Source organism: Hyla sarda, chromosome 5 (genome assembly GCF_029499605.1).
Source record: "Hyla sarda isolate aHylSar1 chromosome 5, aHylSar1.hap1, whole genome shotgun sequence".
NCBI lineage: Eukaryota > Metazoa > Chordata > Amphibia > Anura > Hylidae > Hyla > Hyla sarda.
Window position 1 is genome coordinate 82,230,151 of NC_079193.1, and position 72,089 is coordinate 82,302,239.

Genomic DNA, 72,089 nt, shown 5'->3' on the forward strand with positions numbered 1-72,089 from the left:
CTGGTCCAAACCCCTCACAATCTACAAGAAAGAAATGTTTTCCTCTGATGAGTTTGGAGACCAGAATTTCTTTGACCGAATATACATCCGAGGTACCCGAGATGGGAGTAGGAGAAACGTCCTTTTTGGAGAAGCGGTTAAAGATGAAGGGTTTCAAGAGGGAGACATGGAAAGAATTTGGAATCCGAAGGGAGGAAGGGAGATGAAGAGAATAAGCAACTGGATTTAGGCATTTCTTGACTTTGTAAGGACCCAAATAGCGTGGCCCCAGTTTGTAACAAGATACTTTGAAGCGGATGTATTTAGATGATAACCACACTTTGTCCCTGGGTGAGTATTCGGGAGGAGGATGCCTTTTCTTGTCTGCTTTATATTTCATACGGGTCATGGCACGAAGAAGGGAGAGACGAGTCTTCTTCCAGATGGAGGAGAAGTTCCGTACAAGTTCATCAGCCATAGGGACACCGGAGGGAGAAGGCCCAGTCATCTTGGCGGGCAGAAACAAAGTGGCGAAGGTAATCTCCCAAGACCTGATTCACCCTCTCAACTTGACCATTAGTGATAGGCAGAGGAGAAATCCAGTTTAACTGGACTCCTCGGTCAGAAACAATATGTGTCGTAATCCATGGAGACGGAAGATATGGAAAAGTAACTGTTTAGCGAGTTGAGGTGCAGACGGTTAACCAGGCAAGGGCACAAAGTGAGCCATCTTTGGAAATCGGTCCACAACTACCCAAATGACTGTATTGCAGCTAGAAGTAGGAAGGTCTGTAAAAAAGTCCATTGCAATGTTGCAATGTAGTCCAGGGCAGGTCAGGAACAGGTAAAGGATGTAGAAGACCGGCTGGCTTGGCACGTGGTGTTTTGTCCCTGGCACAGACTGGGCAGGGACGTAAAAAGTTTGTGACATCAGAGTGGGCCACCAATATTGTTGGGATATTGTTACGCCGAGCGCTCCGGGTCCCTGCTCCTCCCCGGAGCGCTTGCGGCGTCCCTCTCTCTGCAGCGCCCCGGTCAGACCCGCTGACCGGGAGCGCTGCACTGACATTGCCGGCAGGGATGCGATTCGCATAGCGGGACGCGCCCGCTCGCGAATCGCATCCCAAGTCACTCACCTGTCCCGGTCCCCGGTTGTCATGCTCTGGCGCGCGCGGCTCCGCTCTCTAGGGCGCGCGCGCGCCAGCTCTCTGAGATTTAAAGGGCCAGTGCACCAATGATTGGTGCCTGGTCCAATCACCCTAATTAGTTTCCACCTGCTCCCTGGCTATATTACCTCACTTCCCCTGCACTTCCTGGCCGGATCATGTTGCCCTTGTGCCAGTAAAAGCCTTTCCTTCAGTGTTCCTAGCCTGTGTTCCAGACCTCCTGCCGTTGCCCCTGACTACGATCCTTGCTGCCTGCCCTGACCTTCTGCTACGTCCGACCTTGCTCTTGCCTTATCCCTTGTACTATGCCTATCTCAGCAGTCAGAGAGGTTGAGCCGTTGCCGGTGGATATGACCTGGTTGCTACCGCCGCTGCAAGACCATCCCGCTTTGCGGCGGGCTCTGGTGAAAACCAGTAGCAACTTAGAACCGGTCCACCGACACGGTCCACGCCAATCCCTCTCTGGCACAGAGGATCCACCTCCAGCCAGCCGAATCATGACAGTATCCTTTGCAAAATACCCCTGTGCCTCCCGCCGAGGAGGCTATGCAAGTGGATCGGTCTCGCCTGACCCCTGAAGAGAGGACTCGCCGCAGAAATAAAGATTTACGTCTATACTGCACTGTGCGTTACCGCACAGAACCCCTGCTCATGAGCATGGAACTGCATCTCGAAAAAATTGAACTTTTTGTTTTGCCCAAATGCTCCTCTGAAGTCCTCCTCGGTCTGCCATGGCTCCAACGCCACTCTTCTACCCTTGTCTGGATCACCGGGGATATCAAGAGCTGGGGTGCTTCTTGCCACAGAAAATGCCTCACGTCTGCTCCCAGTCCCGTCAGTCAAACCTCAGTGTCTCCTCCTTTACCTGGTCTCCCCAAGGCCTATCTGGACTATGCTGTGTCTCCTCCTCATAGCCCCCGTCCTGTTAACACTCTGCCCCATGCCAAGCTTCACCCTTTTCCCTCCCTCCCCACTCCCATGCCTTCTTGTTTGCCCGCTGTTGATGAGGTTTCCCGGGGTTTCGCCACCGTCTGGAAAAAGACTCAAAAATCCCTCATACTAGCCTCATCCCGGGTGAAGAAGCATGCCGACAAAAAAAGAAGAACTCCTCCTGTTTTTGTGTGGCTCTCCGCCAAGTATATCCGCTTCCGTGTCCCCAGTTTTAATCTGGGACCACGTTATCTTGGACCCTTTGAAGTTAAGTGCCTAGAGGAAGTTATTCCTGTCTCCGGGTCCTCAGATGTCTTCCTGATTAAATAATTTTCAGGTCCAAAAAAGAGGGGGAGACCCAAGGGGGGGGGGGGTACTGTTACGCCGAGCGCTCCGGGTCCCTGCTCCTCCCCGGAGCGCTCGCGGCGTCCCTCTCTCTGCAGCGCCCCGGTCAGTTCCGCTGACCGGGAGCGCTGCACTGACATTGCCGGCGGGGATGCGATTCGCATAGCGGGACGCGCCCGCTCGCGAATCGCATCCCAAGTCACTCACCTGTCCCGGTCCCCGGCTGTCATGCTCTGGCGCGCGCGGCTCCGCTCTCTAGGGCGCTCGCGCGCCAGCTCTCTGAGATTTAAAGGGCCAGTGCACCAATGATTGGTGCCTGGTCCAATCACCCTAATTAGTTTCCACCTGCTCCCTGGCTATATTACCTCACTTCCCCTGCACTTCCTGGCCGGATCTTGTTGCCCTTGTGCCACTGAAAGCCTTTCCTTGAGTGTTCCTAGCCTGTGTTCCAGACCTCCTGCCGTTGCCCCTGACTACGATCCTTGCTGCCTGCCCTGACCTTCTGCTACGTCCGACCTTGCTCTTGCCTTATCCCTTGTACCATGCCTATCTCAGCAGTCAGAGAGGTTGAGCCGTTGCCGGTGGATACGACCTGGTTGCTACCGCCGCTGCAAGACCATCCCGCTTTGCGGCGGGCTCTGGGGAAAACCAGTAGCAACTTAGAACCGGTCCACCGACACGGTCCACGCCAATCCCTCTCTGGCACAGAGGATCCACCTCCAGCCAGCCGAATCGTGACAGATATTAGTTGTAAGGATTTACGGATACCGGCATGACCAGCCAAAAGAGAGGAATGACCCCATTTCAAGATTCGGAGTCTCAGACGAGGAGATACATAAGTCTTCCCAGGGGGCAGATGCTGAATACTTGCTGGTGCTGCGGATATAAGACGATCAGGAGGAACAATATGTTGAAGGTGTGATTCCAGGTTTTGTACTTCAGAAGATCTTGATAGAGCATCAGCCCGATGATTCTTCTCTGCTGGATGGAAATGAATAAAAAGTTAAACCTGGAAAAGAAAAGGGACCAGCGAGCCTGTCGAGGGTTGAGACGATGAGCAGACTGAAGATAGAGTAAATTCATGTGATCCGTGTAGATGGTTATTGGATGTACTGAGCCCTCTAAGATATGTTGCCATTCTTCCAAGGCCAACTTAATAGCCAGAAGCTTGCGATCTCCTATAGTATAATTTCTCTCCGCTGGAGAGAAAGTCTTAGAGAAAAATCTGCAAGTCACAGTCCTGCCCTTGGAAGAGCTTTGTGTCAAGACTGCTCCTGCACCAACTAAAGATGCATCCACCTCCAAAGTAAACGGCTTGTCCGGATCCGGTCTTGACAACACTGGAGCAGAAGCAAAAGCAGACTTTAAGTGCTTGAAGGCTTCCTTGGCCTCTGGAGTCCAGAACTTCGGATTGGCAATTTTCTTAGTAAGAGACACGATGGGGGCAACCAAAGTGGAATAGTGGGGAATAAACTGTCGGTAATAATTGGCAAAGCCAAGAAAGCGCTAAATCGCTTTCAGTCTAGAAGGTTGCGGCCACTCCAGTACAGTGGATAATTTGTTAGGATCCATTTGAAGTCCTTGACTGGTAACAATATACCCCAGAAACGGTAGACTGGTCTTTTCAAAAGTACACTTTTCAAGTTTTGCATAGAGTTGGTTGTCTTGGAGATGCGGTAAAACTTGACGGAGATGGAGACAATGAGTGTGTAGGTTGGGCGAATAGATGACAATGTCATCCAAATAAACAATGACACAGGAGTAGAGAAGGTCTCAAAAAATGTAATTGACAAACTCCTGGAAGACTGCTGGAGCATTACATAGTCCAAATGGTATTAGAAGGTTTTCAAAATGTCCGTCTCGAGTATTAAACGCAGTCTTCCACTCGTCCCCTTCTCTTATACGAATCAAATTATAGACACCACGAAGATCCAGTTTGGAGAAAATCCTGGCACCTCGCAGCCGATCAAACAACTCTGAAATTAAAGGAAGGGGATAATTATTTTTTACCATAATTTTATTCAGTCCTCAAAGAAGAACCTGGTTTCCACAAAGAAGAACCCGGTTCCAGCAGGAGGAGAGGATTTCGTGATGAATCCCTTCTGAAGATTCTCCTGGATGTAAGTTGACATGGCATGTGTTTTAGAAACTGACAAGGGATAGATTCGGCCCATGAGAGGTGTGGTTCCAGGCAGTAAATCAATGGGACAATCCTAAGGACGTTGTTGAGGCAAGACTTCAGCTTGCTTTTCACTGAAGACATCAGCAAAGTCCTGGAGGAACGAAGGTAAACCTGGCAGAGGACTAGACGAAGATTTCAACTTGGTCACACGTATATGTGTACAGTGGTGGTTGCAGTACGGGCCCCAGACTCCGACTTGCATAGATAATAGTTCTGTGCGATATAGTACGGTACAGTCTTGTCTTTCTCCATTGACCATAGAGATATACATTGGTTTTTAAGAGGAGGGACACTGGCAGATGATACCTATGGACTAGGGAGGCATCAATAAAGTTTCCTGCTGAGCCAGAGTCAAGGAAAGCCAGAACGGAGATGATCTCTTTAGAAGGCAGAAGAAGCTGGACCATCATATTTAAGCGGGGAGAGGTGGAATTCACACCTAGGGAGGCCTCTCCCACGAACCATAGGTGCAAGTGTTTCCCTGTGGCCGTGGATACAGAGGACAATCCTTAACAAAGTGGTCTGCACTGGCGCAGTATAGGCATAGATTTTTGGTTCGTCGGTGAGTTCTTTCCTGCTGGCTCAGGGTAGACCGCTCCACTTGCATAGCCGATCCACTGTGGGAGGCAACATAGAAGGTCGCGGTGGTTGCTGGAAAACTGGTGCCAGACGAGGAAAGTGCCGAGGTTGTGCAGATTCCCTTTCTTGTCTTAGTTCCTCTCGTAGCTCAGAGAAACAGATATCAATCCGGGATGCCAATTGTATAAGTTCATTAAGGTTAGATGGCAATTCCCAGGCAGCGATGACATCCTTAATTTGACTTGATAATCCTCTCTTGAAAGTAGCGCAGAGAGCTTCATTATTCCAAAACAACTTCGATGCTAGGGTCCGGAACCGGATGGCATAATCGCCCACAGTGGAGTTGCCTTGGGAAAGACTCAGCAAAGCCGTCTCAGCTGAGAAAGCTCGGGCAGCTTCTTCAAAGACAGTGCGAAATTCTGTCAGGAATGCCTGGAGATTGGTAGTGATCGCATCACTGCAATCCCACAGCGGAATTTCCCAGGCCAAGGCCCTACCAGAAAGGAGACTGATGACGAAGGCTACCTTTGCTCGTTCCGTGGAGAACTGGTCCGCCATGAGTTCAATGTGCATGGAGCACGGTGTCACGAAACCATCAAACTTCTCTGGGAGCGACAGAGTTTGACAATGGAAGAACGAAGCACTCACCCAGACTTGCTTATGGTAGCTTCTTTAATATTCATTTGAACATGCGGGATACAGCGTGCAGGGAGGCAGGTGGTGGAGACACGGGGGTATCAAATACCCCCATACCCCCGCGTCTCCACCACCTGCCTCCCTGCACGCTGTGTCCTGCATGTTCTAACAAACATTAAAGAAGCTACCACAGGTAAGTTTTGGTTGGTTCTCCGTTCTTCCATTGTCAGATGTACAGCCTTTCAGTTTTTCACGTGTTAGCACCTGTACAGACCCACCTAGCTTCCAGGGAGCCATTTACTGCACACCAAGAATCACCCTGTCCAGTCCTTTTGCATAGTAACAGGTAGTGTCGAGTATATCTTCTCTGGACATTTTGACAAACGGAGTTTAGTTCCGGAGGAGACTGCAGCAGCGGCATGCTGTACTGGAGCTGGAGGAGGCTGTGGCGGGTACTGCTGGGCAGATAGCAACTGCTGCATCATGGCGGATAGCTGGTTAAGCTGCTATGCTTGCTGGGCCAACTTTTGTGACTAAATCGCCATGATAGAAGCAAGATCCGTGTTGTCAGGCAGAGGAACCCCATTGGGATCCATGGTTGGATCTTACTGTAACGGAGCTGGATGTAGATCCTCTACCTGTGTGGCGATGACTCGGACTGTATCGAGGAGCGGAGTCTAAGGTGCCGCTGGTCTTCACAAGAGCCCGCCGCAAGGCAGGATGGGCTTGCTGCGGCAGGCGACACTCAGGTTGCTACCCCCGACACAGCTCGACCACACAGGTAACCGGGACGTGCGCACCGGAGCTGAGAGAGTGAGAGTGCTGCAGGAGCGGGACAAGGTGAGTGACGGGCCGGGACTCGCGGCCGGGCGCATCCTGCGATGCAAATCCCGGCCCCACCAGTGGTCGGGGACACTGCACTCACGTCCCGTGCTTGCGGCCGGAGCGCAGTGTGTAACACAGGTCATCTTCCCAGGGCACGTTTGGCTCCAGAATTTAGACTTCTGACACCATGCTGACTGCCAACCATGCTGCCACTTTGCTGGCTCAGCTGCTGCCTCACGGGTAACCTGCAACCCTCTTCTCCTGATGATGATGAAGCCCCTTCTGCACCCAGCTCCCAATTGCGGTCGGCTTCATCATCATCAACAAGTGTCTGCATGTCACTGATGTCCTCCTCAGGTTCCTCAACAGTGTCTGCTTCAGGACCCTGAATGCTGGCAACACTGCCTTCCACATCACTCTCTCCTCATCACTACTTGCCCGCCTAGCGGAGGAAGCAGCGGCGGTCTCCTCCACTTCTTGGCTGGGCAGTAACTGCTGACTGACTATTAGATTGTCCTCACTGAATAGTGGAGCTGAACCCACAGCATAATATACTTCTTTAGAGGGGGAAACAGCATAGGACAGAGGAAATGTGAGGACATGGACTGCTCCCGGGCCATGCCAACTGAGGCTTGTGTCTGATTTACCCACCAACTGTTGACTGGGGGTATCAGATGTCACTTGTGATGAAGTGGATGACCGTGTTAACCAATCGAGGACGACAGATGGGTTGTTGGTCGAGAAACGACCGTTAGCTGATACCGGGAAGTCAGGTCTCTCACTGCGACTCCTGCTGCCCCTCGCCCTTAGTGTGCTGCAACCTCTCCCTGCGCCTGATGAATTTAGGCCTCTGCCACTCGTCTGTACACGTCCTGGCACTTCTCTGCCTGACATACTTAGTGCGTATATGACGGGAGTACAATACACTTCACTATGCTTAAAACAGTATGTGTCTAGAACAGCAGCAGGTGTTTACTTTTGGTTGTCCTTTCACGGTATCTAGGCCCTTGAGAGTTTAACAATTACAAATAGTACACTACTTAGATGTAGCTATGTGGTATGCACTCATGAGGGCAGAAAAATATGCTACAGTATTATGCCTAAAAAGAATTAGATTAAAACACTAGCCGGTATATATATAGCCTATAGCAACCAATCAGATTGCTTCTTTCATTTTTAACAAGGCCTCTACAAAATGAAAGAAGCAATCTGATTGGTTGCTATGGGCAACTGGGCAACTTTTCCTTTGCACAGGTTTTGATAGCGATATTCGCATTCGTTGCGAGTCAAATTTTTCATGAAATTCGTAGCGAATTCAGATTCGTCATATTTGGTTCACTCATCTTTAATTGTTTTTATACAAGCAATTGTTAAAAAGCTGAATTTGTCATTTATCATTTGATTGCAATTAGCTTGTAATTTGGTACTAAACACCATAAATACTATATGATAAATCCAAAGGATAGGGGATAAGATGTCTGATCACAGCAGTCCCACTGCTGAGGACCCCCACGATCTCTGCTGTGGCAACCAGACATCTGTGGCACCGGATGACTGATGATGCGAGGCGGAGGCTTGTGACGTCAAGGTCACGCTCGGTTTGTGACATCACTCCCCCTCCCATAGTCTTGCATTGAGGGGGCATGGACGTGACATCACAAGCGGGGCATGGACGTAACGTCACGAGCCTCTGCTGCTCTAAGCGCAGCAGGAAGAACGCTGGGGTCCCCAGCGGCTGGAGCCCCACGATCAGACATCTTATCCCCTATCCTTTGGATAGGGGATAAGATGTCTAGGGGCAGAGTATCCCTTTAAGGGAGAACCTAAGATGGATGTGGTATAGGTCCATATAAATCCTTTTTTAACTTCATACCCTCACACCATCTTTTACTTTAATGTGCTTTATAGGTCTAAAAGTTGATTATGCTTTTTACGTCTGTATAGCTTTTAAAATCCTATTCTTTAATTCAAATCTACAAACCTGCTACATAGAAGCAAACATAAATGACAAGATACTGGCTCTCTGTAGCTCCTAAGCTTCCTCTAGTGGCAGCTGCAAGTAGCCAGCATGTTATCTTATAAATCTCCAGTCTATGCATGGAGTTTGAAGCTCTGTATCAGAAAAGATTTTGATCCTATTTAGACAAAAATCAAACAATATGATATTCGACGCTGAATCTTTGCTTTAAAACACCTCCAGAATAGAGAAGAGCTTTAATATAGACAAGAATGAATAATCTAGTTAAATGCCTGCATCAGCTTTTGCGGAGCAAATTTTAATACATATAGTTATTGAGTTCATTTCTGTTATTATAATTATTATAAAAGCTTTTCAGCGATTACTTGTACTTTGCAATGCTCTTACCTTATGTTCTTTGATATAACATTACATTTTTGCCGGGTATTTGTTTTTCTCCGGAATGTTCTAGTTACATGGTGTACTGGGCCATAATATTTTATAAAGTCAAAGTAAAACTTATTGAATTAAGAGATTTAAGTATCGTGTTATCTTTAGCGTTAAAACTTAATCTGATTTCTCTATGTTCCGGACTGCAATATTTCTCTGTTTCTGCTTTTTAACAATTAGACAACTTACTGATGGTAATGGAAAGTGAGATGTGGCATTCTCAAGATTTGTCTATTTTCTATGCAGATTTAAGGCACTAAGGGAGATATTTCTTTCATTCTCTTACATAACGTGATATCCTCTTCAGAACACATTTTAATCACTTTGTCTCCAGAAACAGAAATGTATAAATACACATGTGATCAAAGGCGAATTAATCTCTTACTAAAGAGATGCTTTCTTCCATTAAACATTATCATTGCTTGATACAAAAAAGCAAAGAAAACTTCATGGCTCCAGCTGCTTCATAGAAGAAATATGTTTCTTCTCAGTAGACATTCAGCTGCCTTTGGTAAAAACACTGATGTTGTATAATTTGTTTCTTTGTCTGTAAGTAGTCTGTTTGCTAATGCTAGGCAAACGAACAGCACAGTTTTATGGGGGTGAAATATAGAGGAACAAAATATAATATATGGGCTCTAACCCTTAGATGATACCAAGCATACCTGTACACCCTTGCCGTCTGGTCCTAAAAGCACCAGGGCATACATGTATGCCCTGGAGCGTTTAGTGTCTATGAAATGAATGTAAGAGCCGTGCTCGCTGCATTGATGGTGAGTGACAGCTGCTATCAGCAGCCAGGCACTCACTGTTAACAGCGGGCATCAGCAATCCCACTGATGCTGTCAATAACGCTTTAGACTTTGTGATCAATGCAGATTGTGTTGTCTAAAGGACAGAAATACAGTCGCTGGTGGAACCAGCATAGTAAAGATATGAAAAAGGTTGCAAGAAAGTCAGAAGATATGCTTGAAAAAAACTTTAATTAATAAAGGCAGGTACGTTTGCAGCAGGTTAAGATCAGCGGAGCGTACCTCGTGGCTACAAATTGTTTCCTGCACTCAAGCATACTTCCTTGGACCACTGGTTTATGTCACTGCACTCAGGTCAGTATTAAATAGACATTAGTAAGTTACTATAGCAACTACATAAACAATTAAAGGGGTACTCTGGTGGAAAGCTATTTTTTTTATTATTATTAAATAGTACCACAAAGTTAAACAGATTTGTAAATTACTTCTGTTAAAAAATCTTAATCCTTCCAGTACTTATCAGCTGCTGTATGCTCCACAAGAAGTTGTATTTCTTTCTGAATTTCTTTTAAGTCTGACCACAGTCCTCTCTGCTGATACCTCTGTCCATATAAGGAACTGTCCAGAGCAGGAAAGGTTTGCTATGGGTATTTGCTTGTACTCTGGACAGTTCCTGACATGGACAGAAGTGTCAACAGAGAGCACTGTGATCAGACAAAAAATAAATTCAAAAATAAAAGAACTTCCTCTGTAGCATACAGCAGCTGATACGTTCTGGAAGGATTAAGATTTTTAAATAGAAGAAATTTACAAATCTGTTTAACTTTCTGGCACCAGTTGATAAAAAAAAAATGCTTTCCACCGGAGTACCCCTTTAATTGTTCATGTAGTTGCTAGTAATTTACTAATGTTTAATACTGACCTGAGTGCAGTGACCTAGACCAGCGGCCCGAGGAAGTGCGCTTGAGCGCAGGAAACAGTCTGTAGCCACGAAGTACATTCTGCTTACCCTAACTCGCTGCACATGTATCTGCTTTTATGAAACAAAGTCGCTTAACATCCTATTTCCGCCAGATCACCGCTCCTTTGAGGCAGCATGGCTGCATCATTAGAGAACCAATCTCCCTGTACAATGCTATACAATAGAATAGCTTTGTACAATGAATGCAATCAAATATGCAATTTAATGTTCCCCTATGGGATAACATGAAACATTTTCAAAATTATATAAAAGACCCTCCCCAATTTAAAATAAAAATTCCCCTGCTTTTCCGATTTTAGAATTTAAAAAATAAAATAAAAAATAAGACATACTTGGAATTGCAGTGTAAGGAATTGTTTTTAAAAACAATGGGGGATATTTATCAAAGTTGTCTATGTCCCGCATCAATATAGACCAAACTACAGAGGGTTAGGCTAGTCTATTGTGCGCCTAATTTATCAAATGGCGCACGGCTCTTGATAAATTCTGTGCACAGACTGCATGATCTATGCTTTAGTCTATATTTAAACCTGCTCCAACATGGTCTGACATTTCGGCGTACTTTCAGCCGATGCGACTTGTCGCTGAAAAGTTGCTTTTGATAAATTCAGCACCAATTCATTTTTTAATGCATTTCAGTCTAAAATAGACTTGCATGCATCATGTACTAAAAATCCTCTAGAGCAAAAGTCGCAGAAAAGTCGCACATATTTAGTCGCACTGCGACTTTCTGTGCGACAAATTTAGACAGGAAAAACCAGTCTAAATCCTATGATAAATCTCCCACAATGTTTATGATCCTACACGATGAATGATGTAAAAGTAAAAAAAAAAAACATATGCCAGAATTGCTGATTTTTGGTCACATAATATGTCATAAAAATTCATAAAAATCTATAAAAATGTACCATCTAAACAAAAAATGGTACTGATAACAAAAAAACTACAGGTCTTGATGCATAAAATGATCCTTTATAAAGAAGTTATAGGGGTCGGAAAAGGGAGATTATAATCATACTTATTTTATTTAAAAAGTTATAACATAAAGTGCATTGTGTGACACACCCTCCCCCCTCCCCCCCCAGAAATCCTAAAATACATTTTTCAATTAGCCTTCACTTACAAGGATTTCTAAAGATTTTATAACGATCAAATAGAAACAGAAATGTTTGAATACATTGCTACTCTATAGCACCTGTGTCATACTAGTAACACTAGATTTTTAGAAGGCAACACTTTCACCTGTCTTCTCTATGGTATCTCTTGGTATTTGACATTGTCAATAAAATTTAACTATTTAGGAGGATGGAAATCGATTTGGGATCCTGTGGGGGTATTCAAGGACATAACTACCATTTTACCAGGCATTCAATGGGACAACAAAGTATGTAGTCAGCTACAAATTGTGCAAGTTCTCCCACTTAAAAAGAGGAGAGAGGCCTGTAATTTTCATCATAGATATACCTCAACTATGATAGACATAATGAGAAAAAAAATTCAGATTTTTAAAGAATTTTTTGGCAAATTATGGTGGAAAATAAGTATTTGGTCACCTACAAACAAGCAAGATTTCAAGCTCTCACAGACGTGTAACTTCATCTTTAAGAGTCTCCTCTGTCCTCCTCTCGTTACCTGTATTAATGGCACCTGCTTGAACTTGTTATCAGTATAAAAGACACCTGTCCACAACCTCAAACTGTCTCATTCTGAAGTTTGCTAGAGAGCATTTGGATGATCCAGAAGAAGATTGGGAGAATGTCAAATGGTCAGATGAAACCAAAGTAGAACTTTTTGGTAAAACCTCAACTCGTCGTGTTTGGAGGAGAAAGAATGATGAGTTGCAACCAAAGAACGCCATACCTACTGTGAAGCATGGGGGTGGAAAGAATGAATGAGGCCATGTATCGTGAGATTTTGAGTGAAAACCTCCTTCCATCAGCAAAGGCATTGAAGATGAAACGTGGCTTGGTCTTTCAACATGACAATGATCCCAAACACACCGCCCGGGCAACGAAGGAGTGGCTTTGTAAGAAGAATTTCAAGGTCCTGGAGTGGCCTAGCAAGTCTCCAGATCTCAACCCCATAGAAAACCTTTAGAGAAAGTTGAAAGTCTGTGTTGCCCAGTGACAGCCCCAAAACATCACTGCTCTAGAGGAGATCTGCATGGATACAAGCAACAGTGTGTGAAAACCTTGTGAAAACTTACAGAAAACACTTGACCACTGTCATTGCCAACAAAGGGTATATAACAAAGTATTGAGATGAACTTTTGTTATTGACCAAATAATTATTTTCCACCATAATTTGCAAATAAATTCTTTAAAAATCAGACAATGTGATTTTATGGATTTTTTTTTCTCATTATGTCTCTCATAGTTGAGGTATACCTATGATGAAAATTACAGGCCTCTCTCATCTTTTTAGGTGGGAGAACCTGTCCAATTGGTGGCTGACTAAATACTTTTTTGTCCCACTGTATCATCTTTTGTAGGACCCCAATTAAGGGGGGCCACTTCCACTTGAGTTGAGCTGCAGTTATTTATAACTATGAATGATATGAATGATAAAAGGGGGCATTTTAACATTGATTTCAGACCACAGAGAGGCGAAGGGAAATACATTGTAACATTTCACATATGTATTTTATCCCTTTACTGTACTATGACTTCATCATATGCATTATCCTTGTTCTTTGACACAATAGCCATAACAGCATTGTGTACATTATCTTCAGTATGACATCACTATGAGCATAATCACACTCCTGTAATGGTTGCATAGTCCCTAGGTTGAAACTTGCTAAGTGTACTGTGAAATGACTAGGTGCATTATTTCTAAACTGTGACATTATTGTGTCCATTATCACAGGGTAAAAATTACTTATTTGGCCTGCCCCAAATACACCCCGCAGATTATAATGTGGGCAGTTTAGGGAGCTGTCTAAACTGCCCACTTTATTAATCTGCTTGCTAGTCAAGGAATCCAGGACATGTCCCCAGGCCAGTGATCACCACCAAGCTATTCCACTACACCAGGAGTGGAGTCTGAACACTGCCCTGGAGCAAACAGTGATGTCATTCATTATCTCTGCCTGCACCAAAGTGGAGGAGGAAGACTGACTGCTGTTCTGTGCAGGGGAGGAGGTAAGTATGATTTTTTTACCTCCCTACTGGGGGGGGGGGGTCATTGGCTATCTTGTTAATATGGGACTACCTGGCATTTGGAAGGTACCTAGCTAATCTAAGGAAAGTAGAGAAAGCTTCAGAACAGGAAGGATGTACTGTACACAGTACAGTGAGTAGGGGAATAAAGACAACACGGCACATAGTTTTAATCAGAAGCAAAAAGTTAAAATGAAAGACTGTGGAAAGGTAGCAAACTAACCATTTACCAATATATGTCCATTTATGAGATAGGTGAAATAAGGTTTCATCATCAGAAAACCTCTTTAAGAAGACAAACTTAAGTAATGAAATGTGTTTATAATGGAGTTTCATATAAACATTTGCATATCACATGCTACATAGATATATAATAATATACAAAGCAAATTTCGACAACTTTAACATACAACCCTGCAAGACTAACCGCTTCTGCTCACATCAGCAAATGGAACTTTTCTGCATCCACTCTCTCAGGACATTATAACAATTACAAGCCATCCACTTTTCAGCATTTCACAGATCACTCTGGTACTTTTCCTGTCATAATTGTATCTATACTTATCATGCATTTTAGTTTTAAATTGACACTACATTCCGCTGATATAAAATCCGTTGCAAGGACATAGCATAACTAAGATATTGCATTTTACAAGAAATTAAATCAGTTAGATAAGACAACATGCAATGCATACTAATGGTATGCTGAGAATGTGTGTGCTGGTACAAATATGGCTTTTTAGTTTTTTTAATTTAATTATTAAAACCCCCTTTGTGATAAAATAACATCAGCTTTCACATCTGATGAAACTTATTTAGGCCTATTCACAATGTGTTCGGCCTTCAATTGGAGATATGTGTGGTAACCTATTGCAGGGTATACAAGCAGCTGCACTGAGGTAGACTTGTGTGGGTGCGGTCATGTAAAGTCTGTTGAAGTGCTAAGAATTTATACTTTTATGTTTCTATACTATTTATATTTCCCTGTGTTCCTCTATGTGTACACTGAAGTTGTGGATTTTGAATCTGCACCACTTAGAGCCCATGCACACTATAGAAATTCTGCTTGCAGCAACCTCCAGTGGAACTGGCACTTAATGTTCATAAATAGTGCAATAAAGGAGAACTGTACTGAAAATGTTTCCATTACCTCTGTGCCTTGGCTACAAAAACAAAAAATAAATACTGTAACTCACCTTCCGACGTTCCCCCGTTGCGCCATTATCAGTGTCCCGATCCTCCGGTGCTGCTCTTCCTCCTGCTTCCTGGGGACGGTGAGTCATACAGTGCTCAGCATATTGCCAGCTGCTAAGATGTCCCACCTCGGCCAGTGATAGGGTGAGTGCACTGTCATGTAATGATCCCAGGCAGCAGGGAGAAGGCGGGGCCAAGGCTCCTTACATGACAGTGTGCTCAGCTTATCACTGACCGAGGCAGGACATCGCTGCGGCCGGAGATATGCTGAGCGCAGTATGACTCACCGTCCCCAGGAAGCAGGAAGAAGACCAGCACCAGCGGACGGGAACATCAATATCAACGCAATAGGGAACATCAGAAGGTGAGTTAAAGTTTGTTTTTTCAAATTTTGCAGCCCGGGCTCAGATGTAATGGAAACATTTTCAGTACATTTCTCCTTTAAGCACCATCTTATTGAAGATTCTAGCAAAAGAATTAACATATCCTTTCAGTGGAATTCAGATCTGCCCCAGACTTTCCACCATGAAAATTCCATCCAATAATGGTGGTGCAAAAAACCCTTGTACCTGGCACTGCTACTTCTGGTCAAGGAAGGAAGAGAAAAAACTCCAGAAATACTTCCAAGCAGTTTATTTAAAAATAATAATAATAATAATACGGCATAATGCAGCATTTTGGGGGGTCACGTATCACTTTGCCTGTATTTTATTTTATATTTTTATATAAACCCCTTGGAAGCATTTTTTGGAGTTTCTTCTCCTCCTTCCTTGACCCGTAGCAGATCCATGTAAAAGGGTTTTTTGCACCACCATTATTGGATATTCTACAGGACAGGCTGCCCCTGTCATCCGGTTACCCTCCAGACTCAGCAGCTACTCCAATCTCTCAGTACCCCAATATGGACCTGGGGTGATAAGTGCTCTTATCACTCACTTGAGATGAGACGCCATCTAACAGAGACATCTGTCCCTGTGGCTTTTCTCCTTTTGTGCTTGGGTAATACACGAGGTGCCGGTGTGTGGTCTCTTTTTGTTTCATTCACATGTATTGAGATCAATGGGTTTCTGCTGCAAGTGGAATTCCACTTGGAATAAAAGTGAGTGGAATTTCTGTAGTGTACATGGGTCCTTAGGATGGTTTCACATACACATTTGGGGGAAATGCCACAGCAGCTTTTGATAAAATTTTTTTATTTGAGTCAAAGTCAGAATTGGATATAAAAAAAAGGAGTAATAGTCCTTCCTTTACTCTCAGCGACATTTTATGCCAAGGAATACTGCAGCCAGGTGTCACATGGACATCTATAGTGTAATGTTAACCTCCAACCTTGAATATGACTGTAGCTTCTGCTTCACAAGAGCAGGATCAGAGTATCCTCTGCCACCCTAGCTGTGGGCTGGCTGCTTGTTGCTCGTGAACCTGATACACAGGTACAGGCTTTACCGGCTGGTGAAGACCCCCCAGTTGTCAATTAACTTGTTATATTATATTACCATAAAATCTCAGGCACAGCAACATACTTGGCACTCCCATAGATAATGGATGGGGCAGCAGTGCACATAATTTTGACATCTTCACTTTTCAGACAGAAGCGTAGGGAGTCTCATTCTCGAGGTCACCAGGGGTCCCAGCTGTTAGGCCACAAGATCATACATTTATCCATTATCATGTGGATGGTGGATAAACGTTCACTGTGGCAAATAATCCCTTTAAGTCATTTAATTTAGTTATCTGCTTTCATATTTATACTTGTCAAAATTCTACTTGAAACAAACATGTGACAAACAGTTGAGCTCCCACAATGCACTGCTCTCTAATAAAAGGAAGCCAACAGAATTATTATTTCACTGTTTGAATGTTAAACAAAAAATTTAGAAACCCATTCAATAGTTTCCATGTTTTGCACTTTAAAAACATAAACAAAATCCAATTCTGACATCCTGATATTTATTCATCATTACATTGCATTACACCATTAATATACATGTTTTGTTATTTTTCTTCCACCTGGAAGAAGTAGGAGCTTTAATGGGTTATCCAGGATTACAAAAGCATGGCTGCTTTGTTCAAAAATAGCCCCACACCTGACTTCAGGTTGTGTGTGTTAGTATAAGTTGGTTCCATTTACTGAGCTGCAATACCACATGCAACCTGAGGATAATAGTGGTTATCTTTATGGAAGATAGAGGCTATGTTTATCAATCCCTTAATAACCCATTTAAACAGCTTTCTGTCACATACCTAGTTGCGACTTAACTGTTTCTCATTTATGTGGGGTTGCCTTCCCTCTGTATAGTAAGAAACTGCTGTGCCCCAGGCCCCAACTGTGATATGCCACATTCTCTCTCTCTCTCTATTGTCATGTCACCAGCTACCACTTTTTTCCCTCAGCATTTGTCCATGACAGGCCATTCACAAGTGAGCAGCTGGCATCTTGCCTCACTCACTCAAGGGATTTGATTTCATGAGAGCGCCCCCTGTCACATGCCACCAGTTACCTTTTTTTTAAATGACCAGACACCACCCAAGAAAAGTGGTGTAACACAACTTCCAAATCATGGGATCTCCTACCAAAGAGACAGGTTTCCAACTCTTCTTGAACGAAACTATCTGGGTGGCCTGGCAACCAGTCTGACCTGAGTGTCCATTACAAAAATACAACAAAGAACAACAAATGCGTTAAGCGTCAAGTTACCTCAGACACAATGTACATATTTACCAATATTGACCAAAGTTGATGCAATATTCTACAGAAACCGAGGGGTCCTTCACATGTTACAGACCTAAATTCATCAATGATAGTGATGAAAATAATAACGTCTCCAGGTTTTACTTTCCATTTGATGTGAAACAGGATGCATCCAGTATACTTGAAGGACCAGGGTCCCTAGTAAAGATAATAATCGGGCTTTTCCAGGTTCTGTTTGGTACAACCAAATTCCTAACTGCCTATAACAGGTCAATTATGATTCCTTCATCCTATTTTCTATGACCTAAGTAATCATTCCACTTTTTTGTCTGTTAAAAGGGCAACAACTGTGAACACCATATTCCCCTGCAGATCTTCGCTACCAATAAGTTTATGGACATTACAAACTTGGAAGGGAAACTGTCTGTCTAGTGGTCCCATAGAATCTATATGAACTGCCTATATGGTTATGCACACCCTTTGTACATAAACTATAGCAGACACTTTTGCAACTATTAGGCAGGGAGAATTGAAAGACAGCACTCACCGGTAAACTGCAGGATGCTATATCTTTATTGTTCCGTGTACATGAAGACAGGTGGCGAGGAGCATGGGTGAGGATGTTGAGGCATTCTCAGGACAGGCTGTTTCATGCTGACCATGAAACAGCCTGTCCTGAGAACACCCCAACATCATCACCTGTGCTTCCTGCCACCTGTCTTCATATACACGGAACAATAATGTATTTGTCACTTGCTGACTGTGTACTGAGCACCACTGCATGCAGCGATCTGTGTGAGGCTCAAGTGTTACGGCTTGTACCTCTGGGATGCCGAGTGGGTAGTTGCATACTTACATAAAGTGCCCGACTATACCTACTTGTTGTTACTTTTGCAACTATGGACTTATCTTTCTTATCCATTGGGCATAGGTTCAGCCTAGAAATGCACTGTCAATACACACACACACACATATACACACATACAAACACACACATACACACACCCCCACCCACATGAAACAAGGTAGCGAAAACCACAATGGTTCAATAGTACAGCTTTCCTGCACCTGAAATTGTATGGCAGTGATGGTTTCACTAGGATAGAAAATACTAATAACTGTTTGTCACCTACATCATTTACATTTAGACGTATACTATGCATCTGCTCTTTGTAGAATACATGCTATATTTCCTCCTCCAGTTTAGCTCCCCTGACGCTTCCCTATAAGTCAAAGCTTTGTAGTCCCAAATCTATAATCGGTTCAGACATTCCTTCCCCTATTCCACGACAAAGTTCAAAATTAATCATTTTCCAAGTCCAAATCTTCCAGCGTGATGAGTCACAGCCGCGTCATAGTCTATATGTGTACGTTTGGGTGAGATTTGCAATAGTAATAGGTTTTCAACTTCTGCAGCTGCATGATATGCTAATGAGAATTAACAGGAGGGGTGAACGCCTAGAACATCTTTCCACTGCACAGAACTGTAGATTTAAAAATAAAATTAAAATAATCATGGTGGGGGATGCTCAGAGGTACGTGAGGGGACGTCACCGGGGAGCTGGATCGTGGATTTTGTATTAAATACCTCCAATGTTCAGTCATAACTCATTTTGACAAGTCAAACAATAAAAGGGATAATTTTCCTCCCTTTTTACATGACCCATGTCTGCAAGGTCTCACCTATTAGTGACGTTCTTGCTGCTCAGAGGTGGGAGGAGATAGATTTTTTTTTTAGTCATCCACTTTTGCCCCCAAGCCCCTCCTGTAGAAAAAAAAAAGACTATAAAAGCCACAGTATGGCAGGAAGCCGACTCAAGCAGGGGATCAGGGAGAACAAAGTCTAATTACAGAGAAGAGATACATAAGAAGACTGTAAGGCAGATCTGAGAGAAGACACAGTCCAGTCAATGTAAGTACTCAGCTGAGCTGTCCTTGGTGCTGAACCTGCTCCAAACCTTTACTCTCCTTTTACTTTACTCTTAGTTATTGTAACGCTTAATTCATTTTACATAAAGCCTTTTACATCTAGACAATGTTTTTCTTATAGGTAAAAATGACTAAAATATGATGGAATATAAAGACTAAAATATATTGAAACATGTAAACTAATACAGTTTGTTTTACTGTAATCTGTTCGAATGACACCCTTCGTTCACTGCGTTACGTACAATATTAGACTTATTTTACTTCATTGAGAGATGATTTATTTTACATAGAGCAGAACTGAGTTTGTCAGATGACAACCTGATGTGTTTTCCATAGGAATCCAGATAAACATCACTGTCTTAACTCATTGATAGGGTCACAAAGTGTTAAACTGACAACTTAGCGCTGCTACATCAGCGCACATGATACCAGTTGATGAGAATGTGCATTCTGTTTATCACTGCACTTGTTGAACTTCAGTTCTCTGTTATTTTGTTCAGATGCAGGGAAGCATGAGGTTGTGGATGTCAGTGCTGACTATAGGTCTATCCTTGCTGATCTGCCTGGAAACGTTTGCAGAGGCTTACCCTTCAAAACCAGACAACCCTGGAGAGGATGCACCAGCAGAGGACATGGCCAAATACTACTCAGCACTGAGGCATTATATCAACCTTATAACAAGGCAAAGGTAAGGTCTTCATTTTCTTTATTATAAATCCTAGAGCAGTGGTCTTCAACCTGCGGACCTCCAGATGTTGCAAAACTACAACGCCCAGCATGCCCGGACAGCCAACGGCTGTCCGGGCATGCTGGGCGTTGTAGTTTTGCAACATCTGGAGGTCCGCAGGTTGAAGACCACTGTCCTAGAGAATAGCATGCACTGTATTATTTAAGAACATAAGGTATATCATGTTTCTGTATAGTGCCAATAACAGCTGTAGCAGAGCAAAATTTTCTGTTGAGCACTTTAAAGCTACAGCACATCATTTGTGCCCTTTTTTTTTATTTATTTTTTTAAATTTTTTATTTCGATTTTGAAATATAAGATACACGTTACAGAAATGCAGATTCCACGCAGGGAAGCCAAGTGTTGTGAACATTTGTGCACTTTGATTGCCAGCATTATTTTTTTGTCATTATTTTTTTTGCTTCGTGACATTCTCAGCTCTGCTACATCTATGTTATATTTAACAGATTATTATTAATACTCATAGTAATGTTGATCTTTAAAAGATTTTTAAGTTCATTGACTTGTTAGTTAATTATGTTAAACATTTAATAAGGCAAAACAAAAAACGTAAAAAAAAAAAAAAAAAAAAACCTGCTTCATTTCAGTCACACTGTATTTGTCATTTAACACTTGGAAGCAATGCGTTGAAATGATCACTGGTTTAGGTGTTTCTAGAATGCTATGTACATATAAGGAAAAACTCAGTACATAGTAACATAGTAACATAGTTCATAAGGATGAAAAAAGACCAGAGTCCATCAAGTTCAACCTATAACCCTAATGAGTCCCTATTGAGTTGAGTTGAGGAAGGCAAAAACCCTCATACTAGAGGTAAAAATTCCTTCCCGACTCCAAATATGACAGTCAGAGGGTACCTCAGAGGGTTCAGAAGTAAAATGTTTATGTGAAATACACAATGTGTACTCGGAGAGTTATCATGAAGCGCGAACAGCTCAGTTCGGAGTTTCACATCTTCACCTTTCCTTTAGGGAAGGGGCGCTGTTCATAGTAATAAATATGTGAAATAAACAGCAATAACAGAAGTAGCACAGAAATACTATATTAATAAAGATGATGACTTTTTATTTGTTCATAAAAAATTTAGACTGTAAGAGGATAAATATACTTTACATGCTAGAACAGACATTAGAACATATGGTAAATATAAGATAATAGGTGGGTGACTATACAGTGTTAATTATGAGAGGTAGATAGATGCGTGGTAGAAAGAATAAAAAGTTGTATGAGCTGTAAAAAGAGGGAACTATATAGCAGGTTAATGAAAATACATTAGGACCAATAAGAGGTTGGTGTATATATGGTATGTGCTATTAGACTTGGGTCTTGGCATAGTATAAATTGGGAGACTATAAAATATAGGTGGATAATATACAGTATGTAATAATTGTACTTCTATCTATTATATCTTATAAGAGCTGGGTGGATATACAGTGTGTATTTAGGTCTTTCCAGAACACTATGTACATATAAATCAGAACTTGGTATGATAAATAATATAGAGTATATATGGTATATATTATCAGAGCTGGGTGGATCAACAAAAATAAAGTGTATACTATACAAGTTGAGTGGCTATTTATTGCACATGAGGTATATCATAAGGAATGGGTAAATATACAGTATATACAAGTTGGGTGTGTATATGACATAGATTATGAGAGGTTGGTGGATATACAGTATGGTATACACTATAAGAGTTACGTGGAGGTCCTGTAGGTGGGGGATATATTCATTTCTCATCTGCCAGCTTGCGCTTATATAATTGTTCTGAGTTGGTGACTGGGTGTGCAATACACTTCATCTAAGATAACTTGATTTTTCGGAGGTTTCTGAAATGATTAGTGTAAAGTGATGAAGCAAAGTCATGGAGATTTATGCATTGTGACACTCCGCTAGCAAAACACTGTGATGAGTTGATTAAAAAATACAGAGGGAAATGGCACATTCTGGAAAGTCAGAAGTGCCTGAGAGCACTGAAACATGCTAAGAAATCGTCCCCAATTTTAAACTAAGCTTTCTTCACATTTACAAGTGACCCATTATAAAGAGGAGGGGGTGGCAGAGCATCCAATAGATCATGAAAGCTCTCAAGGGCATTCAACACCAAAATGATTATGCAAAAGCAAATTCAAAAGACATAGCAAGGGAGTAAAGTTATAAAGCTCCTTACTGAAGAAAGCCAAGTCAGCTCTCAAAGCTTCAAAGCAGGTGGAACTCTATGCAAATAAAATGCTTAAAAGTCATGCATTTAGTAAAGATCTCTATATAGTCATCTAGATATATATATATATATATATATATATATATATAATATATATATATATATATATATATATATATATATATATATTTATATATACACACAATTGTGCTAATACATTCAAAGTCTTATTGGGTCTATAAGACAATTTGACTATTTAGATTTAAGCGTATGTGTTTTCTTGCCTGTCAATAAGTGAAATATACTAATAGACATGTCGGGTCCTTTACGCAGTACATTCAATTTCCAGCCTTCAAAAGTATTCATTTACATGTATAGCTGACATACTAGCATTTTAGGTACCACTTTTAGGTAACTACTTTGGATAACAAGCATTTTATGGGTACAACTATTTGTGTCCATTTTTTCCCATTTTTCTTATTCTTTGGTAATTAAATTATTGTATAAATATGCGAAAATACACTTGAATGAAGAAAGCAGGGAACAAATGGTTAATACAATGTCATGATTCCTTTCACCATTGCAGTGTATGATAATAAATGTCATATGTAATATAGGCACAATGCAGAAACAAAGAATATGAGGATGGGGCTCAGTGATACAAATGTGTATACGCTTTGGATATTTAGACTTAGTTTTTTACCTTTTCTACATGATAGCTGTTCATGTAAGTTACAGGATACCAGATATAATTTCACATACAAAGACCCCAATATTTCACAACTTTGGAGTAGCTGTCACCACTACTCCATATATCAGCACCATTATATGTTTTACTGTATGTAGAAAGAGTATGTACATTATACTGTAAATATATGTAATGTTTGAAAACTAACTTATAACTCATTTTAATAAGTGACATTTTTTATATACCTCCATGTTTAAATTACTGTAGATAGCATTTCTTTATCAGAGCCGTAACCAGAATGTTTTTCATTGAGGTGTAAGTTCAGTAAGCAAAAAATCTCTATTAATCGCCCTTATAGTTATGTAATACTTTTTTATATGACTTCATTGAGTTATATTCAAATAATGGGGTGGAACAGTAGATTAACAAGATCACCTTCCTAGCCAAGTATTTAAATACCTGGCCTAAGTAGGGGCTTTGCCCAACATCCGACTGACACCAAACTGTTCATGACACCCTACCTATCCTCTACCACAGCAACATCCTTCCCTTCATAATAAGGAATTGAGGAGCATTCTGTAACATGTATAGTAAAACACTTCATGTTAGTGTAACAGTTTGTTCTAAAAACTATTTAGTTAAAGTCTATGGATTTCTTTACTTTTTTATTTCCTTGTTTTACTAAAAGAGATAATGATTGAAGATGGGATTTTCTAGGGTCAAAGTGCCCTTCTGATCCTGATTGCCTTAGCTACCTGTTAATCCATGGTGCTATAACTCTACTTTCTGTTTATCAGATACGGGAAGAGATCAAATCCTGAAGCAATGCTGTCAGATGTTTGGTGGAGAGAAAGCACAGAAAACATTCCACGATCTCGGTAAGAAGATTCAGTGTTTGAACATGTTAAATTAGTTGTACTGAAACATGGGAAGCAAATATTGTTATCACTATCCACTTGTTGCTACTAGCTATAACTACAATTGCTTCAATACAGCAAAGAGAAAGAACACTAGTTCTAATACAACATCAGATTGAAGACAAGCAGTCACTCAGATATATGTACCGTAAAACATAACTTTGAATATATATATATATATATATATATATATAGCAAAGCAAAACAGCAGCACTCCGACTTAGATGAAAGCGTGTCAGGCTTTATTCATCAGATGCCACGACGTTTCAACCGTCTCTCACGGTGAGAGACGGTTGAAACGTCGTGGCATCTGATGAATAAAGCCTGACACGCTTTCATCTAAGTCGGAGTGCTGCTGTTTTGCTTTGCTACCTGCTTGTGGGGGCTCTTGACCTGGGCCCGACCAGCTTGCACCCGCGGACACCCCGGGAGTGCGGTCCTTTTTGTTGAACTTATATATATATATATATATATATATAATGAAATTCAGTCAAACACAAGTACTGTGGATATATAGATGGCAGAAATCAAGAAAGAGCACCGCCAATATGCGAGTCAACAATGCAAATCATTGAGTCTTATCAAATTAATCTTTTACTAAACCCCAAGTAGAACAAGAAAATGACTTGCAAAGACTATGTTCACTAGGATTCTTGCTATTCTTTTTTAGATCTGCTCTGTAACTGATCTAAAGTGATTGGAGAAATAATGACAAACTGACATTAGTTTTTCATATCAGTGGCCAATGACCATTATATTAAAACAAAAAATATGGATGAGGCCCTGGTTGATTCATTCACATTATCATCATGACATACTGTATTTTTCTCACAAATATAACTACAAACAATTGGATTGAGAACTTGACCATATAGAGGAGCATCTCACACATTTGCTTCAGTCCGGTGATATGATTAGAACCATTGACTCCTTATTTTTGAGGCGAGTAAAATAGATTATGTTTGCAGTATTTTTCAGTTGAACTGTGTAAAATCTTGCTTGGTCTCGAGAGTAACATATTTCCCAGCTTGTAAGCCATCTTTTGTATATCCTCTCTGCTATATAAGACAACTTAGCTTTGGTCAGCACATGCCATTGAGTCAGAAAGCAAGCGTATCTAAGGTGATAGCAGTTATTACCATAATGACAGAGAGTGCTGAAGGTTAGAGACATCCAGGAATATTAATGGAATGTGCGAGCGCTCCATTTACTTCTGTTTATATCAGTTCAGTTTTATGAAGCTGCAAACAAGAGATAACCAATATAAAACCCAATGTATCCTCATAGTCAACTTTCCTGATGCATTTCATTCGGTTTACAAGAAGCAAGTTCTTCAAGCTGAAAATAAACTGGAACATTCCAGTCTAAATAAACATCCAAAATTGGAAGAAAATATGGAATACATAACAAATGTATTTTTCTATAATATGGAACAATAGTATACAGTGGTTTGTGAAGTCACAATGTTAATTTGTTCCAGGTAAATTGTTGAAAGTTGAAAGCATTGTAACATCCTACCATCCATCTATGTAAAATTAGTAATTGGTTCCAAAGCTCCAAAAGGTCAACTGAGATTGATAAAAATGGAAATTAAAGACAAATGAGCAAATACATAATACTAGTTAAAGCAAATGCTCCCGTATCAAAATCAGGAAAAGCTTGTGGAATATATTTTTGTTGAGAACAGGAGCTTTTTTAGATACTCCTATTACTCCTAATACTCCTATTACACCAGAAAAAAATGAAACACAGTATTGTAAATGTAGTACTGTTCTGTTGAGAAGCGCTACTCAGTAACCAATCAGTACATACACTTTGGTAACGTTGGTGTTTACTGATGAAATTCTCAAGCTGATTGGCTGGATTTTCCACAGTGGTAAATGTATGGTAAATTTGGTTTTAAGTTAAAGTGACCCAAGAAAGACCATTATATGAGAAATACCATTATTTATGTAATCTAAGACCATTGTAACTTCAGAAATCACAGAATAGCTATTTTTTTTTTTTTTTAGAAAATATTGTATTATCAGCTGAGACCATTAAGATGACAAAGATCTCTTTGATTTAGCCCTTCTTAAGGATAGCTTACCATCAAATATGCTTAAAGACATAATTGCTTGGAGAAAAAATAATCTTATTTTTTCCTCCAAAAACAATACGTGTTTATTTATTTTTAATTCATTCTAGCTTTTATTTTACATAATGTAACATATGTCAGGTTCCTATCTTTCAGCATATCTCCAAGCTATCATCCTTCTGTGAACTTATCATTTTATACTTCACTCTTAATATATTTTAAGGGCTTTCATAGAAAATGTAATATATCATAAGCAGAAGCATTATTTACCTACCCCTGCTACATCATTGTTGAATACCCTGAGCCTATGAAATTTCTTACCGCAATACTGCAATCTATAAGCCTATTGTATTGTAACTTTTTTCTTTCTTGTACACTGTCACATGTGGCCCATATACAATGTGGAATCATCAAGTGTTTACACAGGTTCTATTAATGCTATCTTCTATTATTCATTCCAGCTATGTGTAAATGCTACAGCAGACTTATTATTGTACATTATGTAACAATCTGGCAAGTTGTGATAAATCTCTAGTACAAAGTTCTGCACAAGGCCAGCAAAGTATTTTCTTTTGTTTAAATATTTTTTTTAAAGGTTTAAAGAAAAACTAAATGTAGAAATGCAAAAAATACTCCAGCACTTCTTCATTGAATCCTCTATTTTATTAAAGGATTCTCCTTCCCTGCTTTCTGGAGCTCCGCTCGCAGAGTCCGGAAGTTTATTACTCCAAACGCTGTGTGCGGGCTTCCATGTTCGAGGCCGCCGCCTCGTGACGTCACGCCCGCCCCCTCCACGAAAGTCCTTGGGAAGGGTGTGGGCGTGACCTCACGAGGGGGCGGGCGTGACCTCACGAGGGGGCGGCCTCGAACACGGAAACCCGCACACAGCATTCGGAGTAATAAACTTCCGGACACTGAGAGCGGAGCTCCGGAAGGCAGGGCAGTGGAGAACCCCTTTAAGTCTCATATTACAATTGAAACAGAAATAATTAATATAGATTAATATTTTCTACATTTTTCAGGTGATCAGCTGAAGGCACACAGCTCTATACATTGTGTAGTGGCTATGCTGGGTTTCTGCACTCAGCCCTTGTTCACTTCAATTGTAGCTGAGCTGCAGTAACCCAGTATGGCCACTACACAATTTACGGAGCTGTCTGCTTCCAGCTCTGTTTTCTGTGTATGTGCCATGGCCCTGGCAAACACCTGGTCAGAGGGAGTAGCAGGTGTTCGAGCCCCTCCAATCAGATAGTAATGGCCATCAAGTAAAAAAGGTCCCGAAAGCCCCTTTAAGTACTTGTAGGATCAACATGATATCACTTGTATAACCTTTCAAAAATGCATATCAGTCTTTACCAGTGTGCATGACATTTTGGATTGCATATATTAAAGAAAATGTATTTTAAAAAAAATGGTAAAAGATGAATGGGGACAGAGATTTATGTAGTATGACACACCAATGACTTAAGCATAAGAAAATATTCAAGTAAAAAAAGCAAGTGAAAAGCTTAGAATTTAAAATGTCTCTTTCAGGGTAGATGTTGAGCTTAAGAATATTTGTTTTTTTATGATTTAATATGTTATTATCTTGTAAAGAGCTGTTTAAATGCTGACAGGTCTACATAATCTTTAATGTGACTGACTTGACTCTCTACTCAATTAAATAACCAACATTTTTTTTTTCAAAGGCTCAACGCCAACATATCATTCCAATATGCAAAAATAAACACATCCTGAGCAGTTAATCTTTTTACAGATTGCATTTCATTATGAAAAAAAATATTACCATGGTTGTGAAATATTTAAAAGTTATCTACTTGTGGACCTCAGAATGACAAAAAATGACATTTTAACTCTCCAGAGAGAAGGCAGAGACAATTTATTACAATACCTGCTTTCATGATTGTTATATACTGAGCATTTAATGAGCACTCTATACACAGCTCAGCAAGCAGCCATGAAGCTTATGGCTTCTGTCTAGTCGATCACATGATCTCAGCTGATCTTTTTTTTTTTTTTTTTTTTTCTTGTAAGTGGGGCTAATATTGGAAATCAGCAATAAAAAATACTGCATTGCTGCTAACCTTCGAGGCCCTCTAACATTTAAAAAAAATGGACATTTAACAAATAATGTCAACGTAAAGGAAACATATTGTAAATAAGAGCACATAAATAGTTTATGTGGCATGTGTTACAAAGTACATATGTTACAAAAAAATCTCAGATTGAGGGTGCGTTCACACAGAGTAATTCAAGAGGAATTTACTTGAGTAATTCCTTTTGAATGCTCGGCTACAAATTAATGCACATCTCCTCTCTACATTGACTTTAATGTTATTTCTGCTGGCCTGCTCAAACTGCAGAAATTCTGCTAGCAGAATTCCGACGCTGAATTCCGTTCCGCTTGAAGAAAGAACATGTTCATTCTTCAAGCGGAATCCGACAGCAGAAATCAATTGAAGTCAATGGTAAAAAAAAAAAATTCCGCCAGATGTCCGGTTCCCATTGTTTTGCAGGAAATAAGCAGAGAAAAAATTGGACATACGGCATTTTATTTTTCTGCTAAACTCACAGAATTTGAATGGGTTATGTGAACAAATCTCTTGAACTGAGCTCCATAATCCCTTACTTGGATAAGTCAGAGCATCCCAAAGCTTTTACCACATAAAATGAGACAGATCAGGTTTGAAAAGTTGGCCTTTATCTTTAAGGGGTTATTATTACCTGAGCCAATAAATAACATTTTGCATGTTATGCTTCTTATGGCACATTAATAAGTTAAGCTATAAAACTTACTAAAATACTTCTTTTACCCCCCCCCCCTCCAAAGGGGTATAATAATATTTTCCTATCCACAGGATAGGAAATAAATGCCTAATTATGGGTGATCTGCACGCTAAAATCCCTGTGATCTCCAATACGACACCTAACTGTCCCTGTGCATAGAGCAAGGGTCGACAAAACTCCAGGGGTCTCAGAGGTCGAACCCCTGCAATCAGATACTTATCCCCTATTCTGTAGATAGGACATAAGTTGTCAAACATCGTAGTACCCATTTAAAGGAGTACCTAGCAAATTTTATTTGTTCATTGTATATTCCTGGTGTTACAATTGGGCAGGGAAGGAGTGCACACTATTCTTGCCCACTCCCCTATCCCTGCCTACTTACGTACCCACCCTAGGCAATGGGTCCGTAACCACTGTGACAGTCCCTCCCTAGACAAGTGAGGGGAATCAACTGTCAAAATAATTGTCAAAATAATAAAAGGCAATACTACAGACACAGGTTAAGGTAAAGTAGACAACAGACAGACTAACAGAAGAAAAACTAACAAACACTCACACAAAGTCCACTATCTGCGTCTAAAACTAGGAGTTGTCAAACTACAAAACCGCTAATACCAGAGAAGAGTCAGAGTGGAGCCAAAAGGTCAAAATGCCAGATATTACAGATACAGTAGAAAGCTAGCTAGGAGTAAAAAACTGAGCTCTTTAGCAGGCAAAGACTGGGAGTAGACTGCCAGTTTATAGGGAGTCAGAACAGGTGCTCCAATCAAGGTCAGCTGACCAGTCCAGACAGCCGGGCATAACCCGGCAACAAAAAACAACAAAGAACCAGTCAGAACCTTTTAACCCTATAGGTTCTGATAGTACCCCCCCCCCCCCTTTTTAGGAGGGGCCACTGGACCCTTCACAACCGGAGATCTTGACTTGGATACAGATGGACCATCAATGTCCTCATCTGTATCCTCAATCTCCAAATAACACCACTCATTGGTGTCTTCACAGTCATCCTCCAGAATCTCACTACTTCCCTCTGACTGCAAGTCAACTGGAGTGCTCTCCACACTCTTATTGCCCATGGAGTCACAAGACGCCGATTTAACCAGAGTTTGATAAAAATAAGGCTTCATAATACTCTTTGATGTAAAATCAGATTGTCGGAATGTTAGAATGTTAGATTTTAAAATGTGAGTGTCTTAGAATGTTAGAAGGTGTGTGTGGTAGAAGGGGACTATAGAAGGTCCTTGTTGGCACGGAAGAAGTGAGATGGATTAAGGTATGTGAGTAGGTGGTAGAGTGAGATTATGTTGACGTATGTGAGATTGAATGTTATGACTGGTTGTTGGAATATTATTTTGTATCATTTATTTGCGTATATTATGTATCACCGAAAATGTATAATAATATGTATAAACATAAAATCAGATTGTACACTAGTAGGAACAATGCCCCCCAGAAGAACTCTGCCAGACTTAGCTCTCTGAGAGGCATGACATACCTATGCGCCCAAGTGGCCTCCCCGATTGCCACTTGGACACGGATGCTTAACACAGAAGGCTATGAGTGTCCTCTACACAGTAAAAACACAGGCCATAGAGTTGATGAAACTTCCTGCATTTTTCCGGGGTACGAATGTTACAGATACCGTAGAAAGCTATATAGTACAAACTGAGCTCTTTAGCAGCCAAAGACTGTGAGTAGACTGCCAGCTTATATGGAGTCAGAACAGGTGCTCCAATCAAGGTCAGCTGACCAGTCCAGACAGCCGGGCATAACTCAGGAACAAAAATCAACAAAGAACCTGTCCGGATCTTTTAACCCTATAGGTTCTGACACCTGGGCAGGCAAAATTTAAAAAATAAACTTCAACTTTCCTTCTGTAGCTCCCACTGTGCTCTAGGTATCGCTTTCCCATCCATCGGTGGGCTCTTCTTCCTGCTTCTCGGGCCCTACAATTCGGGCCCTGCTTCTTGGCCAGTGATAGGCTGAGAGGCAGTGGGATGTATTTTGCTTTGGCTCCAGGAAGAAGGCTGGGCCTGGGACCAATACATCACATGGCTGCTCAGCCTATCACTGGCCAAGGCAGGGCATTGGTGAGGCCAGCAATTCGCTGAGTGGCAGTATTACAATTCTTGAGCCTCAATAACAAATTACACCAGCTGACCCAACCATTGTTAAGAAGGTTCCTAAAATACAACTTTTAATTGTTCCTCTAAAAGTCAATAAAAAAGGAAAGTTGATATGTGTATATCAAGTACTGAAGTAATTATATATATAAAGTAAACTTCATTAAGCTGCTAAAATGCAGTACATTAAACCATCTGGAATGCACTATGGATTGTATGCACATCACAGATCCCCAAATTGTGGATATTCCGCATGCGTAAGGAATATTCAAAATTTGGGGATCTGTGATGTGCATACAATCCATAGTGCACTCCAGATGGTTTAATGTACTGCATTTTAGCTTAATGAAGTTTACTTTATATATATAATTACTTCAGCACTTGATATACACATATAAACTTCCCTTTTTTATTGACTTTTAGAGGAACAATTAAAAGTTCTATTTTAGGCTCCTTCTTTACACTTATTGGGTCTGCTGGTGTAATTTGTCATTGTATATTGCAAGAAGGGTGATGATTACGGTCATATGCAGGACCAAATTTATGTGCATATTCTAATGTTTGAGCTTCATAAGCAGGAAGCAGACTGCATCGAAGGTTGGAACACATGTTTTGCATGGTCTGCACAATTACCTATGATAAGTGCTCAATCTCATTAAGTGTTTACCTAAATTTATGTTATCACACCATGGAGTGCTCTTTACTGCCTTTGTAGCTCTATGGTACACAGTATAGTAGAAACATAAATGGATATGCCCTCACCCAGTGTCCAAAAGAGCAGCTCTTCCCGGTACAGGAAAAGATCAGTCCTGTACATGTAGTACTATATTGTATTGCATATTGCATTACAGATGATACGTGCATGCAGTGCAGTAATACAGGTGTATACCAGTGAAATACCCATGATAATGATTAAATTGATCTTCCAGTCAATTACACATGTTTCCGAATATAGTTTCAAGTAACAATGTCCTCAGAAAGACTTTCCTCTGGACTTAGGCTCAGCTTGATGGATTTTTTTTGACCTTGTCATGTATTTCTTTAAGTGTACTGTATATAGTGAAAGTTCTACTTTAAATGGTAACTCTCATTAAAAAATGTTTTGCTATTGCACTCCTTATGGTAAATAAAAAATATTTCTAATGTACTTTGTTTAAAAAAATGAAGTTTTCTATGTTTTATTTGTGCTAACAAAAAGCTCAAGAGCACATTTTCTCCCATCTCATACACAGACTTTGGACCAAAGCCCAAACACAGGAAGTGCAGTCTGGAGTGCTGAGGGGTGTGTGTCCAGCCTCATCCAATCATCGCTCCTCTCACACTTAATTGCCATATGCTGTTAGTTGGACACACCCCCCTCAGCATTCCAGGCTGCACTTCCTGTGTTTGGGCTTCGGTCCAAAGTCTGTGTATAAGATGGGGGAAAATGTGCTCTTGAGCTTTTTTAAACACAAATAAAACATAAGAAAACCTAATTTTTTTTACACAAAGTATATTAGAAATATTTTTTATTTACCATAAGGAGTGCAATAGCAAAATTTTGTTTTAATGAGAGTTACTGTTTAAAGTAGAACTTTCACTATATACAGTACACTTAAAGAAATACATGATAAGGTCGAAAAAATCCATCAAGCTAAGCCTGAGTGACCATGTGACCAGTTTTTCTCCTTTTGTCCACTTTAAAAGCAGACCACTGCCATATTCAACCAAAAGCTATTTTCTCAAGCAAACTTTTCACTTGTACCCCTTTAAAAAGACCACACACTGGACATTGGATGTACTCTGGAAGCAGATTCACCCTACACTGCTAAAGAAGGAAACCTAAAAGAGAAATCAAGCATTTGATACTGCCAGCATTGTGCACCATCATTGATGCTGGTGAAGCAGGAGAAGAAGAATTTCCAGCACAAGCAAGTGTCCTTGAATAGGAGGCAGAAAAAGAGCGTTATGCAAGTGATCTTGAATAAGAGCGAGAGCCATGCTAGAGTCAGGAATGAGAAAAAGGGCCACCCTGGGGACCAGGAATGAGATTTGTAGCCATGCTGGGACTGTGAATAAGAGGACATCTATCCTGGGATTAGGATTGGTATGGGAACCATACATGGGGCCAGACATGGGAACCATGTTGTGGACTAGGAAATAGAGGGAAGCCATGCTGTGGGCTAGAAGTTAGAGGCCAGCCATGCTGGGGATTTTTTAGTGATTTCTAAATCCATAAAAATATTTTACTGGGCAGCTGGAGACGATCCTACAAACAGTATTGTAGAAATCTTCCATATATTACAGGCGTTCATTTCTTTCTAGTCCCTTTTTTATACATTTGGAAATATATTGATTGGATTGGGGGCTGGACATAGTGTTTCTGATCTCTTATTGCACACAGAATGGTGGGGGGAAGGCGGGTTCGGATGCCATGCGAATTACTACCTTTACAACCAGATAAAAGATGAAATCTTGCAAAAACAATTTATTATGCATTTCTAACCTTATATATGAGTATTTTCATGCTGTACTTTTTTCCCCATTCTAGGGAATTCTGCATACACATTTTAAATCATTGCTATGCAAATATTATGAAGCATGCAATTCATGGCAAGTATTTACTGTATAAAGATGCATTAGGCAAAATAACACCCCTTATAATCCATAAATAATACTTCCATACAGTGTCTGCAATCATCAAACTGTCTTCTTATGCCTAAATATTACCATCTATAATGCATCCTAATACTGCAATATTACTGCCATATACAGCTCACATAACACCACCAAACGACGTCTAAGTAATGCAGCACAGATTGCAGTGACTATTCCTCTAAATAATAGAATGTTATAGGGTTTGGAATTATGATAATTATTATCAATTAGAAATAGTTACAATCCATATGGTCCAAAGGATCCTGAAAAAATCTAAACTAATATCATATTAGAAAATAATATATTCGTCTAAAGCATCATTTAGAACTTCCACAGAAAAAAGATCTCTTAAATATAGATTGTAAGAAGGAGATTTTTTTTTCTCAATGTGAAGAAGTAATTTACTGTAGTTACAGCTTAAAGACTAAAAGAACATCATTACTATTCACAGCAGACTATAATCTTTTCCCAGAACTTAACGTATCAATACTTTTCATCATGAGTGCTTGGGACCATAATTATAAAACTTACAGAGAGAATTTTTTTTTTAACATGTAATGGAAACAAAGTATAAAATGTTGCAGCTTTTAATCTATTTTTCCAATATTACAGCCTGACATTTTAGTTCTTGTGTTATCTTTTGTAGGTTATTATAACCATCAGCAAGGTTTAGACAGCTTAATGGACTCTTTTTAACTAGTTTGTGCATTCAAAGGTCAGGTTGTATGTCAATAAAGCCTAAGGTGTATTATTATATGCTGTGAAAATTCCTAGGTAGAAAGATCTGCAAACACACAGACAGATTACAGAATATGGGATTTGTTCACCTGTTTTAGACGGAGATGCACTATGGAATTGAGTGAACTGTGTGACCGGCTATTTGATGTGATGACAATGTTGAATGATGATGTTGATGGACATTTTGGCAACCTAAAATAATCAATAAGGCTTCATTCACACTACAGAATCTCTATATGAATTATCTCAGGGTGGAGATTCCATAGTGTGAATGTAGCCTTATTAGATCATCTTTCAACACTGTCATCAAAATCAGAAATCCTTTGGTTCTGGGACCAGGTGGACTTGCATCGTGACCATTCATGTCAATGCAGTCCATGCAGAATTCCGCCAAAAGAATGAACATGGTTATTCTTTCAGTGGAATCCAGAATTTGAAATTCTGCAGTGTGGATAATGCAGCTAAATTCCATTAAAGACAATAGGAGGCTGATGCACCGGAAGATCTCAGTAGTGTGAATGTAGCCTAAAGGATTTCTAGTCAAACCTTACTGATGGCCTATCCTATGGATAGGTCATCAATATCGGAAAGGTGGTGTTTCAACACCTGTCACCTCTTCTGATCAGCTGTTTGTCAGAGCTCCTGAGAATAGATGCCTCCATTATTTGGGTAGTGGACATAATGGGTTACTGCAGCTCAGCTGTCATTTATTTCTTTTGCAACAGCACTATTCCCATATTAATACATACTGACAACATATTGTCTTAAAATGTAATAGTCCTACTATGCTCCTCTGTACCTAACAGCTAAAAATCTGCTAAAAGTTTTTTCTTATTTTGTATTAAACATGAGGGTGATGGAAAACAGACACGGCTTACTGTATATTATTGCAATTTGGTGATGCAGTATACAGCACTCACATATGTACAACATTTACAGGCAGTGTACATGTGAAGCACTTGGTCTTTATGTGCATTACCTGTACCTGTTGCACAATCAAAATCACCATTGCAAATCTGAATAAATGCTAAATTGCTTGTGGTCATATTTGCCATGTGATAATTATTGACTATGCAGCACATAATCTCAATAACTACAGGCCCCCTTAGAGTGTGGAAATGGTGTTCTAGGATAATAAAACATCCAGACATAAGACTAATTGATTATGCAAATTAGACTAATTGATTAAACAAATGTTTGTGTACTGCCCCTTTATGGATGGATTCCGAAATTAACGTATTTTTCGCCGTATAAGACGCACTTTTTCTTCCCCAAAACTGGTCGGAGTTGGTGCGTCTTATACGGCAAATACACATTAAAACCCTGTCCTATCGCGGCGGTCCCTGCGGCCATCACCGGCCGTGACCCGCGGCTAATACACGACATCACCGATCGTGGTGATGCCGTGTATTAACCCTTCAGACGTGGCGAATAAAGCTGATCGCCGCGTATGAAGCAAAAGTGACACTAACCCGGCTGCTCAGTTGGGCTGTTCGGGACCGCCACGGTGAAATCGCGCCGTCCCGAACAGCTTACAGGACACCGGGAGGGACCCTACCTGCCTCCTCGGTGTCTGCTCCATTCCGGGATCCCCTGCATGGCTGGCACTTTCCTTCGTTGTCATCACGTCGTCGCGCACGCTGTCCCATCATCCAATAGGAGCGGAGTGCATAGCGGCGTGATGGTGGCGACGGAGAGCGAGGATACCGGGCAGCAGAGACGTTCCGGAGTGACGGTGACACCACGGGGACACGGCGACAGCGATGGAGGGCGACATCCAGGGCAGCGGTGACGAGCGGTGACGGGTCCAGAGCAGCGGGGACATGTATAACCTCCTATACCAGTGGTCTTCAACCTGAGGACCTCCAGATGTTGCAAAACTTCAACTCCCAGCATGCCCGGACAGCCAACGGCTGGGAGTTGTAGTTTTGCAACATCTGGAGGTCCGCAGGTTGAAGATCACTGTCCTATACTTTACATTGTATAGATTTTTTTTCTAGATTTTCATCCTTTAATATTGGGTGCGTCTTATATGATGAAAAATACGGTAATTTCTTAATACATTTTTGGTGATTTTATAAAGAAATACTTTTTTCCCCTTCTGTGCTTGGTTAAAAAAAAAAAAAACTGCATGTGGGAATTAAGTTTACAACTAGTTTTATACAGTACAAGTGTATGTGTAAACATGATTGATAATAATCCTCAATATGGATGTATTATAGATCATTATGCCTCATGGCCACGTAACCAGTGGCACAGATGAATACTATTTGTGTCATTTTTATCTGAAAAATGGTACCCAATTTGGGAAACTTTCATTTAATAATTAAGAATAAAGTTAGTGGGCCTATTTCCATTGCCTACTCTTAAAAGGGTTATCCAGGTGTTAAAAACTGATAGCCTACCAGCACTTATCCTTCCATAGCTGTATAAAGTTACATAGTTCATAAGTTTGAAAAAAGACCAGAAACATTTTCAACTTATATTTCTATTATGTCTCTACTGGGTTGATGCAAAAGAAGGCAAAAAAAAAAAAACCCTTATGAGGCTGATGCCAAATGCCCCATGACAGAGAAAAAATTCCTTCCTGATTCCAAATATAGCCATCAGAATAAATCCCTGGATCAACGTTCTGTTCCTATAGATCTAGTATCCATAACCTACAATATTACTCCCCAGAAATGCATCCAGGCCCTTACTGAACTATTGTATTGAGTTCGCTATGACCACTTCCTTTGGCAGAAAGTTCTTTAGTTTCACTGCTCTTACAGTAAAAATCCCTGTCTGTGCTGTTATAAAAACCTTCTTTTCTTTAGATGTAGAGGATACCATCTTGGTATAGATACAGTCCTGGGTATAAATAGATCATGGGAGAGATCTCTGTACTGTCCCCTGATATATTTATACATAGTTATTAGGTCGTCCCTAAGACTTATTTTTTCTAAACTAAATAACCCTAATTCTGATAATACCAAACAAAGGAGAAACGACAGCTAGCCTGGCACTGCTGCTTCACACACCTGTGGATTTCCACTCAACTTGACACTGTGCAGCTATAGGTGTACATCAGCAATGGCGGTGCAAATCTTGGCAAAAGAGCTTCACAAGCATGCAAATATTCAATAAAGAAGGAATCCAAGTGCACTCACCACGTAGATGCTTCTTATGTATTTCTTTTATTTCATACTGAATAGAGCCAAAGTGCAGGGAGACAACGTGCAGGGGGTGTCAGCGTGCGCTACGGACCCGTCTCGTGCTACAAGCGCTTCATAAGGCCACTTGAAGCGGCCTTATTAAGCGCTTGTAGCGCGAGAAGGGTCCGCAGCCCACACTGACACCCCCTGTGCGTCGTCTCCCTGCACTTTGCCTGTATTCGGTATGAAATAAAAGAAATACTTAAGAAGGAATCCAAGTGCACTCACCACCTACTTGCTTCTTAAGTAATTCTGATAATCTTTCTAGGTACTGTAGTCCTCCCATTCACCTTATTACTCTGGTTTCCCCGTCTTTGAACCCTCCCCAGATCCACTTTATCTTTCTTGTACACGGGGGGCCCAGTATTTTACACAGTGTTCCATGTTTGGTCTGACTAGGGATTTGTACACTAGTTGCTACAGTTGAAGACAGTCCAAAAATTAGGTATGTTACTGAGTTACTAGTCAATCACGTAAGAGGTTCACTCACAGCTGTGTAATACCATTCCCTTCATCCCTGGGCTGCAAAGTGTCTCTTGCCACCTCTCCTGGGTTGCATTATATTACCATGGGGATCTGAGATGCACATTTCCCAATAGATATTCAAGACGTTGATAACACATGATTTTATTGCCCCAATGTCATAAGTAGGGCAGTTAGGTAGGCGATTACTGCCACAGCTTAAAGGGGTACTCCACTCCGAGACATTTTATTCCCTATCTAAAGGATAGGGGATAAGATGTCTGATCGCGGGGGTCCTGCCGTTGGGAACCCCCGCAATCTCTCCTGCATCCACCCAAGTCATCTGTTGCATGGATCAAAGTTTGCACTGTGCCTGATGACTCACGATACAGGGGTCGGAGCATCGTGATGTCATGCCCCACCCCTTAATGCAAGTCTATGGGAGTGGCATGGTGGCCCCAACGCCCCTCCCATAGACTTACATTGAGAGGGCGGGGTGTGACGTTGTGATCCTCCTTTAGATAGGGGATAAGATGTCAATGGGTGGAGTACCCCTTTAAAGATCTGATGTAAGTGAGTGTTAGCCAATGGTGAATAGTAACCTAGAGCATTATGATAAAGTAAAAAGCCACATCTTGAGTTGGTGCAGTATGCAAAATGCTGCTATCTCCACTGTAATGAATTTCTGGGCTGGCTGGGTAATGACGTCAGTGGGTTGTATACACCATGTACAGAAGAAAAGCACCCTGTTATGCTGAGCTGTAATGTTAGTCAAGAGCATTGGTACAGGTTAGCCTCCCCACTATCTCAAATAAATATATACGATATCCAAATGGCTTGTCACATTACGGGTTAGATTTACGACATTAACATACAATATCCTTTTTCCTTAAGCACCTTATGCCAAAAGACATCTCTTACTGTGGGTGTGCTATATACTCATGGTCGCCATCAGGGAGTACAGCCAATACCCCAGTAAGGGGCTTTGGCCCCCGCTGCACCTTCTTGTAGCACCCCGAGCACAGAAGCAGAAGACCACTGTTTAAAACAGCGGTCTCCTGCTTCTGCACACATACAGTCAGGGCCGTTTCTACGCTAATTATTTTTTTCTAAACCAAACATTGTTGTGTAGAGGAGCAGGAGGGAGGTCATTCCTCCGCGCAGCCACTGTGGCCCTTTAAGAGTAACGCAGTGGCTGTCTGGGAGAACAGCGGGGATACATTAGGGCGGCACAACAGAAAGGAAGAGAAGGGAACAAGTCCTGCACCTCCCCCTCCTCTGCTGTGTGGTGGGACAGTCTGCAGGCTTCTCCCCCTAATGACGGCCTGAACACTGACAGGGAGCTCCTCTGAGGAAGTACTGCTCACCTCCCTGTCAGACTGCTCACCGACTGAAATGTCAATAGAAACTCCTCAGTGATGGTCTTGGAGTCGGACAGAAGTGTGGGCAGGAAGTTTTCTGTTCATCCTCTTCCAGTTATCACAGGCAAAGTAACACTGTGCAGAAGATCCTGGGGGCTTCAGTGCAGGTCAGTAAAGTGTAATAACAGTGACATCCCCCCTTATACTATCTGATTAATTACTGAAGGGGATTACCTGACTGACCAACAGACAATGCTGTAGGGGGTGGGCCCTCCATGTGCTCAGGCCTCTTGTCACTTCATTAACCCATTCCACTCATTTTATTTTTTCTATAAATCTTTGTCACAAGTATCTGTCAGCAACCAGCCAAGAACTGGATACTGACATATAGTACGGAAAGCATTGGGTGCCATTTAATTCAATTGCCTGAACAGAGTCACTTAAGGACTCCATTCTGGCTCTATAAGTAATTTTACCAGACCTAAATGTGCAGTCTGCTGCGCTGTCCAGTTGAAAAGGTGTATATGGCCCCAACTGAGTCACTATGGAACGTTGTTTGGGCAATTGAATGAAATTGCACCCACTGCTCTTCACCACAGTATATATTGGCATCCTATTCTTACATGTGATGGAGAATCAAAATGAAATATGCCCCTAGCCTTATGCACCTTTATCATTCTTTTATTTCTTGCTCCTCATTCTTGTGTAATACTCTTCTCCCTTCCTTTATCTTCTATATATCTGTATATATATTGTACTTTGTGATGACCCCTTTCATTTAACCATGAAATGTACAGCACACCAAGAACAATCTGATTAAACTGATACCCATGTTTGGATAGCTGTTGGGGGGGGGGGGGTGGAACTTCATTAAAATTCCTAATGGCTGCCCTGTATAAACTGCTCTATTTCATTTTGTCTAGTATTGATTAGTTTGTCCCATGAATCCAAGTGTGCATAAGAAAACCAATATTCTAGGTCTGATATACCACATTCACACTTGATATGTACTGCTATAATAGTTATTTGCTATAGTTTTTGTCATAAAAAAGCACTCCAAACATTTTTAGTTTTTCACCTATGATGCACACTTACTTCCACTACGTCCACTTAACATACAATTCTTATATACTTGTACTATCACACCAAATGTAAGTATTTTGTGTATCCTATTGCTTCATACATTGTTCCATTCCCCCTAGACGAAGTAATAGTGAAACATGTGTTGGGATAAAGTGCTGTGTGGTCTGCTATTTGCAATATTTACTAGTCTTTTATGCACTTTTCCTATTTAGGCTTACATCTCTGTGTGTTACTGCAGGTCTTGAACCCCTGAAGGATGCAGCCCATTTTGACCTTAAGGACGCAGCTGTTATTTGCAAATCTGACCTCTGTCACTTTAAGCATTAATAACTCTGGGATGCTTTAACATATTAATTTGATTCCGAGATATTTTTTTCATGACATATTCTACTTTATGTTAGTGATAACTTTTCGTTGATACTTGCATCATTTCTTGGTGAAAAATTCCAAAATGTTATGAAAAATTATAAAATATAGCAGTTTTCCAACTTTGAAGCTCTCTGCTTTTAAGGAAATAAGGAATTCCAAATACATTATATGTTGATTCACATATACAATATGTTTAGTTTGTTTTTTGCATCATAAAGTTGACATGTTTTAACTTTTTGAAGACATTAGAGGGCTTCAAAGTTTAGCAGCAATATTATAATTTTTCACGAAAATGTCAAAATCTGAATTTTTCAGGGACAAGTTCAGTTTCAAAGTGAATTTGATGGTCTTTATGTTAGAAATACCCTATGATGGACCCCATTATGAGAACTGCACTCCTTAAAGTATTTAAAATGACATTCAGAAAGTTTGTTAACCCTTTAGGTGTTTCACAGGAATAGCAGCAAAGTGGAGGAGAAGATTCAAAAGATAGATTTTTTACACTAACATGTTTTTGTAGACCCATTTTTTTTATTTTTACTAGGGGTAATAGGTAAAAATGTCCCCCAGAATTTGTAACCCTATTTCTCTCGAGTAAGTAAATACCTCATATGTGGATTTAAAGTGCTCTGCGGGTGCACTAGAGGGCTCAGAAGGGAAGGAGCAACAATGGGATTTTGGAGAGCAAATTTTGCTGAAATGGTTTTTGGGGGGCATGTCTCATTTAGGAAGCCCCCATGGTGCCAGAACAGCAAAAAAAAAAAAAAAAAAAAAAAAAAAACACATGGCACACTATTTGGGAAACTACACCCCTCAAAGAACGTAAAAAGGGGTACAGTGAGCCTTAACACCTCACAGGTGTTTGACGAATTTTAGCTAAAGTTGGAGGTGAAAATCAAAAATGTCATTTTTTTCACTAAAATGCTGGTGCTACCCCAAATTTTTCATTTTTACAAGGCGTAATAGGAGAAAAAGCCCCCCAAAATTTGTAACACCATTTCTTCTGAGTATGGGAATACCCCATATGTGGATGTAAAGTGCTCTGCGGGTGAACTACAATGCTCAAAAGAGAAGGAGTGCCATTGGTCTTTTTGAGAGCAGTGAAGATCACTTACCAGATCTTCACTACTGCCTCTGTCTCTTCTGCCGATGCCGCAGGTCCTCGCCACCGATCCTCCCCGCCGCCTGCCCCCAATCCTCCCCGCTGCCTGCCGCTGGTCTCCCTTCTTCAAGGGCCCGCAGCCGTCTCCGCCATCTTTCCCCGCTTTGCCCGGACTTCCAGGGGTGGGCAGAGTGGGGGATCTCACCTTTAAGGCCCTACCCTGTGATTGGCCAGTCAATCCTGACCGGCCAATTGCAGGGGATAGAAGGAGGTCTCTTACTTATAAGTTACCAAAGACAACCCAAAAATACCCTTTTCTTCCCATATACCAAATTATAGTGATTAAAATTACAATCTTTATTGATTTGAATCCGCACATTAATTTTGTTTAAAATGTCCAAGTGCCATATTGTCCTGTCTATAGAAAAATATTTTCCTACAGGACGTATGCGTCATATCGCGTCGGTCCTGGCGGCCATCAACAGCCGGGACCCATGGCTAATACCAGACATCCCCAATCGCGGTGATGCCCGGTATTAACCCTTCAGACGCGGTGATCAAAGTTGAACGCCGCGTCTAAAGAGAAAGTAAACTTTGCGGGTTAACTCAGTGGAGCTGTTTGGGACCGCAGCTATGAAATCGCGATGTCCCGAACAGCTTGCAGGACAGCAGGAGGGTCCCTACCTGCTTCCTCACTGTCCAATCGCCGAATGACTGCTCCGTGCCTGAGATCCAGGTAGGAGCAGTCGAACGGGGATAACACTGATCAATGCCAGGCTATTACCTGGCAGTGATCAGTGTAGAAGATCAGTGTGTGCAGTGTTATAGTCTCATATGGGGGCTATACCACTGCAAAAAAAGTGGAAAAATAAAGTGTTAATAAAGATCATTTAACCCCTTCCATAATAAAAGTCAGAGTCACCCCCCTTTTCCAAATAAAAAAAAACTGTGTAAATAAAAATAAACGTATGTGGTAATAGTGTATTTTTGGTCACTTTTAATACCATAAAAAATGAATAAAAATCAAAAAGTCCAATTAAAACAAAAATGATCCTAATAAAAACGTCGGATCACGGTGCAAAAAATTAGCCCTCATACATCTCCATATGCGGAAAAATAAAAACGTTATAGAGGTTAGAAGAGGTAAGACTAAGGCCAGCACCTGGCCGAAACGTGTCACTTCCTCCCTGTACCTGTTGCCTCGTTGATGTGAATAAAGCCACATGTTCCTTGTTACGCCGAGCGCTCCGGGTCCCCGTTCCTCCCCGGAGCGCTCGCCTCATCCTCGCTACTACAGCGCCCCGGTCAGATCCACTGACCGGGTGCGCTGCGGTATCGCCTCCAGCCGGGATGCGATTCGCGATGCGGGTGGCGCCCGCTCGCGATGCGCACCCCGGCTCCCGTACCTGACTCGCTCTCCCTCGGTCCTGTCCTGGCGCGCGCGGCCCCGCTCCCTAGGGCGCGCGCGCGCCGGGTCTCTGCGATTTAAAGGGCCACTGCGCCGCTGATTGGCGCAGTGGTTCCAATTAGTGTCTTCACCTGTGCACTCCCTATGTATACCTCACTTCCCCTGCACTCCCTCCCCGGATCTTGTTGCCCTTGTGCCTAGTGAAAGCGTTCCCTTGTGTGTTCCTAGCCTGTGTTCCAGACCTCCTGCCGTTGCCCCTGACTACGATCCTTGCTGCCTGCCCCGACCTTCTGCTACGTCCGACCTTGCTTCTGTCTACTCCCTTGTACCGCGCCTATCTTCAGCAGTCAGAGAGGTTGAGCCGTTGCTAGTGGATACGACCTGGTCACTACCGCCGCAGCAAGACCATCCCGCTTTGCGGCGGGCTCTGGTGAATACCAGTAGTGACTTAGAACCGGTCCACTAGCACGGTCCACGCCTATCCCTCTCTGGCACAGAGGATCCACCTCCTGCCAGCCGGCATCGTGATAGTAGATCCGGCCATGGATTCCGCTGAGGTGCCGCTGTCAAGTCTTGCCGACATTTCCACGGTGATTGCCCAGCAGTCCCTAATGATCACCCAACGAAATCACCAGCTGGCATACTTGACCACCGTGACACAGCAACTGCAGTCACAGATACAGCAGCTGCTGCCGCAGATACAGCAACTGCAGTCACAGACACAGCAGCTGCAACTGCAACAACCATCTCCTCCGCCGGCTCCTGCAACTCCTCCGCAGCGTCCGTCCGCTCCTAACCCCTGCTTGTCCCTGTCGGACAAATTTGATGGGGACTCTAGACTCTGCCGTGGTCTCTTTTCTGGAAAGGCCTTGTCTTGGGCCACACCGCTCTGGGACCGCAATGATCCTGCCACAGCCACAGTCCAGTCCTTCTTCGCTGAGGTCCGTGGTGTCTTCGAGGAGCCTTCCCGAGCTTCTTCTGCCGAGACTGCCCTGCTGAACCTGGCCCAGGGTGTTTCTTCCGTTGGCGAGTACGCCATTCAGTTCCGTGCTCTTGCTTCCGAGTTGTCCTGGAATAGTGAGGCCCTCTGCGCGACCTTTAAAAAAGGCCTATCCAGCAACATTAAAGATGTTCTGGCCGCACGAGAAACTCCTGCTAACCTACATGAACTCATTCATCTTGCCACTCGCATTGACATGCGTTTTTCCGGATGGCGTCTGGAGCTCCGCCTGGATATGGACTTTGTTCGCACGAGGCGTTTTTTCTCCCCGGCTCCTCTCTCCTCTGGTCCCCTGCAATCCGTTCCTGTGCCTCCCGCCGTGGAGGCTATGCAAGTTGACCGGTCTCGCTTGACACCTCAAGAGAGGACACGACGCCGCATGGAGAATCTTTGCCTGTACTATGCCGGTACCGAACACTTCCTGAAGGATTGTCCTATCCGTCCTCCCCGCCTGGAAAGACGTACGCTGACTCCGCACAAAGGTGACACAGTTCTTGATGTCAACTCTGCTTCTCCACGCCTTACTGTGCCTGTGCGGATATCTGCCTCTACCTTCTCCTTCTCTACTATGGCCTTCTTGGATTCCGGATCTGCAGGAAATTTTTTTTTGGCCTCTCTTATCAACAGGTTCAACGTCCCTGTGACCAGTCTCGCCAGACCCCTCTACATCAATTGTGTTAACAATGGAAGATTGGACTGTGCCGTGCGTTACCGCACGGAACCCCTCCTAATGTGCATCGGACCTCATCACGAAAAAATTGAGTTTTTGGTCCTCAGGTTCTTTGGCCCCAAGAAGAAGGGGAGACCCAAGGGGGGGGGGGGGTACTGTTACGCCGAGCGCTCCGGGTCCCCGTTCCTCCCCGGAGCGCTCGCCTCATCCTCGCTACTACAGCGCCCCGGTCAGATCCACTGACCGGGTGCGCTGCGGTACCGCCTCCAGCCGGGATGCGATTCGCGATGCGGGTGGCGCCCGCTCGCGATGCGCACCCCGGCTCCCGTACCTCACTCGCTCTCCCTCGGTCCTGTCCCGGCGCGCGCGGCCCCGCTCCCTAGGGCGCGCGCGCGCCGGGTCTCTGCGATTTAAAGGGCCACTGCGCCGCTGATTGGCGCAGTGGTTCCAATTAGTGTCTTCACCTGTGCACTCCCTATGTATACCTCACTTCCCCTGCACTCCCTCGCCGGATCTTGTTGCCCTTGTGCCTAGTGAAAGCGTTCCCTTGTGTGTTCCTAGCCTGTGTTCCAGACCTCCTGCCGTTGCCCCTGACTACGATCCTTGCTGCCTGCCCCGACCTTCTGCTACGTCCGACCTTGCTTCTGTCTACTCCCTTGTACCGCGCCTATCTTCAGCAGTCAGAGAGGTTGAGCCGTTGCTAGTGGATACGACCTGGTCACTACCGCCGCAGCAAGACCATCCCGCTTTGCGGCGGGCTCTGGTGAATACCAGTAGTGACTTAGAACCGGTCCACTAGCACGGTCCACGCCTATCCCTCTCTGGCACAGAGGATCCACCTCCTGCCAGCCGGCATCGTGACATTCCTGAACCGAGCTGGAGTTTACTTCATTTATTTCCGACATTTTTAAACGTATACATTTTCCTGCATGTAGTTATGATTTTTTCCAGAAGTACCACAAAATCAAACCTATATAAGTAGGGTATCATTTTAACCGTATGGACCTACAGAATAAAGAGAAGGCGTCATTTTTACCAAAAAATGCACTGCGTAGAAACGGAAGCCCCCAAAATTTTCAAAATGGCATTTTTTTCTTCAAATTTGTCGCACAATGATTTTATTGTTCAGTTTTGCCGTGGATTTTTGGGTAAAATGACTAATATCACTGCTAAGTAGAATTGGTGGCGCAAATAATAAGCCATAATATGGATTTTAAGGTGCAAAATTTAAAGCGTTATGATTTTTAGAAAGTTATGAGGAAAAAATGAAAATGCAAAAACGGAAAATACCCTTCGTCATTAAAGGGGTTATCCAGGAAATAACTTTTTTATGTATCAACTGGCTCCAGAAAGTTAAACAGATTTTTAAATTACTTCTATTAAAAATCTTAATCCTTTCAGTACTTATGAGCTGATGAAGTTGAGTTCTTCTTTTCTGTCCAAGTGGATAGACGGATAGATATCAGCATTCACCCCGTTCTGATCACTGCATCCGGTGACGTGGTGATCAAGGAACACAGCACCGAAAATGTACGGCACTGTGCGCTAAGTAGCTCTAAGCACCGCCATACATTTACGGCACTTGTCCTTATGGGGCTAACTACACTGCCTTACATGGTTTAAGTGCACAACTTTATTGTAATATGCTGACCATTCTGCGCTGGTTTATGTGAATACTAGTGTTGAGCGTGAATATTCGAAATGCTCATTTTTACTGCAAATATCGGCACTTCGCGATTTTGCAAATATTTTGAATATAATGATATTGATATATAGATATTGAAAGACATAATCGCGCATGCGCACTATGCGAATTTCATTACAAAAATTGGAAAAAAAGAAAGAACTAACATAATGAATATACGAATTTCATGAACATAGGACGGATATTCGTCCATATATTTGCTAAATATCGTGAATTCGTATATGGCCCCTGCCGCTCATCACTAGTGAATACCTCAAATTTCTCCTGGATTTTATCGTGTTTAGATTTTTTTATGTGAACATAGTAAAGTATTATATTTCTATTTTTTGTGCTTCGTGTATATTTATAATGTAGGAGGTTTGTGCAATAATTACATAGTACAAATATTTTGTCATGACCTTTCATAGTTGTTCTTTCTTATTAGGAGCTGAGTTGTTTCTGTTAGTATCTGACAGACCAACATCTGATAAGGAGATATAAATGTTCGACTCCTTGGAGTTATTTTTATTGTGAATAGACAGACTGCATTTTCATGAAATTCATAAAGAAAATTGAATTGCTAATGTTTCTGTTTTTGGACCTGGGATTGGACTACCACTTTGGAAATTCTTATTTCTTTTATAATTAGAAGCCCCCTTTCAAGTTCTAATCTTTAAGGAGTTTGTATAAGTAATATTTAAAGTTAAAGGAAATTTTGCATCAATGTAATCCCACTAACCTGTTGGTACAGGAGGTAATGCAGGTGACACTGATGATAACCATATTTACCTATCCCAAATCTGTGGTCCCATTTTCTCAATATCTTGCTACGTTCCTTTGGTACCAGCGGCGGGCTTGGGGCATGGGCGGAGCTTACTGACGTCACCGCTGATGCTAATCTGCTGGGCCCCTCAGCGAGCAGGCCTGGGAAAACATCAGCTGTGACGTCAGGAAGCTCTGCCCATGCCCCAAGCCCACCGCCGGAATGGAAGGAACAGAGGAAGATAGCAGAAGAACAGGACCACAGATCAGCTTATGTAAATATGGTTATCATCAATCTTATCCGCACTACCTGCCTGTACCAACAGGGTGGTCCGGTGACACTGATGACAAATTTTCTTTACATTTTTCTTTCTCAAGAAGAAATTACATGAACAATAGAGAGCTAGTTCTCTATTCTATCACTTTTATTCCTGAGGTTTATAAACCTCACTTGATCAGTAGGCATTACATTAAAGAGTACCTTTCATTAACTTGATAAATGTTATAATCCTCCCAATTTACTGCTCCCATCTTGATAAATCACCCTCTATTATTTTTTTGTGTTCTGGTGTTTGGTTCAGGTTCACAGACTGAGAAGGGGCGTTACCTAGCAGGTGTGATGTCATCTGAAGCCATACAGGGGAGAACTTCCTCCCACACTCTGCTACCAACTGCCAATGTGCAGTTTAGTGTGAGTGAGCTACGATTGGATAATGCTGGACACACACCTCTCTGGACAAATTGTGAGACACCTAGTGGCACCTTTTTTAAACACAAATAAAACATAGAAAACATAATTTTTTTTAGTGGGCACCTCCTTGGGATAAGATTAAGACCAGGAAGTGCTGTACAACAAGCTCCTTCAGAGTGGCATTACTGGAGTATTAGGGCAGGTGAATGCCTGGGCCCTTTTTTGTTTTTACCCCAGCCTAGTACATTTAATTCTGAAAAGGATCCTCAAGTGTCTGCTATCTCCTTCACTGAGGCTTACCATAGAGGACTAGGACATGTATCCCCCCTTTTAAAGAAAGCAATATGGACGCAAAATTGATGCCAAATAGCAATAATAGCAATAGAGTAATATTTTTTGTATCCGCTCCTTGTGTGATTCCAACCAAAAGAAAATCTTTAGCTAAAGAAAAATGGAATTACAATGCTGAGGCACCACTTCTGAGTCTAAACACTTTCACATAACCACCAAAGCCTGTGTCTGTGTATGTATAGTACAGTAGGGGGCAAGTGGGAATCTACTGGAATGAAGCAGATTCACGCTATGGATTCCATGTTATGGATTCACATGTATTATGTTATTCCAACAAAATTATCACAGGGAGATAATGTAATTTTCATTGTTCCCTGTGTTCATTAACTGTCCTATGCATTACTATATCATTTAACGACATCTGTGGATTGTTGTGATATACAATTTCATACATATGACAGATTATAAAAAGTATCTTACTGGAATGTCGTACCTTTATTTGGCTCCAATTTAGGTTGACTCCAGCTATTGTATCTAGATCTGCTGTTGGCTCCAAATGTTAAAATAAGCTCTGTGCATGCTGTGGATGTTACACCACGTCACTGTCTCTATAAGGTGGCCTAAATGTACTGTCTTATGGTACTGTACTAAGTGTACCCTGTATTTAAAAGTGGTTAATCATTTAATAGTCATCTCTGTGAATATCTTTTGATAGGTTTGATACCCTTGTAAACATTTAAAAATCCTTTGTTTTCTTTTTTTTTATTTTATTTTTTACTAGGATTTATTTAGTTACCTAATGTTTTTTTTTTTAATCAAAATTAAAAATTATTGTCATCATTGTTACTAGATTTTACTAATTTCCAAATGTCGATATAAATCAATTTCATTATTGTTCCTATTTGGATATTGGTAATACATAAATATTGCTTAAATTCAGCTTCAAAAATGCCATTAAAGGGGTACTCCGGTGCTTAGACATCTTATCCCTTATCCAAAGGATAGGGGATAAGATGCCTGATCGCGGGGGTCCCGCCGCTGGGGACCCCCGTGATCTTGCACGCCGCACCCCGTTTATAATCAGTCCCTGGAGCAAACACGCTCCGGGTCTGATTACTGTCGATCACACGGACGGAGTGTTGTGACGTCAAGGCTCCGCCCTGTGTGATGTCACTCTCCACCCCCTCAATGCAAGCCTATGGGAGGGGGCGTGACAGTTGTCACGCCCCCTCCCATAGGCTTGCATTGGGGGGGGGGGGGGGCGGAGCGTGACATCACACGGGGCGGAGCCTTCACATCACAACGCTCCGGCCCTGTGATCGACAGTAATCAGACCCAGAGCGTGTTTGCTCCAGGGACTCATTATAAACGGGGTGCGGCGTGCAAGTTCATGGGGGTCCACATTGACTGGACCCCCGCGAACAAGCATCTTATCCCCTATCCTTTGGATAGGGGATAAGATGTCTAAGCGCCGGAGTACCGCTTTAATTCTGCTATCCAGTTCTGCATGATAAACTAGATTGTCATTTAGCTAATACTAAAAGACTGATCACGGAGAACAAATTTAGAGATGCTTCAAATAATATTTGTAGACATGGTGGCATATTCTATATTAGAAGTTTATTTGGGTTGTTTTTCTTGAGAAGAAGAAACCAAATATCTTTTTTCTGCTCTAGTCACTAGATGTATGTGGGAAGGATAAGAGATATCTGCTGGGAGAGAAATTGCTAACATAGTGCTACCAAATAAAAGTGATATACAGTATAGTGTGATAATAACATGGGCTCTTCTCTTTGAACAACCCTTACAACCTGGCACAGATTGTTCCTTGCAGCGCCACCACAGGGAACACTAAGCATTACACAGTTCCCAATTAAAGCATTATTGCCATTTAATATACACTTTCGGCATGTTGTCTAGTCACGTAAAAAGTTTAGATCACACTAGATCTCAGTCTTGAGACCCATTGCGAGTGTGAGTAATAGCCAGATGAAGTGTGTGGCAGTACGCTTGACTCCCAGGCCAGCTGGCAAATCTGACTCATGCACTCCATAGACTCGTAAGTCGTGAGTGAGTTGTATTTGACAAACAGCGAAGCTTACTGCAGCACACTTCAGCCAGATATTACTCACAATCGCAGTGGGTCTCAGGACATATTAATGTGTCATATAAATAGTGCTTTATAGACAGCTCTGTGATGAGCACCAAAAAGGCATCATAAAGTGGTCCATGTATATTGAGGATGGGGTGATAGGGGCTACAATATGATGGAGGCACCATATCACTTTTGCTCATATTGTAACATGTAATATTATTGTATTGAATAGTACTATAATTCATGTTTACGCTTGTGAATCTGTCAATGTCATATTCTCTCTTTTAGTCATCCATTTATATTTTATTTACCTGGTTTGCTCAAGCAACTTTGTATTTACTTCTTTATTGTCTACACAATTTAGAGAGCCTATAAAAGTATATGTTCCTACAATTTCAGCTAATATCATGATTGTCAAAGTTTTTGTCACTTCTGAGACATTACCAAGTGTAAGATAAAATGCACTTTTAAAATTTAATATAACAGTGGGGGGAAATTTCAGAATTGGTGGAGCAAAAAAGAAGAACCAATTGGTTTGCACATTTTATTTCCTAAAGCAATAAGAGCTGGGTGGTTGGTTGATAGGAGTGATGCTGAACTTTCGTTATCCACTAAAATATGTATACTCAAAAGAGTTTTGCAAAATGTTTTCCCAAAATGTAAAGATATTCAAAGACTTCTTGATTTCATTTATTTTCATATATTAACCACTGATCTAAATATTTTGACCATTAGTTACAAATGTGTTGCCACTTACATTCCTACATGTAGTTTAGTTTTGTACAACATGGCACTTGATTGTATAAATAAAGTACAGAGGTCCTCAGCTATTGTAAATGTCTCCTAACTGCCTCGTAACTTAAAATTTCATGTAGCAAACTAAAAGATTCTTGAGCATCTGCTCAATGTAAATTATGTAGTAAATTAGCAAATACATTTCATTACCTCTTTCTACTATCTTCTGATCCTGAGTTAAAGCCGCAATTAGCCCAGAGCTACATAGCTCTGCTGGTTTCTACACTGCTCAAAAAATAAATAAAGGGAACATCAGATAACACATCCTGGATCTGAATGAATGAACTAATCGTATGAAATAATTTAGTCTTTATATAGTTGAATGTGCTGACAACAAAATCACACAAAAATTATCAATGGAAATCAAATTTATCAACCCATTGAGGTCTGGATATGGAGTCACACTCAAAATCACAGTGGAAAGCCACACTACAGCCTGATCCAACTTTGATGTAATGTTCTTAAAACAAGTCAAAATGAGGCTCAGTAGTGTGTGGCCTCCACGTGTCCGTATGACCTCCCTACAATGCCTGGGCATGCTCCTGATGAGGTGGAGGATGGTCTCCTGAGGGATGTCCTCCCAGATCTGGACTAAAGCATCCTCAAACTCCTGGACAGTCTGTGATGCAACGTGGCATCGGTGGATGGTGCAAGACATGATGTCGCAGATGTGCTGAATCGGAACTCAGGTCTGGGGAACAGGCGGGCCAGTCCATAGCATCAATACCTTCCTCTTGCAAGAACTACTGACACACTCCAGCCACAGGAGGTCTAGCATTGTCTTGCATTAGGAGGAACCCAGGGCCAACCGCACCAGCATATGATCTCACAAGGGGTCTAAGGATCTCATCTCGGTACCTAATGGCTGTCAGGCTACCTCTGGCAAGCACATGGAGGGCTGTGCGGCCCCCCAAAGAAATGCCACCCCACACCATTACTGACCCACCGCCAAACCGGTCATGCTGGAGGATGTTGCAGGCAGCAGAACATTATCCACAGGGACTCCAGACTCTGTCACCTCTGTCACATTTGCTCAGTGTGAACCTTCTTTCATCCGTTTAAAAACCCCGGGCGCCAGTGACGAATTTGCCAATCTTGGTGTTCTCTGGCAAATGCCAAACGTCCTGCACAGTGTTGGGCTGTAAACACAACCCCCACCTGTGGACGTCGGGCCCTCATACCACTCTCATGAAGTCTGTTTCTGACCTTTTGAGTTGACACATGCATTTTTCTGGCCTGCTGGAGGTCATTTTGCAGGGCTTTCGCAGTGCTCCTCCTGCTCCTCCTTGCACAAAGGCGGAGGTAGAGGTCCTGCTGTTGGGTTGTTGCCCTCCTACGGCCTCCTCCACTTCTCCTGATGTTTTGGCCTGGTAGCTCCTCCATGCTCTGGAAACTACACTGACAGACACAGCAAACCTTCTTGCCACAGCTCCCATTGATGTGACATCCTGGATGAGCTGCACTACCTGAACCACTTGTGTGGGTTGTAGACTCCGTCTCATGCTACCACTAGAGTGAAAGCACCGCCAGCATCCGAAGGTGACCAATACATCAGCCAGGAATAATAGGAACTGAGAAGTGGTCTGTGGTCACCACCTGCAGAACCACTCCTTTATTGGGGGGTGTTTTGCAAATTGCCTATAATTTCCACCTGGTGTCTGTTCCATTTGCACAACAGCATGTGAAGTTAATTGTCAATCATTGTTGCTTCCTGAGTGGACAGTGGGATATCACAGAAGTGTGATTGACTTGGAGTTACAGTGTGTTGTTTAAGTGTTCCCTTTAGTTTTTTGAACAGTGTAGTTTCTGGAACCTGCCAACAGCTCGAATGTAGAGACTTGCGCTTATCTGAGCTTCATTAATGCAACACTTTCTATTGCACAAGATTTCTAGGGGAGTTAGTATTTCCTACCTCAGATTACTGCACAGTCCATGATATAAAACTACACCTACCAGAATTAAGATATCCAGAGCAAACTCTGTACAGAATCTGAATAAGTAAAAATCACTGAATTATAAATGCAATAGTTTGTGGGCCTTTATTTTATATGTCAAAAAGAAGTAAAAGCTGCTTTACCTAAAATCATTCGGTTGTTTAGTAATCCACAAAACAATAAAACACACTAATAATTGTAGGTAAACCAAGTATTATGTACTATGTATACTAAATTATATCAAAACTGTGAAAAAAAGTTCAGCCTTGGTTTAAAGTGTTGGTTATTGAGTTCTTTTTTATCTATAGGAAAATTATGAATGTGTTTAGACTGTGATGTTCATGCACATGGCTGTATTGAAATAGGGAAATAAAAATGTGATCCCCATTGTAATGATGGGGGTATAGACAATCTCTATACAGCCCTGCAGAATATGTCAGTGTTACATAAGCAGCAAAAAAAAATAAAAAAATGTGAGCACATAATAGTAAAATATAAGATCAAAAGTAATACTTTTTCAATATAATATTATAATTTAATAATAACATAATATTTCTAAAAAAAAATACAAGAAACCAATTTTAAATACAGTTTAATGAACATCACAAATAAGTAAATAAAATGTTTTGTGTTCCCATAACCACAACAAATGCAAAAACTGTGTCGTGTCATAGGTTCTGTTTATAACAGTTAGGAGAGAAGTTAGCAAAACTACAGTAATAGAGTCCAAAACCAAATCTCATGGCTCTGCTGTCGATTTGTTGCATTAGCGAAAATGTAGCCCCGCCTTTATTGCGCCCCATTTGCTTCTGCTTAGCAGTTGGGGCACATGAAAAGCGGAACAACTTTTTTTGCATGTGAACAAACTGATGGCCGATCCGTCAGATTTGGTTTCAGATGGTTTTCTCATCTCTAGTTCTGAGTCAAAAGTTAGGAACCACCCAAAAAAAAAAAGGTTGTATGGATTAGAAGTTGTATGTACGATAGAAGTTTTCAATCTAGGTATTCCTTAACCAGGACAAAATTCCTTGATCTGTATCGAAATACCCTGGCCAAGGCACAATGGCTTTTGGCAGTTCCCCTAGCACCAATTTTCTGGTGGCACATACACCATCCATCTCTCCTAAGCCAACTGCCTTTGTTCAATGTAACATGAAAGCACCAATTTTATTTTCAGGATATGTGTTTACATTTTTTGCGGCACCTCCAAGTCTGAGATTTATGACAGACTATGGCATTCAAGATACAGATTACGGTATGTTGAAGCCCTATAGACTTGCATGGGACTTTCACCAAGTTGAACTCCATAGTTTTGTGCAAATCTAAAGCTTGAAGTGCCACGAAAAAATATAAACACATATCCAGCCACCCGAGAAAATCTGGACTTGCGCTTTAATTGTTTAAGGGATATTTGGGAGGTTCTTGACTCACCCTATTGAATTTCCAGCAATGTACATTTTGTCAGTAACAATTACTAATAGTGTTTATTTTTTTTTAGGTTTGAAGACCCTCCTATGTGGTGATGAAAATGGAATCCCATCTTCAATCTTTTTCAAAGTTTTTGATTCACATTTCATTGCTATATGACAAATCAGACTTTTATCAACCCTCCAAAAATAAGACCAATGCATGCAGACATTTGCTGAATTCTGTAGAATTGTTTTATTCTTCCACTCCATTTGTTTAAAGATATCTATTGTTGAAATAAATAATTTGTGCTTTGAAAGTGCAACAAAGAATGCGAGAGGGACATATCTCATATGTGCTGATGCAACGAACATACATCAGAGGGATGTGCGATTTGCTGTAAAACTGGCAAGAATCTACAGATGTGATCAAAATATCATTCATTTCAGTCCACTTATATAACATCAATGACTGGATTTTACTCCATCATGTGTATCTTTTCTGTGGAAAAAGTAAGATACTGTATGTTAATGGTAATTATGTCAAACAATTTAGCAAAATAAAAACCATGGAAACCCTTTTCAAAAACCGCCTTAAAATAAAGTGTTTTTACCTGTTAGGTCCTTGGTGCTGAGATTAGGCTTCAAGTTCACCAACATTTTGTTTATGAGTGTTTTATTTTTCCCTGATATTTGTCTTTGCAATTTTACAAAATTTATGTTCCTTAAATTTTTGAATTTAATCTGTCTACCAAAATATATTGTATAAATATAGGTTCACATGGATGATCTTAGAACGTAACTGAAAAATCTTTGTATCTAAAAACTGGGGACCAATGATCTTATTAAAATATGGGTGTTCATTAAAATGTCTACACCTTAAAGGGGATGCCAGGAAAAAAAACATATTCATAACTTGTAGAGTAGTAAAAATAATTGAAAAGCTATACTCACCCAACCTGCTCCCCCGCTGCTACAGTCCTTATGGCCTTGTCCCTAGTCTTCTTGGCTTCTACCTTGATGACTATGGTCACAACATGACAGGAAGCAAAAAGAAGCTAAGACCAGGGACCGGAGACCCCCTTGACTGCAGCAGCGGAGTAGGTTGGGTGACCTTACATTGTTCATTATTTTTACCACACCTCTAGCCATCGAGTTTTTTTATTTATTTCCTAGACACCCCCTTTATGTGAATATCCACCCTTGAATATAATCTAAATAGGTTAAAAAGGTTACAGCGGACAGAGCTTTTGTCTTATGATACCTATCTTTATATCCCCTAGATTGACAATTATTTAATCTATAATATTTGCTCCCTAAGGGATTTTAGGACCTTAGTGGACACTTTTTTACAAGACATTATGCAGACTGGCAGCAAGACAGTAAGCTAAGGAATCCAAAATTATACTGACAATTACATATTTATACATTCAAACTTGCACATAGAGACATTAACTTCCATGTGAACGATCGATAACACTGTGCTATTATCATTTTATTTTATCCAATTATTCAGTGATCAATAAAATACAACATTTTACATGCATCATTTTGAGGATAATGTGAAAATAAATCATACTAATGTAAGCATTTTCACAGTGTGTTCAAGTGTTCAGTTCATTGTTTGTCTGTAGAATAATAAGTTTTATGCTTTTTATGTGTTCCATATGTTTTATATAATGTTATGTATTACGCAAGTAAAATCATTTAAAGAGTACCTGTCACCAAACTAAACTTTTCATATGTTGGTCCTTATGTAATTGTAAGACACTTTGCTATTTACTTGCTGTTAAAATTTTCAACCTTTACATATTTCTTATGTGATTGAAAAAAACGGCCACTAGGTGGTTCTGTTCTGTTACCTGCCTCAAGTCAAACAGTTAGTTTGGTCTCCTCTCGACCTGGCAGGAGACCAAACTCAGGAAGTGCGTACGAGGCATGAGGAGGCACAGCTTTCGCAGGCTTCAGTGACGTCGCAAATGCTGGGGAATGCCCACTTTCTCCTGCAGCAAGCTCACACAATGTGAGCAAGGGAAAAGGTATAATACAGAGCTTATTAAAGCTCAGAAAAAAATTTAAGGGCAGGAGGGGTGTTAGGGTACGTTCACACTACGGAATTCCACGGGCGGAATTCCGTGGTGTGAACTTAACATTAGTGTGAATGGGTCTCCACGAAACACGTTCACACTGTGGAATTTCAGTGGCGGACAATTCCACCACTGAAATTGCTCCCCGCAAATAAAGAACATGTGCCTTCTTTGTTCTGATTCCACAAGATTCCACAGTGTGAACGCACCCTTAGGAGTAATAAGGGAATATAATCTGAGTTAGTTTAGAAAATCTGGTTTGATGACAGGTACTCTTTAAAACAAAATATATATAAGTATAATGTTAGCATCATCTCTAGTTTGAAAATCCTTTCAACAAGATAAGGAAATCTGTCATCAGTGTCACCTGCACTAACCTATCAGTACAGACAGGTAGTGCAGGTGACACTGATGACAACAGTACTTACCTTGTCCCATTCGGTGCTGTGGTTCTCCGTCAATCCTCTTCTGTATCTTCAGCTCCAGGCCCGACATGGAGCATGGGCGAAGCTTAGTGATGTCCCCGCTGCTGTTTGCTAGCAGCGGGATCCAGCAGAGAACAGCAGCGGTGACATCACTAAGCTCCACCCATGTTCCAAGTTGGGCCTGGAGTCATCAGTATCACCTGCACTACCTGTCTGTACTTACAGGTTAGTGCAGGTGACACTGATGACAGATTTCCTTTAAGTACAGTTATCACCTATAAATCTGTTGTGTATTTTGTATGGAGTCAGCTTTTGACATTGGTTACATTCATTTGAATTTAAATAATTATATACAGCCCAAATATATAGTTACGGTGGCCTCAGAAGACAGCATTATTACCTTACATAACTATAACTATATAACTATACATTACCCTTTAAATGTATTGGTTTGCCTTCTACCCATGCCATTATACACTGCTCTTTTGGGCACAAGGTGAGGGTGTATCAATGTTATTTTTTCAGTACATTGTGACCATAAAGGACCTTGAAGAGGCCCCTGTCTGGAACACAGAAAATGATTTCCAGATTGTAGAAGCTATTTCTGACTTCAGAATTATTACTAGTTACAACATTTCCAAATGACAATGATTATCCTGATACATATTAAGAGGGTGAACATAACCATCAAAAACTAAGCCCAGGCGCAATCCACTAGTGAGCCAGTGTATAGAACTAAACTCTTCTTTATTAGCCAATTAACAACACGTTTCAGGGCAACAGTGCCTCTTCATCAGGTATACAGGTTTACATATCAACATCAGATAGTGACATATATTTATATCTGGCATATGGTGCCAAAGTTAAAACGGAACACCCACTGGGGTGTGAGGAAACTAAAATGCCCATGCTGCATTAATTCATTAAAACAACTATTATGACACACAATTATAAATACACATTGTTTAAGATCATAACATGGATTCGAGAATTTCTATAGACAAATTAATATCAAGGAAATCCATGAGCCGGTGCTTGTCTTCGCAGTGGGCGTTCCGTTACCTTGAAACGCATTGTTAATTGGCTAATAAAGAAGGTTTTTGTTCTATACACTGGCTGACTAGTGGATCGTGCCTCAGCCCGGTTTTTGATGGTTATATTCACCCTATGAATCCTAGGCCAAGTCTATCCTCCACGCCGACATTGGGAAGGTTGCAGCACGGTTTTTGATCTTTGCGCTTATAGTGGTTGTGTCTGTTACACAACCCAACCAAGTGAGCACATTGTCCTAAAGAGGCTCTTTTCCTCCCTTGCTTTCCCCTGACTGTAATGGTGATTTTATTCCATGAGGAGCTCTGCTTTCCTAGAGATTCTGGAACATATTAAGGCTGAGTTCTCACTGCATTAAATTCTGCACATATTTTAATTTTGACGTCTTGCTTTTCCTAGAAAATGGAGTGGTAATATTTGCTCCTGCGAAAAAAAATTGCAGCCACATTATGCGAATATCCGCTTGTAAAAATGTAGGTTATGTCAACTTAGCCTCAAGTGTGGAAGAAGAGCTGCTTTATTCTTCCCTTAAAGGGGAACTTGGGTGGAAACATTTTTTTAAAATCAACTGGGGCCAGAAATGTAATCAGACTTTTAAATTACTTCTATTTAATAATCTTAATCCTTCCAGTACTTATCATCTGCTGTATGCTCCACAGGAAGTTGATTAGTTATTTTCAGTCTGACCACAGTGCTCTCTGCTGACACCTCTGTTCGTGGCAGGAACTGTCCAGAGTACAAGCAAATCCACATAGCAAACCTTTCCTGCTCTGAACAGTTTATGACACGAACAGAGGTGTCAGCAGAGAGCACTGTGGTCAGACTGGAAAGAACTAAACAACTTCCTGTGGAGCATACAGTGCTAAAAGGGTTAAGATTTTTAAATAGAAAAAAATTACAAATCTGTTTAACTTTCTGGCTCCAGTTGATTTGAAAAAAATGTTTTCCACCAGAGTACCTCTTCAAAACAGGTAGAGGTAAAATCTATGAATACAAACTTAAAGGGTACCTCTTATCAAATAAACTTTTGATATATTTTAGATTAATGAAAGTTGAATAACTTTCCAATAGCATGTTAATGAAAAATTCTTTCTATTGTATTTTTCCCAATTCTTTCTATTGTATTTTTCCCGATCAGTCCTGTCAGCAAGCATTTCTGACTCATGCTGGAGTCCTAAACACTCAGAACTGCCAGCCTGCTTTGTTCACAGCCAAACAGGCTGTGAACAAAGCAGGCTGGCAGCTCTGAGTGTTCTCCTTTGTGAACAAAGCAGACTGGCAGCTCGTAGTGTTTAGGACTCCAGCATGAGTCTGAAATGCTTGCTGCCAGGACTGGTAGGGAGACCCCTAGTGGTCATTTCTTCAAAGTGGAAAATTAAATAGAAAGAAGCATATTTTTCAATAACATGGAATTGTAAAGTTATTCTGCATACATTAATCTATAATATATCAAAAGTTTTTTTGATGAGAGGTACCCTTTAAGTATAAAAGTCTGGTTCTCTGCCATTTATTTTGTAATATATTCAGATTACATTGAAAAAATTATTATACAGTTCATGTAATGTACACACTAGCTGGGTCCTACACTGTTTGCAGTGGCTCTACACATGGCTAATACATAACTATGTAAAGAAATATAGGTATAAAATAACTACAGTGGTCCCTCAACATACGATGGTAATCCGTTCCAAATGGACCATCGTTTGTTGAAACCATCGCATGTTGAGGGATCTGTGCAATGTAAAGTATAGGACAGTGGTCTTCAACCTGCGGACCTCCAGATGTTGCAAAACTACAACTCCCAGCATGCCCGGACAGCCAACGGCTGTCCGGGCATGCTGGGTGTTGTAGTTTTGCAACATCTGGAGGTCCGCAGGTTGAAGACCACTGGTATTGGAGGTTATACTCACGTGTCCCCGCCGCTCCGGACAGTCACCGCTCGTCACCGCTGCCCTGGATGTTGCCCTCCATCGCTGTCGCCGTGTCCTCGGGGTGTCCCCGACGCTCCGGCAAGACCTCTGCTTCCCCAACATCCTCGCTCTCCGTCGCCGCCATCACTTCGCTACGCACGCCTGTCCTATTGGATGACGGGACAGCGTGTGCAGCGACGTGATGACGATGGAGAGCGCCGACGATGCAGGGGATCCCGAAGAGGACGCACCGGAGCCCCGAGGACAGGTAAGTGATCGTCAGTGGACCACACGGTGCACCGTAAACTACAGCTGAAGCAGTCTGCACTGCCGGATACCCGTTTATGCGATGGCCCCGACATACAAAAGCATCGTATGTTGATGCTGCCTTCAATATGCGATGGCCTCTGAGAGGCCATCGCATGGTGAAATTATCGTATGTCAGGGCCATCGTAGCTCGGTGGGTCACAGTAATGCTCTTGAGAGCTCTTCTTTAGAAGGCAGAAAACGGTCTCTAACAGCTGGTTGCACTGAAAGTTTGGCTGCTACTGTAACCTGACTCCTGCTTCAAACCCGTGACACACATCTGTAGATCAAAAATATAATACTTTTATTGAACAAATATGCAAAGGAATATACACATAAAATCACTTAAAACTCACTGTCAAAGACAACAGAGAGTATGCAGAGAGGACTACATCTAATGCTAATGGTAAGCAACTTGGTAACACATATCATGAGGGAATAAAAAGTCTAAAATACATCCCTATGTTTGCTTAGCAACCATGGCTGCAAACACAGAATTGCCTCAAGTGAAGAGGAAGAGCGGCGCAGTTGCCCATGGCAACCAATTAGATTTCTTCTTTCATTTTTCACTGGTCTCTTTAAAAATGAAAGATTGGTTACTATGGGCAACTGCTCTACTTTTTCTAGGCACAGGGTTTGAAAAATCTCCCACTAAGTCTACAACCACACACAACTTTTGGCATTTTATTTGGGCATAACAAAACACCACAAAAAATTCCCCTTCATTGTTCTCCTTCATGGTGAGTTCAAGTGTTTGTGACCGTGTGTAATAGATAGGTGTTTTTTCCCTTGCATTTTTTATCAAAACATGTGCAGAAGCAAAGTTGCCCATAGCAACCAATCAGATCGCTTCTTTCATTTTTCAGAGGCCTTGTTGAGAATGAAAGAAATAAGCTGATTGGTTGCTATGGGCAACTGGGCAAATTTGCTTCTGCACAGGTTTTGATAAATCTCCCCCTATATAATTATTTCATTATGTAACTCAAGGATTTCTATTGAAGAACTGTGGGAAAACTCCAGAATAAAAACTTTCTTTCTCTATCTGTACAGACTTGTAATTTAGTTCCACCCATAGAAATCAATTGGAGGAAAAACACCACTATGGCCCAGATTTGTCAAACTGTGTGAGAAAAAAAACAACCAATCACAGCCCAGCTTTTATATCCAACCAAGCTCTAGTAAAGTGAAAGCTCAGCTGTGATTGGTTGCTTTGTGTGTTAATAGCCTTATTGTGGAGTTTTCATACATTGCAAAATGTATGTGTGAAGGAAGACATTTATTACTAGCAAGGACCAAATATGAATGCCTCTGGAAGGTGCATGTATATGATGCAGATGTAGTAGAGCTGATTTTGCAAACACAGAAAAGCCCTTTAAATACATGTGTTACACTTTGCGCTCCAGCCACAAGCACCGACCGTGAGCGCAGAGTCTCTGTGTCCCCGTCTGCCGGCGGGGCTGGGATTCGCATCGGGGGATGCGCCCGCAAGCGAATCCCAGCCCGTCACTCTGCATGCTCTGCTGCCGCCTCCTCCTCTGCGTCTCAGCTCTGGCGTGCACACCAGAGCTCTGAAAGTTAAAGGGCCAGTACGCCCATGATTACTGTTACACCTGTCACTACATTATAAAGTTCCTGCACCTCCCCCACTTCCCTGCCGGATCTTCAGTGCCCCTAGCCTGAGATTAAGCATGCCCTATTGCCTGCTTGGCGTGGCACTCCAGTCACAGCAGTTGGCCCAGCAGGCACAGCAGTTGAGCCAGTGTTCCGCCATGATGCAGCAGTTACTCACTGCTCAACAACAACCGCCACAGCCTCCTCCTGCTCTGGTCTTGCCTCCCGCTCCTGCAGTCGATCAAAACTCCACTTGTCTCTTCCAGAGAAATATGAGGAGGATTCCAAGTCCTATCGTGGTTTCGTGACTCAGTGCTCCTTGCACATAGAACTCATGGCGGAACAGTTCTCTACGGAGTGTGCAAAGGTGGCCTTCATCATCAGTCTCTTAACTAGAATGGCTTTGGCCTGGGCAACTCCACTTTGGGATCGCAGTGATGCTCTCACTACTAATCTCCAGGCATTCCTGTCGTAATTTCGAAGTGTCTACGAAGAACCAGCCTGAGCTTCCTCCGCTGAGTCGGCATTGCTGAGTCTATCTCAGGGCAACTCCTCTGTGGGCGAGTATGCCCTACGATTTCGTACTCTGGCATCGCAGTTGTCATGGAATAATGAAGCTTGTTGCACTACCTTCAAGAGAGGATTATCAAGTCATATCAAGGATGTCCTCCCTGCCCGGGAATTGCCATTTAACCTGAATGAACTTATACACTTGGCATCCCGGATTGATATCCGTTTCTCTGAGTGACGTGAGGAACTACGCCAAGAAAGGGAGTCTGCATGATTTCGGTGCCTTCCTGGTCTGGCAACTGTCTTCCAGCAACCACTGCAAACTTCTACGTTGCCTCCCGCAGTGGAGGCTATGCAAGTGGATCGGTCTCGCCTGACCCTGCAGGAAAGAACTCGCGGATGAAAGAATCTATGCCTATACTGCACCAGTGCAGATCACTTCCTCAAGGAATGTCCTCTGCGTCCACAGTCACAGGGAAATGCTCGCACCTAGGGTTTGTGGGAGAGGCCTCCCTAGGTGTGAATACCACCTCTCCACGCTTAAATTTGACAGTCCAGCTTTTTCTACCCTCCAAAGAGATATTCTCCATTCTTGCCTTTCTGGATTCTGGCTCAATGGGAAACTTTATTGAAGCCTCCCTAGTACATAGGTACCATCTGCCTGTGTCCCGTCCGTTAAAGCCTCTTTCATCTCTACGGTCAACGGAGAAAAACTGGACTGTACCGTGCTATATCGCACAGAACCGTTGTCAATGCAGGTCGGACTCTTGCATAAGGAGAACTTGTCCTTCTATGTATTACCTCATTGTACTTCTACTCTCTTGCTTGGCCTACCGTGGTTGCAGCTCCATGCCCCGCAGCTGGATTGGAAAACTGGAGAAGTTCTTCGCTGGGGTCCGCATTGCAACAGCCACTGTATTCATATACATTTGTGTAAGTTGGAACCATCATCTTCTTGTCCTCTGTCCAGTTTGCCTTTGTTCCTCCAGGACTTTACTAATGTCTTCAGTGAAAAGCAAGCTGAAGTTTTGCCTCCACATCGTCCCTACAATTGTCCTATTGACTTACTACCCGGAACCACTCCTCCAGAGGGGCAGAATTTACCCTTTGTCAGTCCCTGAAACTCTGGCCATGCCAAATTATATCCAGGAGAACCTTCAGAAGTGGTTTATCAGGAAGTCCTCTTCTTCGTGGAAAAAAAAGTCGGGTCTTTGCGACCATGCATTGACTACCGAGGCTTGAATAAAATTACAGTAAAGAACCGCTACCCACGTGGAACCTATAATTTGATTCGTATACGTGAATGGGACAAATGGAAGACTGCATTTAATACTCGTGACGGACATTTCGAATATCTTGAGAGGCCATTCGGACTCTCTAATTCTCCAGCAATTTTCCAGGTGTTCGTAAATAATATTTTCCATGACCTCCTGTTCTCCTGTGTCGTTGTCTATTTGGATGACACTACTCGCCCAATTTCCAGTCTCATCGCTCTCACCTCCGCCAAGTGTTACAGCGTCTCCGTGAAAATCATCTCTATGCTAAACTGGAGAAATGTACTTTTGAAAAGACTAACATCCCTTTTCTGGGCTATATTGTTACCAGTCAAGGTCTTCAAATGGATCCCAACAAGTTATCTGCAGTTTTGGACTGGCCACAACCTACTGGTCTGAAAGCGATTCAGTGCTTCCTCGGCTTTGCCAATTACTATCGGCAATTAATTCCTCACTAATCCACTCTGGTAGCTCCCATTGTTCACCTTCATTTCTGCTCCTGTGCTATCAAGACCCCATCCAGGCAAGCCATTTATTCTGGAAATGGATGCATCTTCAGTTGGTGCAGGTGCAGTTTTGACACAAAAGTCCTCCAAAGGTAGAACTGTAACTTGCGTTTTTTTTCACTAAGACCTTCTTTTCTGTGGAGAGAAATTATACCATAGGAGATAGCAAGCTCTTAGATATAAAGTTGCCTTTGGAAGAATGGTGTCAACTCTTGGAGGGCTCTGTACACCCATTTAATTTATACAGATCACAAGAAGTAGTACACTGATACTCTAAAATGGCTCATTTTGTACCCCTGCTAGGATTACCATCGGCACCACATCTTCTGCTTACATGGATTGCCTACCCATATTGTGTCCGACCGGGGAGTTCAATTTATCTCAAAAATCTGGAGGGCCCTCTGCTCACGTCTCCAAGTCAAATAAAATTTTTATTTGTCTTTTCAACCTCAATCTAATGGACAAGTCGAAAAGGTGAATCAAGTCTTGGGAGACTACATTTGCCATTTTGTTTTGGCTCATCAGGACGATTGGACCGGTTTACTTCGCTGGGCCGAGTTCTCTTACAACCATAGGGATTCCAAATCCACTGGGACTCCGCCTTTCCATGTAGTTTATGGACTTCATCCACGTCCACCCCTTCCCTTGTCTTCTCCCTCCGGTGTCCCTATGGCAGATGAACTAGTACAGAATTTCACCTCCATCTGGAAGAAGACTAGTCTCTCCCTCTTATATGCTGCGACCCATATGAAATCTCAAGTGGACAAGAAAGGGCATTCTCCTCCTGAATTCTCTCCTGGAGACAGAGTGTGGTTGTCATCTAAATATATTTGCTTCAAAGTACCCTGCTATAAACTGCGTCCTCGTTCTGTGGGTCCTTTCAAGGTCAAGAAACGTCTAAATCCAGTGGCTTATTCTCTTCATCTGCCTTCCCCCCTTTGGATCCCGAATTCTTTTCACGTCTCCCTCTTGAAACCTGTCATCCATAACTGCTTCTCTAAAAAGGACATTTCTCCTACTCCCATCTCAGGTACCCCCGATGTTTTTACTGTCAAGGAAATTATGGACTCCAAACTTATCAGAGGAAAACATTTCTTCCTTGTAGATTGGGAAGGATTTGGACCGGAGGAGAGGTCTTAGGAGCCACAGGATAATATTCTAGACTGTAACCTAATCCAGAAGTTCTTGTCCTCCAAAAAGAGGGGGAGACCAAAGGGGTGGGGGTACTGTTACACACTGTGCCGTGAGCACAGAGTCTCTGTGTCCCCGTTTGCCGGCGGGGCTGGGATTCGTCCCACCCACATGCGAATCCCAGCCCGTCACTCACCATGCTCCGCTGCCACCTCCTCCTGTGTGTCTCAGCTCCGCCACGCGCATCCTCGTCTCATAGGGCGCGCGCTGGAGCTCTGAAATTTAAAGGGCCAGTACGCCCATAATTACTGTCAAACCTGTCACTACATTATAAAGTTCCTGCACCTCCCCCACTTCCCTGCCGGATCTTCAGTGCCCCTAGCCTGAGATTAAGCATTCCATATTGCCTGTTTGCCTTATCCGTGTATCCAGACCTTCCTGCTACATAATTTGACTTTGCACCTTTGCCGTCTGCCTTGACCTTCTGCTATGTCTGACTACGCTACTGCCTTATCCTTCGGTACCTCGCCTTGCCCAGCTACCTGTGTGGTCGAGCCGTATCGGGGGTAGCAAACTGGGTGTAGCCAGCCGCAGCAAGCCCATCGTGCCTTGTAGCAGGCTCTGGTGAAGACCACCAGCACATTATACTCCGCTCCCCGATATGGTCCGAGTCGTCAGCCACACAGGTTAGAGGATCCATATCCAGCTCCGTAACAACATGTTTGCACATTTAGTTCAGCTAAACTAAACATATATGCGTGTGTCCTTGAGGGAAATTCCTTTTAGTCTTTGTAAATAATATTATACATTTAAGTACAAGAAAAAAAAATTATAGCCCGTAGCTGACTCAAGGCGTACCTTTATGACCTAGCTGCCTGGTCCTAAACACAACAGGGCATACATCAGCAGTTACACCCCCTCCCATAGACATGATTGGAGGGGGCATAGTGTGACATCATGACTCCGGCTACTCAAACCTAGCGTTCTAAACATACCATTTAGAATGCCAGGTGCTGCACGGAGATCCCTTTGGATAAGGGATAAGATGTATGCAGGCGGAGTACTGCTTTAGGTGCCATTATCACCAGCCATCATGGCAATAAATGTTGTTAACAACAGTCTTTGCCTGATCTGCACCCCCACAACATAAATACAGGGTCCAATTGGTTAACAATTGGTCTGTTTACCTAGTTCTTGGTAATCTGCTGATAGAGCATGCCTTGCATAGCATTATTCAGAGTAAGTCTCTATGGGGACTTAAAAAGGGTATATAAATTAATACATACATTTCAATAAAAAAAAATTAAAATAAGCCCCTCGCCGAATAAAAACTCAAATCACCCACATGAATGCAGAACTGTCCAAACAATTAAATGTAATTAAAATTAAAATATAATGTTAATGAAACCGCACAGTAAATCACGAAAACGTAAAGTTTTCATATTTGCCTTTTTCATTTTTTCCTCCTCGCCAGTTAAGAGCCATCACTCCATTATTTTTCTATCCTCGTACCCTTGTGAGGGCTTGTTTTTTGTGCGACCAATTTTACCTTACAATGACACCATAAAATGTACGGCGCAACAAAATAATTGTTATTTGTGGTGCAAAATTTATGTAGTGCACTTTATGGTAGAACTGATATATTCTCTTTATTCTGTAGGTCAATACAATTAAAACAATACCCATGTTCATATGCTTTTCTATTTTGTTATTGCTTTTAAAAAAAAGTTTTTTTAATTTTTGGTTTAAAATTATCCCTTTCTGACCCCCCTATAGCGTTCTTATTTTTCAGTATACGTGGCTGTATGAGGGCTAATTTTTTGCGACGTGATCTGTATTTTTTATTGATATAATTTTTATTGCGTTTTTTTCCTAGGATGTGACCAAAAATAAGCAGTTTTGAACTTTTTATTGTTACGTTTACACTGCATTGCATTCTAGTCTGTACTACAGACAAGGGTGCAATGCTCTGCACATCCCCCCACCTGTACAGGAATGTACATATGCACACACACTGCCATACATATCGGGGGTATGTGCAGACTGCAGAGCATTGCACCTTAGGGTCTGTAGAAAACGTTAGGGTGCGATGCTCTGCAGTGCACTTACCCCCATGTGAATAGCAATGCAGACAGAGGCCCGCAGCCCAGCGCACTGTCTGTATGAATTTTGAGTAACATTGGTGGCAGCTCTGACCTACCAGGCTGGCCAGAGAAGATGGAGTACAGAGTAAACGATCCTCCAGGGCAGACTGAGCGTGCCACCAAATGGCGGTCCGGTGTCGGCAGAGTGAGGAGACAGGATTGGGAGGAGCACTGTGAGACAGTCGGACTTATATTGAGGCTGCCATGGTGGTGCGGGATTGGTGCCTGCCCGCCCGTGCCCGCCCACAGCAGCCTTCTGACCGCCCGCACATTTTGGGTTGGGTCCTGCGGGATTCCAATCCCAATGCAGGTCTCTACTATGTAGTAAAGCTAAATGACAGGAAAAATGGCTGTCAACATGTATGTTATCCAGCTTTCCCAGGCTTACTACTGGGGTGACTCTGTAAAAAAATGCCTTTTTATGTCATCTCCTTACTACTGGGGTGACACACTGTAACAAACCCACTCCTCATGTAATCTCCTTATTACTGGGGTGACACACTGTAACAAACCTCCTCCTGATGTAATCTTCTTACTACTGGGGTGACACACTGTAACAAACCTCCGCCTGATGTAATCTTCTTACTACTGGGGTGACACACTGTAACAAACTTCCTACTCATATAATCTCCTTACTACTGGGGTGACACACTGTAACAAACCGTCTCCTCATATAATCACCTTACTACAGGAATCACACACTGATGACACACAGTAACACCCCCTTCCTCATGTCATCTCCTTACTACTGAGCTGGCACACTGTAACAAACCTCCTCCCATCTCCTTACTTCTGGCACACATGTTGCTGTATGAGGATGAATATGCTGTCACATTTCTGCTCATTCTCCTCTATGCTATGGATGGAGCGGTGTACTGAATCCTTCTCTCACTCGAAATGCAGAGGGGGTGTGGCCTCCTCTCAGCCAATCACAGCAGCTCACTCACTGCCTGCTCTTTTCTGCTTTCTGTGTGTTCGGAGATCATCACACAGGGAGCGCACACAGGCTTATAAAGCCCCCGCTTACACTTCCTGTATTCCGACTGAGACGCTGCAGTCGGAAAGACCATAGTAGCAGGTGTGGGACATTTTATGAGGAACTCTAGTGGCCACTTTTATAGGAGCAGTTTGTGGAAAAAAAATAATGAAATAGTATTAGAGATATACTATGAGACATATTGTACTTTATATTAGTAGTACATTTTTGTTGATACATGAAGTGATTTTTGTGAAAAACTCAAAAATATTGTGAAAAATTGGAAACATTTTCATTTCACTGTTTGAAACTCTCTATTTGTAAGAGAAATAGTCATGCCAAATAAATTTAGTTATTAATTCCCATACACAACATGTCTACTTTATGCTGGCATCAACGCCCCCTCAAGTATATGGTGCTCCATAACACATGGGGACAGTCTATTATACAGGGGGAGTGCACTTTACTTGGTGGCAAAAGCTGGAGGCACACACCCTTATCTTGTTCGTAAGACGCCAAAAAGCTATGTGGTAGCCTGGGGGGTGTAGGGTATGGGGAGTGTAGCTGTGCAGGTAATAAAGGGTGCTTGTTAACCCTTGCTATTCGTGACGCCAGGGTGAGGGCTTCTTGTACGGAAGATTGCATATGGTTCCGCATGCAGAGAGCACATGCGAAAAGTAAGGGGGGAGACGAAAATGTTATTGTTGCAGAAATGTGTAAAGTGAGATGTGAATGTATGCTACGATCCTCAGGTCCGGTCAGCACTGCAACAGTTAAGTTGTTGCCGGAAAAGCGGGCAAAGAAGACCCTAGCTGCGCCATGACCCGCCCCTGGGCGTGGCTATCAAGTGAGTGTATCGCAGCCGAAAGGGAACTGAGAGACGGCTGTTGTTTCCGGGAGGACAGGAAGTCGGGGCTGCACCGATGACGTTCTTCCGGCCGGCAGCCATTTTGGCGAAGCCCAGTATGCACCTCGACCTCTTCAGTCTGCACAAAGGAGAGCCGGAAGGTACAGACATGGCGGAGAGCAGCGGTCCACGTGACTTGCGCACGAAGATGGCACCAGAACAAAGGAAAGTTGCGGCAGTCGCAGCCCAGATGTTCCACGATCTTGCCGACCGATTGCAGCGGTTGTCATTGGATGAAGAGGGGGCCTGCAATCTTCCCCCACTGCCCGATGATGACGATGACTGGCAGGATACCCCTCCGGGGGACACCGCAGGGACACCCGGAACTCCATCACCGGTGAGATTGTCCCCTCACCACCGCACCTGGGGCTCATGGGCTGAGATCCGACAGAGGAATCCTCGGCAAGCACACCACCTGAAGCTGCCTTCTCTTTCTCTAGCAGCCCTGAACAAGAGATACCCTTATCTGCCCTGCAAAATGCATGACCGTGCTCACCCAAATTGCCCCAATGGGTCTTTGGGGATGAACCTGACTTTATCCAATATATGCATGATGTGCTTCAATCCCTGCCTGGCACAACAAGAAAGCGCCCGCCAGGAGGCCAAAATAGCCGACCTGATGGAACAATTAAAGGCCCGACACAGAGAACTTTATGCTCCTAAACATGTACATCTGCCTCTTGAGGAAAGGATCCGCTATCAGGAGAATACCAAGGAGATGGAGGCACTCTTTATCCGCAGATGGGATCATCCCTGAGAAGGGGAGAAGCCCTTGGAATGTCGCAGAGCAACAGTGGCTAAATTCGACAAGGTCAGAGGTTATGGTACCCTCATTGATTGCCACAACGGCTATACCATGCTCATAAACCGGCGAGCTGTACAGAGGTCATATCTACACAAAAACTTCCATTCCCTGGAGGTGGGTGAGATAGTGGAATACACCCCCGTCCGGGGCCTGCGAGGAGAGTGGGCGGCCACAGTCACCAGGCCAGCAGCTCCAACACAATTGCCTTTCAAGTATTTTATATCAAATGATTGGGAAGCGGATCCCTTCCAGCTGAGGCCTAAATGGCCTGCTCCTGACGCCTCCACCAACATACTCAAGGAGGAGGAGCCTCTACAACAGCAACCAATTCCTACAGTCTACAGCAAAGCACTCTGGCCTACTCCTGTCCAGGAGGTTTGGCCTCGACCACGGGTGCCAACAGAAGTATCTGGGCCTACTCCCGACAAGGAGCTGCTGCCCACGCCTGATGAGGATGTGGGGCCGAATCAACCAGCACCGACGGTTAACCTTGATCCTTCTGTGTCACATTCTACCCTGACCAATGTGGTGTGGGAGAGCCACATCATCTCTTTACCTGCTCGTGATCCTGAGAGGGGTAATGGCACTAGGCAAAGAGCAGGACGATGTCACCAGAGTTTTATTTGAAGCTGACACTCATTCTGCTTTGAGTATTTTTTTGTTTCTGTCTTCACAGACTGTTTGCAACAAGTTCAAGAAATGTGCCTAGCAGTACTATGCTAAGACTGTTCCAGTTGTAACGTAACCATCAAGCTTTTGTGCCTGGTCTTTAGACCAAGAGACTCCTAGAGGTAGGAGATTCGAAAGTGTGTGCCCGGCTGATAGCTGCAGCCGAGAAAGTTTAGACTCTTAGTGCAGGTGGACTGCTGATCCTTGCACGCACGTTTACATGTACATACCACAATCGTAACGTGACATTCTTCGTGAAAGTTGCACTTATCAGGTTTATGCACCTGAACTCTGTTGGAGTGTTTAATAAATATTCATACTAGAATAACTAAAGGTAAATGGTTATTGTACACATGTACATAAAAAATGTATATAATAGGTGTTGTAGTAGTAGCTCATAGGTGATTTCCTCGGCTGAGGAAAAACAGTGTTGTCACCCATCACTAACACCTTCTCAAAGGTCCACTCAAGGGAAATTGCCCTTAACCCCTTAAGGACACATGACGTACTGGAACGTCATGTGTCCACTCCCGATCTATAACGCGGGGCCACGGCGTGGCCCCGCGTCATAGCGGTTCGGGCCCGGCCTCTAACAACGGCCGGGACCCGTGGCTAATAGCGCGCGGCATTGATCGCTGTGCCGCGCGCTATTAACCCTTTAGACGCGGCGTTCAAAGTTGAACGCCGCGTCTAAAGTGAAACCGAAAGCATGCCGGCTAGCTCAGTGGGCTGTTCGGGATAGCCGCGGTGAAATCGCGGCATCCCGAACAGCTGACAGGACAGCGGGAGGGCCCCTACCTGCCTCCTCGCTGTCCGATCGCCGAATGACTGCT

At 42.4% G+C, this 72,089-nt stretch overlaps 1 protein-coding gene across 2 annotated transcripts; it reads left to right on the forward strand.

The window, feature by feature from the left end:
- Nucleotides 1-19,584: 19,584 nt before the first annotated feature.
- On the forward strand, nt 19,585-56,538 carry NPY (neuropeptide Y). 2 transcript variants are annotated; one of them, XM_056519810.1, is made up of 4 exons: nt 19,585-19,742; nt 20,260-20,447; nt 24,157-24,237; nt 55,038-56,538. In XM_056519810.1, exons 2-4 carry the CDS (start codon nt 20,260-20,262, stop codon nt 55,060-55,062), a joined length of 294 nt encoding a protein of 97 aa, XP_056375785.1. In that variant the 5' UTR covers nt 19,585-19,742; the 3' UTR covers nt 55,063-56,538. The 2 variants fall into 2 exon arrangements, with proteins under 2 accessions (XP_056375785.1, XP_056375786.1); XM_056519811.1 differs by lacking the exon at nt 55,038-56,538 and having other exon boundaries at nt 24,157-24,241.
- Nucleotides 56,539-72,089: the final 15,551 nt, after the last annotated feature.

Excerpts from the sequence above, each read along its gene's own strand:
- NPY (XM_056519810.1), top strand. The coding sequence starts at position 20,260 with ATGCAGGGAAGCATGAGGTTGTGGATGTCAGTGCTGACTATAGGTCTA. Across the intron at positions 20,448-24,156 it reads AACCTTATAACAAGGCAAAG|ATACGGGAAGAGATCAAATC; the intron begins GTAAGGTCTTCA and ends TCTGTTTATCAG. Across the intron at positions 24,238-55,037 it reads GAAAACATTCCACGATCTCG|GTTTGAAGACCCTCCTATGT; the intron begins GTAAGAAGATTC and ends ATTTTTTTTTAG.